Here is a 67,992-nt window from a genome sequence, read left to right as displayed (position 1 = left end):
CAGGCTGACTTCTCTGAGGCTCCCTCCTTTCCTCCTCCTTGGCGGCAGAAGCACAGATGTGACCATGTCCCTACTGTTCTAAAGGAAACCAATTATTCTGTCTGATTATTCAAAGCCAGGGTGCCAGGGCTGAAGCACTTGTTCCACCCGCTGGTGCTTTCCCAGGCCATTAGCAGGGAGCTCGTTTGGAAGTGGAGCAGCCAGGGCTCCCACCAGTGCTCATGTGGGATGCTGGTGCTGAACGCGGTGGCTTTACCCACTGCACAAGCCCAGCCCGTCCTATCCACAGTTGTGAGAGCATAATGTTACTTCCCACCATGTCCCCCCTTCTTCCTCACCTCCACCCTCCTCTCTTTTACCTTTAAATTTTACTTGGACATACGTTCAATTTATTCCCACCAGCTTAACCTTCTGGTAAACAAAGAATTCCACAAGGAGCGAGCAGAAAAAACACTGTTCCTCCAGGATCTACACAAGGCTGTGAGTCTCAATCCTCCCAGTCCCTCTGTCACTACCAGACCTGAGGTGCACTAGCGCCCCTGGGAGTCCATGATGGAATCACATCAGCTTTCAATCCCTGATAGGGCAGTTTTTCATTCAATGCAAAATCAGATAGACAATTCTCATCGAAATGAAACAATAGTGGCTTCATTGTGTGTACACAATGGTACACGACTGACAGTATCACAATCTTTTGTTGATGTAGAATAAATGGAAAGAAATTGAATAGAACTCCTTATCTCATAGATCTTTTTTTAGTGATCAGGGCAAATAAGCAAGCATATGTTTTATACCTGCTCCCATGTGCCTCAAGTGAGATTTCTCCCTGGACACTGCCATTGCTGGGGGCATGTGGGCAGTGGGTGTCCAGATCCACCTAGTGCATCCTGCTGTCTCGGGCACAGGCAGAGTTAGAGGCAGAGGGGACAAATCAGGCAGTTCCACACTGTGTCTCCTGAAAAGATACACTAATTATAGTCTCAGTAATGGTCAGATGGCCAAATAGTCCTTCCATTGAGGAAAAAGCTTCTTAAATTTCTCAAATTGCTGTAGCATGAAACCAGCCAACACAGAGGTCAGTGGAAGAATCAGTGCCAGACACTGGATGTGAAAATAATAGAGCCCACAGCACTGCGGCACAGCAGGTTAAAGTTATGGCCTGAGGCACCGGCATTCCATATGGCGTGGACTCAAGTCTCAGATGCTCCTCTTTTAATCCAGCTCTCTGCTATGGGCTGGCATAGCAATAGAAGATGGCCTAAGTCTCTGGGCCCCTGACCCCAGATGGGAGACCCAGAAAAAGCTCCTGGCTCCTGGATTGGGATCGAATCAGCTCTGGCCATTGCAGCCATTTGGGGAGTGAACCAGCAGATGGAAGACCTCTCTTTCTGTCTTGACTTCTCTCTGTAACTCTTTCAAATAAATGAAATAAATCTTAAAAAAAAAAACCCTAGATCCCAGTTTTAGCAGGGTGTTTTGTACTGTGGTGAATACTTATTTTTAATAAATATAATTTATATACTTTTTATAAATGATAACATTTTCCATGTTTCAACATATTTATTTACTTGTAAGACTGGGCATTGGAGAGAGGCAAAGCCGGGAGGGAGTGGGGAGTTCTGTAAGCTTGTCTATCGACAAATGGCTGTAACAGTGAGTTCCTGGCCAAACAGAAGCCCAGAGCCAGAACTGCCCCTGGTCTCCCCTGTGGGAAAGGAATCCAAGAACTTGGGCCATTTTCTGCTGCCTCTCAGGGTGTGCATTAGCAGAAATAGGGATCAGAAGTGGAGCAGTGGGGATTCAACCCAGTCTCTGATGTAGGCTGCTGGCATTGCAAGTGGCAGCCTTATCCTTGTGCCATGATGCCAGCCTTCCCTCCTCTCCGGATTTCGTTCTTTTTTATTTTATTTGAAAGTCAGTTTACAGTGAGAGGCATAGACAGAGAGAGAGAGAGAGAGAGGTTTACACACAGTGGTTCATACTCTAGATGGCTGCAATTGCCGGAGCTGCACTGATCCAAAGACAGGAAACATGAGCTTCTTTCGGGTCTCCCACATGGGTGCAGGGGCCCAAGGACTTGGACCATCTTCTACCGCTATTTCTGGCCTTAGAGGAGTGCTGGATCAGAGGAGAGCAGGCAGGGCTAGAACCAGTGCCCATATGGGATGCTGCCACTTCAGGCCAGTGCTTTAACCCTCTGAGCCACAGTGCTGGCCCCTTCTCCGGATTTCTTAAAAAAAATGTGAACATTTCTGGACAGGGGAGCAAGCAAAGTTATTTTTCTGGATGTTTCTCAGAACTATGGAGATTCCTTGAAACTCAAACTTCTGTTTTCCTCTTGCATCCTTGACTCAGAACTCTGGCTGCAGATGAGAGAGCGCACAAGTGTGATCTCTCCTCTAAGCACCTGCATTCTCTTTCTGAGTCCTGGTCTCTTTCTGGCAGCCGCTTATTCTGAGGATGCTTATTCTGATCAGTTTCAGAGCTGAGTGTGGGACAGAAGTTTCATCTCTCAGAGACCATCTCCCTGGTGCGGTGGTCTGCCTCGAGGGGACGGTGTGAGGGCATCAGAGGACAAACAGGTAAAGACACTGACCTCAGCCTTAAAGTGTTCACTATTCATTGGAAAAGCGACTTTCTCCTCCAGAATCCCAATGTACATGAATAGCTTACACTATCTTGTCTTCCAGGTCATTTAAAGTATTTGAAAGTGTCTCTCAGTGACTCTGGGATGTGATGTCTCCCAGTAGAAGCATGTGCACTGCAGGCAAACTTATGCAGCCCTGGTTTGAGCTGGGTCAGCTGGAGGATGAGTGTGGTCTCTGTGTCTCTGTTTCCCTCCTCAGGTGCCACATTTGCCCAAGCCGTGCTGACCCATACTCCATCCCCTGTGTCTTCATCTGTGGGAGGCACAGTCACCATCAATAGCCAGTCCAGTCAGAGTGTTAATAGTAACAACTGGTTATCTTGGTATCAGCAGAAACCAGGGCAGCCTCCCAAGCTCCTGATCTATCTGTCATCCACTCTGGCATCTGGGTTCCCATCGCGGTTCAAAGGCAGTGGATCTGGGACACAGTTCACTCTCACCATCAGCGGTGTGCAGTGTGACGATGCTGCCACTTACTATTGTCTAGGCGGTTATAGTAGTAGTGCTGATTCCACAGTGATACAAGCCCTAAAAATAACCCCCCAGAAAAGCAGAAGTGTGAGGCTGGGCTGTCCCAGCTGCCCCTCCTGGGCCCCATCTGCTGAGAGTGATTCTCAGAGCAGCCAGGCTTGAAGGTCCTGCAGGGTCAGGTGGAAGGGGCCAGGGTGACTCCTCTGAGGCTCCCTCCTTTCCTCTTCCCAAGTCAGGTTAATTGGCTGGTGATGATTCTTCCCTCTACTCATCTGGATGATGGCCAGTAGGTATGGGAGCAATGGAATTATCATCTTGGCGAGTCAGTTCAACCAAGGGGGTTGATGGGGTTGGCGGTGGCCTTCCAGGTGTTCTCAGCCGCAGGAAAAGAGGGAGTTGTTTTAGGTGGGTATAGACCGCCACCTAGCGTCAGAGGGGAGATTGACAAAAATCCCAAAACAAACCCTGGCAAACTGCTTCTGGGGAGGCAGATTCTTTTAGGAACTGGACCTTCATATTGTCTCCTTCACATGCCACAAATCAGTAAAGCTCTCCTTGGAGCAACTTCAGTCGAGCCTGTTGAGTGACACCCCAAGTGAGAAGACCTCTTGTGTCTGCTAACACCCCTTGTCTGCTGGCTCCCACGCTTTCCTGTCCATCTGCCTTCCACCATGGGTGATGCACCACCAAGATCCTTGCCAAATGCTGCTCCCAGGAGCTGGGACATGTGAGCCTCTAGAGCTGGAAGCCAAGTACATTTCTGTCCAGCAGCAGTTATTGCGTCTGGGGTAATATGCTACAGCAATACACAATGCATGGACAACGCTCACACTCATGCTTAAGAGAGCGTGCATTCCAGCTCTAGTTCTGATGAGGATTCCCTTTTAAAATTTCAGATCCTGAAAGCAAAACTGCTGATGCAGCCCTGGAGCAGAGGTGTAATAAGCTCAGAAGAGTCCAAGAATCAGGGTCCTGAAGAACAAGTTGCATCTTTTGGAACAACTACAAGAGGGATGCTGGCGCTGCATACCGGGGCTTCACTCAGTGCACAAGGCCAGGCCATCCTATCCAGAGTGGTGAGAACAGAATGCCACTTCCCACCATGTCCTCCCTCCTTCCTCATTCCCATACCCACTACTCTTCTATTTTGTTTTAAGTTCTACACTGACATACTTTCACTCTATAATCACCAGCTTCTCCCTCCACTAAACAAAGAATTCAACACGGAGTAGCAGCAAAACCACTGTTCCTCAAGAGTCTAGTCAAGGTGTGAGTCTCTTCCTCCCAATCCCTCTGTCACTACCCGACCTGAGGAGCACTGGCGCCCCCTGGGGGTCACGTTTGAAATCGCGTCTGCTTTCAATCCCTGCTTGAGCAGTTCTTCATTCAATTCAAAATGAAATAGCAAATTCTCACCGAATTGAACCAATAGTAGCATCATTGTTTGCACACAGTGGCTCACAACAAACAGTATCACAATCTCCTAGGCATAGAATAATTGTAAAACTCAAATAGAGCCCTTCATGTCATAGATCTCTCATTTTAGTGGGCAGGGCAGATAAAAAACAAACATATAACGTTCTACACCTGCTCCCACTCTGGTCCATGTGAGAGGCCTCCCCTGGACACTGCCATTGCTCGGGCAGGTGGACAGTGGGTGTCCAGGTCCACCTAGTGCATCCTCCTGTGTTGGGGCAGAAGCAGAGGGAACGAATCTGGCAGTTCCACACTGTGTTTCCTGAAAAGATACACTAATTGTAGTCTCAGTAATGGTCAGATGGCCAAACAGCCCTTCAATTGAGGAAATAGATTCTTAAATTTCTCAAATTGCTGTAGCATGAAAGCAGGAAACACAAGGGCAGTGGAAGAATCAGTGCTCAGACACTGGATGTAAAAATAATGGAGCCCAATTTTAGCAGGGTGTCTTGTACTGTGGTGAATACTTATTTCTAATAAAAATAATGTTCTTAAATGTTACATTTTCCATTTTTCAAATATATATATATATACTTGTAAGACTGAGAATTGACGAGAGGCAAAGACAGAGGGAGAGACAGAGAGAGAGACAGAGAGAGAGAGAGAGAGAATGTCTGTAACCTGGTGCATCCCCAAACGGCTGTAGCTGTGAGTTCCTGGCCAAGCAGAAGCCCAGAGCTAGATCTGCCCCTGGGTCTCCCCTGTGGGGCAGGAATCCAAGAACTTGGGCCATTTTCTGCTGCCTCCCAGGTGTGCATTAGCAGGACATGGGATCAGAAGTGGAGCAGTGGGGATTCAAACCTGACTCTGATGTAGGCTGCTGGCTTTGCAAGTGGCAGCTTTATCCACTGTGCTGCAAAACCAGCCTTAACTCCTCTCCAGATTTTCTTAAGAAAAACGTGAAAGTGTCTGACAGAGGTGAGAAGAAAGTTTTTCTGATGTGCCGGAGGCCAGCTCCAGCATATCCAGGGGTTCCCGATGGTTTGGAAGGCATCTGCATAGGGAGGAATGAGAGACGTGCTCACAACAAGGCTGTTAGTTTTACACATTCTTCACTATTCTCATAAATTTTGTAATGTCCACTCATTAGTGATCTTATAGAGATAATGATTCTTCCTTATGATAAAAAAGTCTGTTTCCCATCCACTTTAAACCATTGACTTTGTAGTATGTGTAACCCCTCCCCCATCCGGATTTCCATAGCCATGTAACAATTTCTTTGAGTACAAAGATTTACTTGATATTTGAGATACAATAGAACAGAGACTCAAAGTGATGCTGAAGTATATAATAATCGATTACAAAAATATAGTGGTTATTTTGCAAAGAATCAGAACGTCTACTTATAATAATTGATTACAAAGATTGGAACATCTACCTTTTAATTTAACTGTACTAGTTTTTAATCATTAACACCCTACTCAAACAAACCTGTTCATTATATACGTCCTTTCCATAACCCTTCACTACTATTAGTTTCAGTAACTCATTCAAGACTCGCTCACTGATTTTGGTAATTACTTTATGTCCTTCCCACCAGGCCACACAAACTCAGGCACTTACCACTATTTGTGTTTCTCTCAGACACTTAAATTGTTAACTCTCATTTACCAGTCATTAGTCTATGATGAGACACTCTCAAGTGGATTATAGCAGAGACTGAAGACCTTCCCCAAGGACCCTCTCATCCCTAAATCAGGTCTAACTGCGTACCACATGCCCTACAGTTTGAGTTCCCTCTAGGCTTTTACTGCAGATAACTGAAGCATCGGAGAGGGTTGAATTCCTCTAGGAGGACCCAGTCCATCAACAGCTCAGCTGTCAGTGAGGTCATTTGGAGCAGAGGCCGATTCTCAGAGATTTCCCAGAATGTAGGATCATCAGCGAGATCACCAGGAAACTCTGGCATTTTTGTATCAATAAACCTAAAACCAGCAAGAGGACTGCAGCTTATGGTTCTCACACCCACGGAGACAGACTCCTGCTGAGACCTTGCAGACAGCCAGAGTGGCCTTGGCCTCTTCTGATGTTCCTCAGACCTCTGGTGACTCCTTGAACTCGCACTTCTGTTTTCCTCCTGCATCCTTGACTCAGAACTCTGGCTGCAGATGGGAGAGCCCACCTGTGTGATCTCTCCTCTAAGCACCTGCGTTCTCCTTCTGAGTCCTGCTCTCTCTCTGGCAGTCACTTTTTCTGAGGATGTTTATTCTGAGTCAGTACAGAGGTGAGTGTGAGACAGAAGTCTCGTCTCTCAGAGACCATCTCCCTGGTGCAGCGGGCTGCCGTGAGGGGACAATGGGAGGGCATCAGAAAACAAACAGGTAAAAACAATGAAATCAGCTTTAAGGTGTAACTCAGTATTCCCTATAAAATGGGTTTTCTCCTCCAAAATCCCAATAACCATGAATACATTACACCATATTGTCCTCCAGTTCACTTAAAGTGTTTGCAACTGTCCCTCAGTGACTTTGGGTTGTGATGTCTCCTGGTAGAAACATGTGCAGTACAGGCAAACTTGTGCAGCCCTGGTCTGAGCTGGGACAGCTGGAGACAGCCCCTGGGTGAGTTCTGAGCTGCCCTGGGCCCTTCAGCTGGACAAAGCCCTGACACGCCCCTGCTCATTTGCATGTCCCCAGAGCACCGCCCACCTCTCTGGGCATTTAGGAGCAGGCTGCTCCCACCCCATGCAGGAGGCAGTGCCAGGCAGGACCCAGCATGGACACGAGGGCCCCCACTCAGCTGCTGGGGCTCCTGCTGCTCTGGATCCCAGGTAAGGAAGGCCAGCAGCAGGAACGGGCTCGGGCAGTGTGTCCAGGACTGCCCGTCTCTGCAGGAGCATCCTCTAAGAACGTGAGGATGAGTGTGGTCTCTGTGTTCTGTTTCCCTTCTCAGGTGCCACATTTGCAGCCGTGCTGACCCAGACACCATCACCCGTGTCTGCAGCTGTGGAAGGCACAGTCACCATCAATTGCCAGGCCAGTCAGAGTCTTTATTATAACAACTACTTAGCCTGGTATCAGCAGAAACCAGGGCAGCCTCCTAAGATCCTGATCTACAGGGCATCCAAACTGGCATCTGGGGTCCCAGATAGGTTCAGCGGCAGTGGATCTGGGACACAGTTCACTCTCACCATCAGCGGCGTGCAGTGTGACGATGCTGCCACTTACTACTGTCTAGGCGGTTATGATGATGATGCTGATACCACAGTGATACAAGCCCTAACAAAAACCCCCCAGGAAAGCAGAAGTGTGAGGCTGGGCTGCCCCAGCTGCTCCTCCTGGCCCCATCTGCTGAGAGAGATTCTCAGAGCAGCCAGGCTTGAAGGTCCTGCAGGGTCAGGTGGAAGGGGCCAGGGTGACTCCTCTGAGGCTCCCTCCTTTCCTCCTCCTTGGTGGCAGCAGCACACACATGACCATGTCCCTACTGTTTTAAGGAGGGCAATTATTCTTTACAAGTATTTTAAGCTAGAGCATCATTTGAGATTCATGGAACGAAAGAGAGAACACTATAAGTATTACAAGGGAAAATACTGTAAATACAGGTGATTATAAAATTTTAGGAAAGAAACCAATTTCATATCTACTGTTATTTAAAAATGTATTTTCTGTTTGAAATTCTGTGTTTTACACACACACACAGCCCCACACACACAGTTTCTGAGCTTCTCTCAGGTCTCCCACATGGGTGCCAGGACTCCAACATTGGAGCCATCTACAGGAGCTTTCCCAGGCCAAGCAGGGAGCTGGATTGGAAGTGGAGCAGCCAGGACTCCCACTGGTGCCCATGTGGATGCTGGTGCTGACTTTGGTCATTGTAACCACTACACAAAGCCCGCAATCATATCCACTGTTGCGAGAGCATAATGCAACATCCCACCAGATCCTTACTCCCATCCTCACTCCTCTTCTTTTTCTTTTAAGTTTTACATGGACACACGTTCAATTTATTACCACCAGCTTAACCTTCCAGTAAACAAAGAGCTCAGCGATGAGTGAGCAGAAAACCACTTTTCCTCAAGAGTCTAGACAAGGCTGTGAGTGTCTTTTTTTTTAACTTTTATTTAATGAATACAAATTCCCAAAGTACAGCTTATGGATTACAATGGCTTCCCCCGCCCCCATAACGTCCCTCCCACCCACAACCCTCCCCTTTCCCACTCCCTCTCCCCTTCCATTCACATCAAGATTCATTTTCGATTCTCTTTATATACAAAAGATCAGTTTAGCATACATTAAGTAAAAATTTCTACAGTTTGCTCCCACACAGAAACATAAAGTGAAAAATACTGTTTGAGTACTAGTTATAGCATTAAATCTCAATGTACAGCACACTAAGGACAAAGATCCTACATGAGCAGTAAGTGCACAGTGACTCCTGTTGTTGACTTAACAAACTGACACTCTTGTTTATGGCATCAGTAATCACCCTAGGCTCTTGTCATGAGCTGCCAAGGCTATGGAAGCCCCCTGAGTTCACTGACTCTGATCATATTTAGACAAGGCCATGGTCAAAGTGGAAGTTCTCTCCTCCCTTCAGAGAAAGGTACCTCCCTCTTTGATGACCCGTTCTTTCCACTGGGATCTCACTCCAGAGATCTTTCATTTAGGTTTTTTTTTTCTCCAGAGTGTCTTGGCTTTCCATGCCTGAAATACTCTCATGGGCATTTCAACCGGATCTGCATGCCTTAAGGGCTGATTCTGAGGCCAGAGTGCTGTTTAGGACATCTGCCATTCTATGGGTCTGCTGTGTATCTCACTTCCCATGTTGGATCATTCTCTCCCATTTTTATTCTATCAGCTAGTATTTGCAGACACTATTCTTCTTTATGTGATCCCTTTGGTTCTTAGTCCTATCATTATGATCAATTGTGAACAGAAATTGATCACTGGGACTAGTGAGATGGCATTGGTACATGCCACCTTGATGGGACTGAATTGGAATCCCCTGGTATGTTTCTAACTCTACTGTTTGAGGTAAGTCAGCCTGAGCATGTCCCGAATTGCACATCTCTTCCCTCTCTTACTCCCACTCTTATATTTAACAGCGATCACTTTTCAGTTAAGTTTCAGCACTTAAGAGGAATTGTGTATTGATTACAGTATTCAACCAAAAGTATTAAGTAGAACAAACAAAAAAATACTAAGAGGGATAACATATTAAGTTGCTCATCAACAGTCAGGGTGAGGGCTGATCAAGTCACCGTTTCTCATGGTGTTCATTTCACTTTAACAGGTTTCCTTTTTGGTGCTCAGTTAGTTGTCACCTATCAAGGAGAACAAGTGGTATTTGTCCCTTTGGGATTGGCTTATTTCACTCAGCATAATGTTTTCCAAATGCCTAACAGGGATCACTTTTCAGTTAAAATTTAAACACCTAAGAATAATTGTGTGTTAATTACAGAGTTCAACCAATGGTACTAGAACAAAAAAAATACTAAAATGAATAAAGTATTACATTGTACATCAACCGTCAGTGACTTGATCAGCTCCTGTCCTGACGGTTGAAGGCTGCGAGTTTCAATCCTCCCAAACCCTTTGAAACTACCAGACCTGAGGTGCACTGGCTCCCCCTGGGGGTCACAGGTGGAATCGCGACAGTTTTCAATCCCTTATTGAGCAATTCTTCATGCAGTCCAAAATCAAATAGAAAATTCTCATCGATTTGAATCAATAGTAGCTTCATTGTTTCTCAGAACTGCACATGACTAACAGTATCACAGTCTCCTAGGCATAGAATAATTGTAAAAAGTTGAGCAGAGCCCTTCATCTCATAGATCTCTCATTTTGTGGGCAGGGCAGATAAGAAACAAACATATAACGTTCTACACCTGCTCCCACTCTGCTCCACGCGAGATTCCTCCCCAGGAGGACTGCCATTGCTCGGGGCAAGCGGGCAGTGGGTGTCCAGGTCCACGTAGTGCATCCTCCTGTGTTGGGGGCAGAGGCAGAGGCAGAGGGATCTTATCGTGCAGTTCAATATTTGTGTTCCATGAAAAAATAAACTAACTGTAGTCTCAGTAATGGTCAGATGGCCAAACTGACCTTTCATTGAGGAAAAAGGTTTTAAATTCCTGAAATTACTGAGGAATGAAACCAGCCAACACACAGGTCAGTGGAAGAATCAGTGCCCAGGGTGCCGGCTTTGTGACCTAGCAGGTCAAGCCACTGTCTGCAGTGCCGGCATCCCATATGGGTGCTGTTTCAAGTCCTGGCTGCTTCCTCAGATCCGGCTCTCTGCTGTGGCCTGGGAAAGCAGTAGAAGATGGCCCAAGTGCTTGGGCTCTTAACCTGCATACGAGAGCTGAAGAAAGCTCCTGGCTCCTGGCTCCTTGAACCTGGCGCAGCACACCAGACGTAGCAGCCATTTGGGGGGTGAACCAACAGAAGGAAGACCTTTCTCTCTACATATCTCTCTCTCACTGTCTAACTCTGCCTGTCCAAAATAATAATAATAATAATAATAATAATAATACAGGATCAAGCCCAGGATAGGGTAGAACACACAGCTCCTCACTACCTCCGCCTCACTCCACGGGGACACAAATCTGCCATCAGTCCCTCCTGCAGCTGTGCCCCCAACTGCCATTCTCTCAGAGCCTCCTCAACCCCAGGGGACTGCATGTCAGTGTGGGGCAGGGCCTCCTCTGCATCCCAGACTCCTTCCTCTCCTCCTCCGTCCCTTCTCATCCCTCCACTCAATCCTACCTCTCATGTCCCTGCAATGCCAATTTCTCCCCTCCGTGCCGAAACAGATCAACCAATAGAAGCCTCCTCCTCCCCTCTTGTGTTTGATAGCTGACCCTGTGGCTGTCACATACCCACATTGACAGGAGGTCATCAAGATACTTACCCAACAGATTCTCTCTCAGAGGCACTGTGTGCTCGCTCAGCTTACAGTTAGCTGTACTCTGTGTGCTGTAGAATGGACCCCACGTGAGAACACAGTGCCATTGGGAGGATATCAGAGCCCAGCCACTCACTCAAAAAGGGAAAAGACACTGACTGCACCTCCCAAGGTGTGACCAGGTGTTCTCTAGAGAAAGGACTTTCTGCTACAGATCCCCACCTAACCATGAATATATTACACCATCAGGTAGTTCAGTTCACTTAAAGGGTTGGCAATGTCCTTCAGTGACTTTGGGAGGTGACATCTTCCGGTAAAAGCATGCACACTGAAGATACACTTGTGACGCCCTGGTCTGAGCTGGGACAGCTGGAGACACAGCCCCTGGGCTGAGCTCTGAGCTGCACTGGGCCCTTCAGCTGGGCACAGCCCTGCCCCGCCCCTGCTCATTTGCATGTCCCCAGAGCACCGCCCACCTCTCTGGGCATTTAAGAGCAGGCTGCTCCCACCCCATGCAGGAGGCAGTGCCAGGCAGGACCCAGTATGGACACGAGGGCCCCCACTCAGCTGTTGGGGCTCCTGCTGCTCTGGCTCCCAGGTAAGGAAGGCCAGCAGCAGGAACGGCCTCGGGCAGTGTGGCCAGGGCTGCCCGTCACTGCAGGAGCGTCCTCTAGAATGTGAGGATGAGTGTGGTGTCTGTGTTTCTGTTTCCCTCCTCAGGTGTCACATTTGCCCAAGGGCCAACCCAGACTCCATCCTCCGTGTCTGCAGCTGTGGGAGGCACAGTCACCATCAATTGCCAGACCAGTGAGAGTTTTTATAGTAACAACATCTTATCCTGGTATCAGCAGAAACCAGGGCAGCCTCCCAAGCTCTTGATCTATGATGCATCCACTCTGGCATCTGGGGTCCCATCGCGGTTCAAAGGCAGTGGATCTGGGACACAGTTCACTCTCACCATCAGCGACGTGCAGTGTGACGATGCTGCCACTTACTACTGTCAAGGCAGTTATCATAGTAGTGGTTGGTACCACAGTGATACAAGCCCTAACAAAAACCATCCAGGAAAGCAGAAGTGTGAGGCTGGGCTGTCCCAGCTGCTCCTCCTGGGCCCCATCTGCTGAGAGTGATTCATAGAGCAGCCAGGCTTGAAGGTCCTGCAGGGTCTGTTTGAAGGAGCCAGGCTGACTTCTCTGAGGCTCCCTCCTTTCCTCCTCCTTGGCGGCAGAAGCACAGATGTGACCATGTCCCTATTGTTCTAAAGGAAACCAATTATTCTGTCTGATTATTCAAAGCCAGGGTGCCAGGGCTGAAGCACTTGTTCCACCCGCTGGTGCTTTCCCAGGCCAGTAGCAGGGAGCTCGTTTGGAAGTGGAGCAGCCAGGGCTCCCACCAGTGCTCATGTGGGATGCTGGTGCTGAACGCAGTGGCTTTACCCACTGCACAAGCCCAGCCCGTCCTATCCACAGTTGCGAGAGCATAATGTTACTTCCCACCATGTCCCCCCTTCTTCCTCACCTCCACCCTCCTCTCTTTTACCTTTAAGTTTTACTTGGACATACGTTCAATTTATTCCCACCAGCTTAACCTTCTGGTAAACAAAGAATTCCACAAGGAGCGAGCAGAAAAAACACTGTTCCTCCAGGATCTACACAAGGCTGTGAGTCTCAATCCTCCCAGTCCCTCTGTCACTACCAGACCTGAGGTGCACTAGCGCCCCTGGGAGTCCATGATGGAATCACATCAGCTTTCAATCCCTGATAGGACAGTTTTTCATTCAATGCAAAATCAGATAGACAATTCTCATCGAAATGAAACAATAGTGGCTTCATTGTGTGTACAAATGGTACACGACTGATAGTATCACAATCTTTTGTTGATGTAGAATAAATGGAAAGAAATTGAATAGAACTCCTTATCTCATAGATCTTTTTTTAGTGATCAGGGCAAATAAGCAAGCATATGTTTCATACCTGCTCCCATGTGCCTCAAGTGAGATCCTCCCTGGACACTGCCATTGCTGGGGGCACGTGGTCAGTGGGTGTCCAGGTCCACCTAGTGCATCCTGCTGTCTCGGGCAGAGGCAGAGTTAGAGGCAGAGGGGACGAATCGGGCAGTTCCACACTGTGTCTCCTGAAAAGATACACTAATTGTAGTCTCAGTAATGGTCAGATGGCCAAATAGTCCTTCCATTGAGGAAAAAGCTTCTTAAATTTCTCAAATTGCTGTAGCATGAAACCAGCCAACACAGAGGTCAGTGGAAGAATCAGTGCCAGACACTGGATGTAAAAATAATAGAGCCCACAGCACTGCGGCACAGCAGGTTAAAGTTATGGCCTGAAGCACCGGCATTCCATATGGCGTGGACTCAAGTCTCAGATGCTCCTCTTTTAATCCAGCTCTCTGCTATGGGCTGGCATAGCAATAGAAGATGGCCTAAGTCTCTGGGCCCCTGAACCCAGATGGGAGACCCAGAAAAAGCTCCTGGCTCCTGGATTGGGATCGAATCAGCTCTGGCCATTGCAGCCATTTGGGGAGTGAACCAGCAGATGGAAGCCCTCTCTTTCTGTCTTGACTTCTCTCTGTAACTCTTTCAAATAAATGAAATAAATCTTAAAAAAACCCTAGATCCCAGTTTTAGCAGGGTGTTTTGTACTGTGGTGAATACTTATTTTTAATAAATATAATTTAGATAATTTTTATAAATGATAACATTTTCCATGTTTCAACATATTTATTTACTTGTAAGACTGGGCATTGGAGAGAGGCAAAGCCGGGAGGGAGTGGGGAGTTCTGTAAGCTTGTCTATCGACAAATGGCTGTAACAGTGAGTTCCTGGCCAAACAGAAGCCCAGAGCCAGAACTGCCCCTGGTCTCCCCTGTGGGAAAGGAATCCAAGAACTTGGGCCATTTTCTGCTGCCTCTCAGGGTGTGCATTAGCAGAAATAGGGATCAGAAGTGGAGCAGTGGGGATTCAACCCAGTCTCTGATGTAGGCTGCTGGCATTGCAAGTGGCAGCCTTATCCTTGTGCCATGATGCCAGCCTTCCCTCCTCTCCGGATTTCATTCTTTTTTATTTTATTTGAAAGTCAGTTTACAGTGAGAGGCATAGACAGAGAGAGAGAGAGAGAGAGACAGGTTTCCACACAGTGGTTCATACTCTAGATGGCTGCAATTGCCGGAGCTGCACTGATCCAAAGACAGGAAACATGAGCTTCTTTCGGGTCTCCCACATGGGTGCAGGGGCCCAAGGACTTGGACCATCTTCTACCGCTATTTCTGGCCTTAGAGGAGTGCTGGATCAGAGGAGAGCAGGCAGGGCTAGAACCAGTGCCCATATGGGATGCTGCCACTTCAGGCCAGTGCTTTAACCCTCTGAGCCACAGCGCTGGCCCCTTCTCCGGATTTCTTAAAAAAAAAATGTGAACATTTCTGGACAGGGGAGCAAGCAAAGTTATTTTTCTGGATGTTTCTCAGAACTATGGAGATTCCTTGAAACTCAAACTTCTGTTTTCCTCTTGCATCCTTGACTCAGAACTCTGGCTGCAGATGAGAGAGCGCACAAGTGTGATCTCTCCTCTAAGCACCTGCATTCTCCTTCTGAGTCCTGGTCTCTTTCTGGCAGCCGCTTATTCTGAGGATGCTTATTCTGATCAGTTTCAGAGCTGAGTGTGGGACAGAAGTTTCATCTCTCAGAGACCATCTCCCTGGTGCGGTGGTCTGCCTCGAGGGGACGGTGTGAGGGCATCAGAGGACAAACAGGTAAAGACACTGACCTCAGCCTTAAAGTGTTCACTATTCATTGGAAAAGCGACTTTCTCCTCCAGAATCCCAATGTAATCATGAATAGATAATGCTATCTTGTCTTCCAGGTCATTTAAAGTATTTGAAAGTGTCCCTCAGTGACTCTGGGATGTGATGTCTCCCGGTAGAAGCATGTGCACTGCAGGCAAACTTGTGCAGCCCTGGTTTGAGCTGGGTCAGCTGGAGGATGAGTGTGGTCTCTGTGTCTCTGTTTCCCTCCTCAGGTGCCACATTTGCCCAAGCCGTGCTGACCCATACTCCATCCCCTGTGTCTTCATCTGTGGGAGGCACAGTCACCATCAATAGCCAGTTCAGTCAGAGTGTTAATAGTAACAACTGGCTATCTTGGTATCAGCAGAAACCAGGGCAGCCTCCCAAGCTCCTGATCTATCTGGCATCCACTCTGGCATCTGGGGTCCCAAATAGGTTCAAAGGCAGTGGATCTGGGACACAGTTCACTCTCACCATCAGCGGTGTGCAGTGTGACGATGCTGCCACTTACTATTGTCTAGGCGGTTATAGTAGTAGTGCTGATTCCACAGTGATACAAGCCCTAAAAATAACCCCCCAGGAAAGCAGAAGTGTGAGGCTGGGCTGTCCCAGCTGCCCCTCCTGGGCCCCATCTGCTGAGAGTGATTCTCAGAGCAGCCAGGCTTGAAGGTCCTGCAGGGTCAGGTGGAAGGGGCCAGGGTGACTCCTCTGAGGCTCCCTCCTTTCCTCTTCCCAAGTCAGGTTAATTGGCTGGTGATGATTCTTCCCTCTACTCATCTGGATGATGGCCAGTAGGTATGGGAGCAATGGAATTATCATCTTGGCGAGTCAGTTCAACCGAGGGGGTTGATGGGGTTGGCGGTGGCCTTCCAGGTGTTCTCAGCCGCAGGAAAAGAGGGAGTTGTTTTAGGTGGGTATAGACCGCCACCTAGCGTCAGAGGGGAGATTGACAAAAATCCCAAAACAAACCCTGGCAAACTGCCTCTGGGGAGGCAGCTTCTTTTAGGAACTGGACCTTCATATTGTCTCCTTCACATGCCACAAATCAGTAAACTCTCCTTTGAGCAACTTCAGTCGAGCCTGTTGAGTGACACCCCAAGTGAGAAGACCTCTTGTGTCTGCTAACTCCCCTTGTCTGCTGGCTCCCACGCTTTCCTGTCCATCTGCCTTCCACCATGGGTGATGCACCACCAAGATCCTTGCCAAATGCTGCTCCCAGGAGCTTGGACATGTGAGCCTCTAGAGCTGGAAGCCAAGTACATTTCTGTCCAGCAGCAGTTATTGCGTCTGGGGTAATATGCTACAGCAATACACAATGCATGGACAACGCTCACACTCATGCTTAAGAGATCCTGCATTCCAGCTCTGGTTCTGATGAGGATTCCCTTTTAAAATTTCAGATCCTGAAAGCAAAACTGCTGATGCAGCCCTGGAGCAGAGGTGTAATAAGCTCAGAAGAGTCCAAGAATCAGGGTCCTGAAGAACAAGTTGCATCTTTTGGAACAACTACAAGAGCTTCTGGATTTCTGTTTCGAAGCTCATGCTTTGCTGATAACACTCTTGCACCTTTGGTTTCAGATCTTTATTTAGATTTATTTACTTTTTAATAAGAGCTGTGTGTCTCGGGGCTGGTGTTGTGGCATAGCAAGTAAAGCCACCACCTGTGACGCTAGCATTCCATGTGGATGCCAGCTCCTGTCTCGGCTGCTCCTTTTCCATCCAGCTCCCTGCTAATGTGCCTGGGAAAGCAGCAGAAGATGGACCAAGTGAGTCAGCACCTGCATCCCCATGGAAGACCTGGTTCCTGGCATTAGCCTGGCCCAGCCCTGGCCATCGAGGTCATTTGTGGGAGTGAACCAGTGGGTGGAAGATCCCTTTCTTTCTGTCTCTCCCTCTCTTTCTCTGTAACTCTGCCTTTCAAATAATTAAAATAAATCTTAAACAACAACAACTGTGTGTCTTTCCTTTTTGGTCTCATCCTTGGTAGGCAGTACCACTCCCAGTTAAAGTCTGACTTACTTAGGTTAGATGTCCTTTATTCTAGCGAAATGAAGAATATTTAGATGTATGTCAATGCATTTTTTGTTTAGACCGATGCATTAAAAGTGGATTTATAATTTAGTACTTTCTCAGAAGAAACCATGCTGTAAGTAGACATTGAATTACGTGGCCAGCTCCCAAAGACCCATTCAATGCATAGAGTACCTTCTGGTATTACCTAACTGCAGGGCAGTTTCTAACATGATCAGCCGGCAGCATTTTAGACAAGATAGATAAAGGAAATTACCTTTATGATTTTGGGGGTAAAGTGAGGTTTCTGGAACAGGAAACAAAAAGCATGCATTTTAGAGAGACAAGATGCTTTTCATAATCCACCCGACTCCCTGACAGTTGGAGAGCTGGATCCCAAATCATCACCATCACCATCATCAGCAACAGTTTTCTTATTTACACAGTGATTTACTGCTTCAGAGCACTTTTCCATACTTTATTCCGTTTACAGCTTCTAACAAATTTGGCTTAAACAAGAGGGGGCTGAGGCTCAGAGAGAGATGACTCATCTTCTGAGATCCCACAGTCACACGGGCGCAGAGCTGGGATTTGACCCCAGGATCATCCAGTGCTCACCTTCACCACAGCAGAACCCTGACTTCCAGGTCAAGAACCAGCTCATTTTGGCAGCACTGATCCCGCGAGAACTGCTTGATTTTCTGCTCAGTGTCCTGCACCGCGCCTCCTTCCATGCTCTGTGAGGTTGAAGGTTGTGCCACGGTGGCACGCGCTGTGTCCAAGGGTCTCTTACGGATCTTGGGAGGGTTCCATCTGCAGGACCAGGATGCTCCTGGCATTGAATCCACTCTGCTTTACCCAGAACTGAAAGGGGCGCCTCCCAGACTTTCTTCAAGGGGCTGAAGGACTGCAGAAAGGGGTAGAGAGAGGGGCGGACGTTTCCCCTTCTGTTTGCACCCTCCGTGGGCTGCTTTCGCCTCACAAGTCAGCTCTGAACCAGCTGCAGGTGAAAACTGAGCTCGTTTCCACCTTTAACGTTTAAACTGGAACCAAGACTTCTCTGGAGTTTGCTCTTCCTGTTGAATGCTGCCTAGACAAGGAGCTGAGAGACAGTTCAGGTGTCCACTAGGGCCTCCCACAAAGTGTCCTCCTGGGACCTTCCCAGAATACCCTGGAGGTCATCTCCTGCTGAAGCCAGGGGGTGCTGACTGCACAAGGATCAGGGGCCCAGTGGTTTGCGCTGAACAAGAAGGGTCTTGGGGCTTGGAATCGACTGAGATCTTTATTTTCAAAGAGCAAAGCCATGTGTCCCCTTCCTTGTTTATTTCTTTATATCTAGGTGAGCCATTACCTCATAGGGTGGAGGGCGTCTTTCAAAAGGTGTTTTTGAGGCTGGGGGAGGGGCAGGTGTGTGGTGCAGTGGTGAGTTGCTGTCTGGGATGCCCACATCCCATCCCAGAGTCCATGGCTTCAAGCATTGGCTCTGATTCCAGTTCAGCTTCCAGCTAATCATCTCCCTGGCAGCAGATGATGGCTCAAGTACTTGAGTCTTTCCACACCAGAGAATGGGATTGAGTTCTAGGCTCCTGGCTTCAGCCTGGCACAGTCCTGATGGTTGCAGGCATTTGGTGAGTGAACCAGTGGATGGAAGATCTCTGCCTCTCTGCCTTTCGAATAAAATGAAATGATAATCAATCAATAAATAATCATCTACAGAGGTTCCTGTATTGTCCAGGGCTTTGCTTTTTTCTTCTTCTCATGACTTCCTTTTAAAAAGCAAAGGATAATATGGTGAATACCCATTGACCTTAAAATGCCTCAATTGGGTGGGTGGGAGAGTGGTTATGGTTGGAACAATCACTATATTCCTAAAGTTGTACATATGAAATTTGTGTTCCTTAAATAAAAGGTTTATTTTTGAAAAGAATACCTCAGTTAGAGGCTGGGACTGTGGAGCAGCATGAAAGGCCACTGCCTGCAGTTCCGACATCCCATATGGGGGCCGGTTCACATCCCAGCTGCTCCACTTCCAGTCCAGATCTGCTATGGCCTGGGAAAGCAGTAGAAGATGGCCAAGTCCTTGGGCCCCTGCACCCTCATGGGGGATCCAGAAGAAGCTCCTGGCTTTTGTCTTTGCATCAGTGCAACTCCAGCCATTTTAGCCAATTGGGGAGTGAACCAGCGGATGGAAGTCCTCTCTCCCTCTCTCCCTCTCTCCCTCTGTCTCTCTCTCTGCCTCTTCCTCTCTGTACTCTTTCAAGTAAGTAAATAAATCTGTTTTAAAAATGCCTACATTGATGCCCATTTTGGAGGTAAAAAGAGACCCTATGAAATTAGGAAAACAAATGGTAAAGAAATTGGAACTCAGAGGCTAATCCTCAGCCTGCGGTGCCGGCACACCAGGTTCTAGTCCCGGTCAGGGCGCCGGATTCTGTCCCGGTTGCCCCTCTTCCAGGCCAGCTCTCTGCTGTGGCCCGGGAGTGCAGTGGAGGATGGCCCAAGTCCTTGGGCCCTGCACCCCATGGGAGACCAGGAGAAGCACCTGGCTCCTGCCTTCAGATCAGTGCAGTGCGCCGGACATAGCGGCTCTGGAGGGTGAACCAACGGCAAAGGAAGACCTTTCTCTCTGTCTCTCTCACTGTCCACTCTGCCTGTCAAAAAAATAGCCCTTGAAGAAAGGATTCCTACACTGATATCAGAAAGATCATAAATATGAAGGTTCCTCAAAACGTTTGTGGAAAAATAGAATTGAAATTTTGAGCTTAATTGGGTGAAAAAAATGTTTTGGTGGTAATTTTTTATGTCCATTGTAAGAAAACTATTCATGAACTTCAAAATTTCTCTTGCACAAAATAAACATTAGATTCCATTTTCCATGAGCTAGTCATGCTAGAAAAATGATTCCTCTATAGACCCTTAGTGTCATCATGACAGCTTGTCAATCTCCCCTCTGACGCTAGGTGGCGGTCTATACCCACCTAAAACAACTCCCTCTTTCCTGAGCCCCAACTCTGGAAGACACAGCTTCAGTCTCTTGCGCACTTAGCAGACGCCAAGCTCCTTCCGTGGAGGAGCTCCTGTCACTCCTGGAGGAGCCCGTGACGGGAGTTCCCAGATCCCCACGCGTGGGGAAATCGAGCCTCAGACAGGTGATGTGGCTGCCCAGAGCCCTGCTGCACGAAGAGCTGTGGTATGACTTGTTCCTTCTTTCTCCTTCTTCTTTTTTTAAATTTATTTCTTATGTTTTACTTTTGAAAGGGTTCGGGGCCGCCACTCGGGCTCGCGTCCTCGGCCGCGGTGGAAGTCGGGCAATGGCGGCGGGGGCGGCTCACCTGGACGCCCTTCTCCTCAGGGCTGCTGTGGACTTGGCGGGTGTTGTGGATCCTGCGGGGCGCCCTTTGGGCTGCGGGCCGGCTCCCTCTAGGCTTTGTATTCCTGAGGCCCACAGGCGCAGGCCCGAGGTCGGGGGTGGTCCTGTGCGTGGGGGCGCTCAGGCAGGGACGGCCCCGCAGGCTGCGGTCCCGGTCCCGGCTCCTGGTCCTTAGCTTTGCGGGCCGAGCTCCAGGCAGGCGGTGGAGAGGACGCTGCCATCCGATGGCGGCGGTGCCCTGTTAAACTTGGTGTGTCCCTGGGCCGGGTGCGGGGTGCATCTATCCTACACCTTCTCTTTTTGAGAGGCCCGACCTGCACCCTATGTGAGTCATTTCTGCGGGGCAGGGACGCCATCCTCGGGAGTCCTGAAGACTCCAGGAGGGCTGGAATCCTGTTTGGGATGCATTTAATCTGTGGGGAGTAGGCGTTCTCTGCTGAGCTTGCTTTTTCTTGGGGATGGTCGGGCTCTTCCCTGGGGATCGGGATAAAGGCCTGCACAGGTGAGGCTTGGGAGCAAGGAGCTGCTGAGCGCCCCATAGGTGTGGTGGAGCCCAGCGCCTACAACAGGCAGGGACCACTGCCCCGGCCCGCAAGGTGGGCGGCAGATTTCCAATGTCGGAGTTTTCACTATGTTGGAAACACCAAGGCCCTGGACAAGGCTGGAGTACCGAGGGCAGATTATACGTACAAGCATCGTGCTTTCTGTACTCTTTTGCAATCCAAGCCCAGTGCCAGGCAAGACACCCACCAGACTTCCTCCAGCAGCCAGTGGTAGGATGGGCGGGCCTGGAGCTGGCTGAGAGCCCAGGTGGCCAGCCTGAGGGGGAGGTCTGGGTGCAACAAGGTCACTGTCACTGCCAGCACACAGGCCAGCACCGCCAGACCAGTGAGATTGACAAGCATGAAGCTGGCCAGGAGCTCCAGCACAGATGAGGTTAGGAAGGCAGAGTGGCTGGGAGGGAAGAGACCACTTATCTCTAAAGGGAAGGCAAGCTGGGCTCCAGGAGACATCCCAGCCTTGTAAGCCTAGTGTGGTGTCCCAAGGCCAGGCAATGGGTCAGAGGAGGAGACCGGGAAGGGGTGGCAAAGGATGGGGCTGGGGTCGGGGTCGGGGCCGGGACCCAGGCTGGGGCAGTGTGGGGGCGGTGTAGGCTGGGCGCTGGTCCAGCAACGCAGGTGTCCCTGTCCCTACCTGGTCCCTGTCCCGTTCCTGGCGCTGTGCGTGGCGCCCAGAGGGAGTCAGTCTCCGCAAACCCAACCTCCTACTCCTCTGGGCGCCACCATCTTGTGTCTGAAGGGGTGGGGCAAAAGGCGTGACAAGGAGAGGCGCACGACGAACTCCGGCCAATCGGTGGGGCCAACCTGAGGGTCGCCAGCTGTCATTGGTCCGTTTGAACAGCGCTCAAATGGGAGGGGGCGGAGGCGTATTAAAATCTCGCCCCAGTTGGCAGGGTGATCCCTCCAAGGACATGCAGCATTGAACAGGTCCCAGCCTAGCCCCGCCGCCTAAAAGAGCCGGAACTTGGACTTGGCTAAAATCGGATGCCCTTCTTCCTCCTAGCCCGGAACCTGAGCTCCACAGGCTGCGGTCGGGGCTCCTCCTAGGTGTCCGGATCGGGCTCGCCGCCTGCTCTTCCTCACTCCATTCCTGGGTCCTGTCAGTGACGCCACGCCTACAGTGCGCAGTTCACACAAGGAACAGAAACACTGCCTGTTTCCAGCTGCTCGCGAGGCGAACATTGTCCCGGAGGTTCCACACTGCTGGTCCCAGCTTGCTTCTCCAGGTTTTTCCCGAATTCTCGCAGGATCTCCTGGTCCACAGACGGGAGGCAGCTCAGCTCCCTAGTGGGCGCCCAGCACTACATGCGCTCTAACTGCCGCTGGGGGTCTGCGCTCTGTGGGCTCTGGGCTCCTTCAGAAGCTGGCCATTTCCTAGATAATAGCCCAGACATGTTTGAGACGGTGTCCCGAATACAAGTCTGCTGAGAATCCCTGCGGGTTCTGCGTCAGCCCTCCGATGTTCAGCTGCGCCTTGATCAGCTTCCCAATGTCTGCTACATCAGACTGCAGAATTTCTACCCCCAGTGTGTCCAAGCTCTGAGCACAAAATGCTGATTTCTCCGAACAAAGGAAAGTAGAAGAAACACGAGTTTTGTCCATCGTCTGGATGGTGGTTATTGCTGCTGATGTTGTTATTGTCCCCCTAGACATTCTTTCCCCAATTCCTTTATTTAAATAAAACTTATTAGTCATTTTCACTTGAAAGGTAAAGAGACAGAGAGCAAGATCTTCTATGTGCTGGTTCATGGGGAGCCTGGAACTCAATCCCAGTCTCCCCTCCTGGCTGGCAAGGACCCAAGTACCTGAGCCATCCCCTGCTGCCTCCCAGGGTGCACATTAGCGGGAAGCCAGACTGGAAGCAGAGGCGTCAGGACTTGACCAGGCACTCCACTCTGGGATGCAGGCACGCTGGGCGGCAAATGCCCATGCCCCTGCCCCCAGTTGCACATCTTGGGGAACATGCGCTCCTTCCTTCCCAGATTCTGATCCCAGCAGCCTTACCCTCTCCTCAGGATTCTGACTTGCCTAGCGAGCTGATGCCACAGACGGCTTCCACCCCCAGCCCGCTCAGAGACATTGCCCTTCCCATCTCCTTTCTGTTCCGTCGTAGCCTCCTCTCTCCTGTGCAAGTGGATCTCTAAATCTGTATCTTCAGCCTGAAGCTCTCTTGCAAAGTTGAGGTTGCAACAGCTCCCCGGGGCATGGCCGCTCCTGGATGCGCCTGGTGCATCATGTGTCTGCACTTGAGCAAATAAGCAGCAGATCTGCACACCAGGAAGCGTGCAAAGGCCGTCTCTGTGTTGGTGGGACCCTCTACGAGAGGATTTCCATCAGCTGTAGACCCAGACCTCCCCTTGCAGTGAGCTGGGATTTTGCAAATGCAGAGCCACACTTTTTTTCTTGGAGAGCCAGAGGGGAGAGAGAGAGAGCACACTCCCACCCACTGGTTCACTCCTCAAATGTTCCCAGGAGTGAACAGGAGCTCAGTCCAGGTCTTCTGATTGCTTGGGTTTCGACTTAGATTCTTTCTTTCTTTCTTTCTTTCTTTCTTTCTTTCTTTCTTTCTTTCTTCTTTCTTTCTTTCTTTCTTTCTTTCTTTCTTTCTTTCTTTCTTTCTTTTTAAGATTTATTCATTTAGTTGATAGGCAGAATTACAGAGTGTGAGGGAGAAACACAGAGAGAGAGGGCTTCTATCTGCTGGTTCACTCCCTGAATGGCTGCAACAACGAGGGCTGGGCCAGGCTGAAGCCAGGAGCCTGGAGCTTCTTCCAGGTCTCCCAGCGGGTGCGCGGGCCTAGCACTTGGCCCATCTTCTGCTGCTTTCCCAGGTGCATTAGCAGGGAGTGGGGCAGCTGGGACAGAGCTGAGAGAGACAAAGGTATCTCCCTCTGCCTCTCAAGTAGATAAGGATAAATATAAACACTAAAAAAAAAAAAAGAAGAAGAAGAAGAAGAGGAATGTGACACTGTGGTGTAGCAAGTAAAGCCACCACCTGCAATGCTGGCATTCCATATGGGTGCCAGTTCATGTCCCGCCACTCCACTTCTGATGCAGCTCTCTGCTGTGGCCTGGGAAAGCAGTAGAAGATGGCTCAAGGCCTTGGGCCCCTGCACCCACATGCAAGACCCGGAAGAAGCTCCTGGCTCCTGGCTTCGGATCAGCACAGCTCCGGCGGTTGTTATCAGCTAGGGAGTAAACCAGCAGATGGAAGACCTCTCTCTCTCTCTCTGCCTCTCCTCCTCTCTCTGTGTAACTCTGACTTTCAAATAAATAAATATATCTCTTTAAAAATAAGAAGAAATCAATGTAGTATTTACAGTAGCAGCTGAGGAACATTTTGCAATTTTGCTTCCTATTTCTAAAAATTTGTAAACATGAGGGTCTAGATGAAGTGTGCTTGCATATTTAACTGGTCTCAGCCCTGATGTGACTTAAGGAAAGAATCGAGAGAAGAAACTACTTGCAGGCCTGTGTGAACCTGCAAGGCAGCACGTTAAGCCCCCCAGGGTGGGGCACCAGCTCCCATCTGATCTGGCTCCCTGCTAATGTGCCAGGGAAGTCACTGAAGATGGCTCAACTGCTTGGCCCCTGCCACCCATGTGGGAGACCCAGAGAAGTTCCTGGCTCCTCTCCCTCTCTCCTTCTCTGTCACTCTGCCTTTTGAATTAATAAATAAATCTAAAAAAGATCCCACTTATACTTTGATTTAAAAGATTGTCAAAGGCGAGTCTATGACAGTGACACCGGTGTGATTGGTTATATAAAGAGGAATGGGACAGAATTTTGGTCAAAAATTCAGAAGCACGTTTTGTGTCACATGCCCTCCATAACACACCGAACTTGGTAGGAGACATGGCCTGAGTGTATAGTGACGGCATCCTTTGCCAAAGTAAAAGGATTACATGTAATGTTCTGGATCTGGCCAAAGAAGGAACATCGTAGAGAAACCTCTCTATCCCAGGGCCAGTGCTGTGGCATAGTGGGTAAAGCTGCCACCCAGAAATGCTGGCATCCTACAATGGTGCTGGTTTGAGCCCCTGCTGCTCCACTGCCAGTCCAGCTCCCTGCTAATGTGCTTGGGAAAGCAGCAGATGGCCAAGTCCCTGGGCCCCTGTACCCACTCTGTACCCTGGAAGAATCTCCTGGTTCCTGGCTTTGGGTCAGTCCAGCTCCAGCAGTTGCGGCCATTTAGGGAGTGAACCAGCAGATGGAAGACCTCTCTCTCTGTCTCTCTTTAATTCTGTCTTTCAACTAAAGAAATAAATTTTAAAAAAAAAGCAACAAAGAAAGAAAGAAAAGCCTGTATCACACGTGACTTCATAACCACTTTTGGCTTCATAAAGGGAATGCTGGCCACATGCAGTTGAATCAAGTCGATTTACTTTAGACAAGAAGGCACCTGAAGAATAAGAAGAGTTCAGCCAAACAACACATTTGAAAATCATGGTCTCAACCAGAAAATAGAACTATTCTTGAATGTGTCCTGCCCACTGATACTTATTAGTAGTAATATTGACGAGTGGAGTTTAAGTTGGGTGTTTACTTTTGTAAATAAGAGATACACCAAGATGGATCTGTTGTTATTACCTGGAGTCCAAGGCTTAAATTGTGGTTCACTGGGGACGTGTTGTCCAGTCCATGGTCTGGTCAAGTGCATAATGACACCCGTCTACCATTATAGAATCCTACAGGATCGTTCACTGCCCCCAAATCCTCAGCACTCTGCCTGCTCCTCCCCTCCTCACCCTAAACAACCAGCAACCTCAGATCTGTTTACCACATCTCTCCTAGAACGCCTTAGGGTTGAAGTCACAGTATGCGACCTGATTCTCAGATTTCACATGGCATTCTCTCGCAGAGCAATATGGATTCAAGTTCTCCCCATGTCATTGCTAGCCCATGACTTTTTCAGGGCTGAATAATCTCCCACCATTTGGGTCTACCAGTTCACCATCCATTCAGCTGTTGGAAGACACCTTGGGTATTCCCAAGTTTGCGCAATTCTGAATAAAGCTGCTAGGAACATTCTTGAGTATTTGTATGGACATAAGTTTTCAATTCATTTGTGTAAATACAAAGGAGCAAGATGACAGCTTCATATGGATAATGAAGGAATGCTTGATTTTGTAAGAAATCATCAAACCGTCTTCTGAAGCGGCTGCACCAGGTTGCATTCCCACTGGCAGTGAGTAAGACTTCAGTTGGGCCACATACTCACTCACCTTTGGTGGTCTCCATGGTTTGGCTTCTGGTCATTCTAATAGGCAAGGAGTAGTGTCACACTATTGACCTAATTTGCAGTTCCCTGATGCCATGTGGTGTGGGCATTGTGATGTGTGATTGTTCACCATCCATATATCTTCTTTCCTGAGGTCTTTGGCCCATTCTTAAGCTGGGTTTCTTGTTTTGTCATAATTGAGTCTGAAGCGCTCTTTGTATGTTTTGGATAATAGTCCTTTTCCAGATATGTGTTTGCTTTTCTGCCCTGCACACAACTAAGAGCTCTGTCCCTTTAGGACAGCTCTGAGAAACTAGTCACTCAGGGGGGTGGTCCTGATAACCATGTAACTTTGCAGAGGCATGGCAAGTATGGCGTGACCACCTGCTCAAGCAGGAGCCCCCACAGCCCCAGTTCTGTGCCGGGAGCATTGTGAGCAGCAAAAGAGCTGTGATCCATCTTGGGGGAACATGCATGTAACCTCCCATCTAGAAATATGGTCATTCACTAAGCCCCACCTCCCCTTCTCAGGAACTTGGAAGAGAAGCTGACCAGGGGTGGAGGAAGGGCCGCATGCCAGTTTCCTTGAGGTGGAGGCAGGGGTCCTGTCTTCTCCAGGAGGCCTCCAGCCATCAATTCAGCTCCCCCAGCTTTGTGCGGGTGGCCTTATAGATGGTCAAGGTGCTAACATGGGTTTGGGGAGGGTTGGGTGCTACCAAGGGCCCTACTGACCGGAACACCTCACAGAGAATTCCAGGCACCTGGCCTGCCCCGTCCCCTACTGAAGCCGGGCTTCACACTGGGTGGGCTGGGAACAAAGCAGCATGGACATACTGCTCCCCTCCACATACAGCTGTTGGGCTGCAGAGCAGGTGGATCCCATACCCCAAGAGATCAGGTGCATGGCCCTCGGGGTAATGGGGTAGTGTTCTCCCTTGACAATGCAGGAGATGTTGGATGCGGACACTGACAACTCTGTTGCAAAGCACAGCTCTGTGGACTGGGACCTCCCTGCTGGGCCAGAGACCTCAGACCCCGACCCTCATGTGCCTGTGCCATGTGGACGCTGAGACTCTCCGTCCCTCTCCCCGGCCCAGCCTCTGGGAGGCGTCACTCTCTGCTCTACTTCTATGAGGTCACCCCTTCTGTGATCCCCAAATGGGTGAGATCGCCCAGCATTTGTCTTTCTGTGAGAGCCGCCCGTCTGTACCTCCATCACCTCTGCAAGGTGCACACAGGGACCCAAACGTCACACGGGACCAAAGCCATGCACACATGGTGAATTTTATTCATGAGAAGCATTTTCAAATGCTCAAGAAAAACGTTCAGTCAGCTCAGCCTGCGGATTGCTCCTGGTGACGGGGGCTGAGTGAGGCTACTGGGGGACCACTCTGCAGCAGCGGAGGCCAGGGCCGCTCCTTCGGGACCGCAGGACGCAGCACGCCCTCCGCAGGAACCCGAGGATCCTCCTGCCGACCCCGCGCCGGCCCTGCCTCTTGCCCTGGGCGCTGGCTGTGGTGCCTGTGGTGTCAGCAGTGGCTGCGGTCCCAGCCTCCTCGGGCTCACAGGCTGCTGCAGCATCTTCTGTCTCAGCAAGGTCCACAGGGCTCCTGGCACTGGGGCTGGAGGGCAATGCCTTGGAGGCTGGCTCAGGGGCTGCGCTGGGAGCAGGGTTCCGCTCCTGCTGTGGCTGGCCTGGTAGGAGAGAGTCAAGAGTGGGGTCTCCACGTTGGGCCTTGGGCTCAGCTCCTGGAGGCACCGAGGTGTCAGGGGCTGTGTGGGGAGAGGGGACAAGACTCACTGGAGGCCTCGGAGGAGTCGGGGGCTGGGCTGAGAGCTCGGCTCCGCTCCTGCTGTGGCTGGCCTGGTAGGAGAGAGTCAAGAGTGGGCTCACCTTGGGGGCTTTGGGCTCAGCTCCTTGAGGCCCTGAGGTGGCAGGGGCTTTGTGGGGAGAGGGGGCAAGACTCACTGGAGGCCTCGGAGTAGCTGCTTTGTGCGGAGGAAACGTAGTCCACGGCCATGCTGTCACAGGACACCGACACCAGAGACAAGCTGTCGTCCTCCATGGGGTGGCGCTCGCCACAACGTGAGGACTCGGGCAGGGACACGGGGCTGTGGGCCTGAGGGCCTGGCTGCCCCTCGGTCCCCTTGCCTGGCAGCAGTCCGAGGCCCGCCAGGTACTCCCTGGCCTCTGGGTCCCGGGGAACGCTCAGGGGCTGCAGCAGGGTGACCGCGTCCTCCTCGCCCTCCTGGGCGGCTTCTCGGCCGGGGCCGAACCACCAGTGGGTCCTGGCTTCCTCCGCACTCGGCCTCCCCGAGGCGTCGATGGTGAGCAGCCAGGCCAGCAGCTCCTGCAGGGCCGGGCTGACGGTACACGGCAGCACATAGCAGGCACACAGCACCGTGTCCTGCAGCTCCTCCGTGTCCTTGCCGCGGAAGGGCAGCGTGCCCGCCAGCATGGCAAACAGCACCACCCCCAGGCTCCAGACGTCTGCCTTAAATGCGTCGTAGGCCTCCCCGAGGAAAACCTCTGGTGCGCAGTACTCGGGGGTGCCCCAGAAGCCCCTTACCAGCGTGCCCTGCTCCAGCCTCAGGCTCAGCCCGAAGTCTGCCAGCTTGATGTTCAGGTGCTCGTCCAGCAGCAGGTTGCCCAGCTTGAGGTCCCGGTGCGCCACGTGCTGGGCATGGCAGTAGCTCACGGCGGCCAGCACCTGGCGGAAGAGGGCCCTGGCCTCGGCCTCGGCCAGGCCTCCCTGCTCCAGCACGTAGCGCTGGAGCGAGCCCCTGGTCGCCAGCTCCATGACCAGGAACAGGTGCGTCCTCGTGTGCCGCTCCTCCAGCAGCCGCACGATGTTGTCGTGCCGCAGGCTCCTCAGGATGGCCGCTTCCCCCTGCGCGGACAGCGCGCTGCTGGGAGAGCAGTCTCGCAGGAGGATCTTCACCGCCACGTACTTGCCCGACGCCAGGTGCCGGGCCAGCTTCACCAGGCCGCAGCCGCCCTGGCCGATCACCTCCACGAAGCGGAACCCGTCCAGGGGAGGATGGAAGGCCATGCTGCCGGCCACCTAACTACACTCTCTCGACTCCCTAAATCACGCGATGCACACTAGCTAATCACCGACCCTCACTGCACTACCTACAACACAAAGGGACCACGGGGGACTGACTACCCAGCTGACTAAGACACAGCAGCAGCTACACTCACTACTCTAAAGGCAAAGCCGCTAGACTATCTCAATAAAACAGAACACAACAAAGAGGAAAAGCCGCTAAATACTCTAATGCTGATGCTTCTGATCGTGCTAGCTGACTAGAGTGGGGGAAGCAAAAATAAACAAAAACTGCAAAAAAAGACCCACTGGGCAAAACAACAACGAGGAGGAAAACAACAAACTAAACAAAATGGGAAAAAGCAACAACCAAATAGACCCAGAAACAAACAACCAAGAAAAAGCACAAGCAACACCAACAAGCAGAAACGCTAGTTAGAGGGGTCCTAGTTACACAGATCACAAAAGAGTGCTCTCTGGGTAAGGCGGACGAAAATCTAGGCCCCCGCCGCCGCTATATATACTTTCTGGGGGCTCACCTCACATAGCAGCGCCTTGTGAGATCAGAGCAAGAAATGGACCAATCACAGCCCAGCCAGGGACTGAGTAATAATACGTCTTTCATAACAGTGGTGCCTTATGAAGTCAGAGCAAGAAATTGACCAATGGGAGCTGTAGTTCATCCACAGTGGTTTTCTCGAGAATCTGCCAATTAAATAAAAACGATACCCGGATACCGGAGAATCTGTGGCCTAGGTTGGTGATAGAGATTGATACTTAATATTTGAGAAACTCCAACCTGTAGATTGCTTCCGTGGCCTTCTCATTTCTGGTGTAAATATGATAATAAGTGTGTCTTTCGAAGACCTCCTAGTGTCTCCACGTAGTATATCCCCTCCTCTCCTTTACCCACTGAGTGATGTGTCTCAGAATGATGGAACAATCTCTCTGGCCTCGGTAAACTGGACAAGTGTTCTGTTGCCCAAGACACCATCAGGTACACAGTTCCCATCTCCAGAGCTGAGAGGAAGGTGGCTTTGTCACCCTTTTCCCCTAAGTCATCATCAGATTTCTCGGCAGAAACCCTGGAAGCCCAGAAGGTAGTGGGGTCCATGCAGTCCAAACATGGAAGGCCTAATCAGTGGCAGCCGAGAAAGCTACATCCCCCCAGACGGTCCTCTGCCTAGGAGGGAGGAATCGAGGCACTCCCAGACACTTGGGGATTGTGGGCTCCTGTAACAACAATGACCAAACTCCTGCCTCCTGGCTTCAGCCTGGCCAAGGCCTGGTGGTCATCTATGGGGTATATCAGAGGATGGAGGAGCTCGCTCTCTCTCTCTCTCTCTCTCTCTCTCTCTCTCTCTCTCTTTCTCTCTGACCAGCAATCTCTTTCCCCTGTTCACTCTCACTCAAATAGAATACAACTTAGAAAAAAAAGAGAGACTCCCTGCTTCAACTCCTCAGGACGTGCACAGCCTAGAAATGACGAGTCGATGGCTACATCACAGCATCGAATCTAGCTCCTTGGGACATCATCGTGCTGAACCCCAGGGCCAGTGTTTCTCCCGAGGAAGCAAGAACTTCATCTCAGGTAGGAAACGAGCCCGGTAATCCCCGCCCCCACACAGCAAGTGGATCGGTGTCTCCTGCAGTTCTTGAGGAGCCCCTAGGGCCCAGCACAGTCATGGGCCCCAGGAACAAGTAGTGGTCCCTTGGCACCGACTGTCCAAGCCTTCTTGGGAGAGAAACCCTCCCTGGGGAGATGACCCCTCCTTTAGGAAGCCCAGGGACATTGGGCAGTGTGATTTCCTGCAGTGCTGGTCTCTCCCTCAAGGCTAGGAGGAAAGAACCAGCACCCCAGGAATTCTCACTACAGTTTTATTAAATAAGCTGAAAAAACAATAGAGTATGAGAATTTGGGGACTGTTTAGCATAGAGCTCAGGTGAAAGCCCATCTCACTTAAAAGATCTGAGTTGTCTTTAGAGGCTTTTTGTTTTTATTGAGTTGAAAGGCAGAGTTACAGAGAAGCAGAGGCAGAGAGAGAGAGAGAGAGAGAGAAAGAAAAAGAGAGAGAGAGAGAGAGGTCTTCCATCTGCTGGTGCACTCCCCAGAGGGCTGCAACAGCAAGAGCTGGACTGATCAGAAGCCTGGAGCCAGGAGCTTATTCCTGTCTCCCCTGCCATCTTCTACTGCTTTCCCAGGCACTAGCAGAGAGCTGGGTCACAAGTGGAGCAGCCAGGCACCAAACCAGTGTCTCTATGGGATGCAGCACAGCAGGCTGCAGCTTTACCCATTATGCCCCAGCAATGACCCCAGACGTTTGACTTTTCTAAGGCAGATAAATAAAGATGAAACACAGGGTACTTCCAAAATTTCACGGAAAATATACAATTCAAAGCTTATTTAGGTAAAAAGCAGTTTTGAACCTGTGATAATTTTTGTTTAACAAAGTTCTACTGTGAACTTTGGCAGCAAACATGCTGTCCTTTAATTCCTTTTCCATGAGGTTTTCCAAGCCCCTTCAGGTAACCCATTTGAGGAAAAACTGTTCCCATACATTCTGAAAAGCAGCACCCGTAAGGACGAGAGACACCACCAGCTCTCATTCTCATCGCTCCTCCCCAGTGCTGGTGGGAGCCTTGCAGACCCACCTGGTTCTAGAAATCCATCTCCCCAGAGGTGTGTGATGGCCCTGAGGACTCTGTGTCCCCCGGCTCTTCTCAGCAGTAGCCTGAACTTGCTGTGGAAAGCCCTATCTTGTCCAAGCTGGACTAAAAGGAGGGGGCAGAATCTGTGTGGGCACTGCCTCAAGAATTCAATTCATGTAAATCCCAAAGGAAACTCCTAAGAAAATGTCTTATTAGACTGTTTTTATTTTTAATATTTATTTGAGGGCAGAATGAAAGATACAGGGAGACAAACATAAACACACACACACACACACACACTGAGAGAGAGAGAGAGAGAGAGAGAGAGAGAGAAATTGTCCATCCATGGTTCACCTGCCACACCCCACACAAATGGCTACCATGCCTGGACTAGGCCATCTGAAAGTAGGTACCCAAATTCCATCCAGGTCTTCCCAGAAGGAGGCAATGCCCCAGGTGATTGGACCATCTTCCTCTGCCTTCCCAGGCATGTTAGCAGGGAGCTGGATCAGAAGCAGAGCAGCCAGGACCCAAACCAGCCTCCCAATATGGGATGCCAGTGTCTCAGGCAGCAGCTTTACTGCTATGCCACAGTGCTGGGGCCCAGGGTTCTTTAAGATTTATTTATTTGAAAGGTCAAGTGTCAGAGTTTGATCTTCTATTCTCTGCTCACTCCCCACATGGCCCCTTTGGCAAGGGTGAGCTGGTTTCAAGCCAGAATCTAGGGGGCTGTCACTGTGGCATAATGGGTTAAGCCAGCGGTGCAGTGCTAGCATCCATTTGGGTGCTGGTTTGAGTCTCAGCTGCTTCACCCCAGATTCAGCTCCCTGCTAATGGGCCCAGGAAAGCTGCAAAAGATGGCCCAAATGTTTAGGCCACTTCTCCCATGTAGTAGACCCGGAAATCTCCTGTTCCAGGCTTTAGGCTGGCACAGCCTTGGCCACTGTAGCTCTTTGGGAAATGAACCTACAGATGGAAGATTCTCTCTCTCTCTCTCTCTGTTTGTGTGTGTGTGTGTGTGTGTGTGTGTGTCTCCCTGTATCTTTCATTCTGCCCTCAAATAAATAATGACTTTTGGGGTCATTGCTTTGGCATAATGGGTAAAGTTGCAGCCTACTGTGTCGGCATCCCATATGGACACTGGTTTGAGCACTGGCTGCCCCACTTCTGATCCAGCTCTGTGCTATGGCCTGGGCAAGCAGTAGAAGATGGCCCAAGTCCTTGGGCCCCTAGACCCACATGGAAGACCTGGAAGAAGCTCCTGGCTTTGGATGGGACCACCTCTGGCCATTGCAGCCATTTAGGGAGTGAACCAGTGGATGGAAGACCTCTCTCTCTCTCACTCTCTCTCTCTCTCTCTCTGCCTCTCTGTAACTCTGCCTTTCAAATAAATAATCTTTAAAAAATATCTTAAAAAATAAAAATATTAATTACTCTGTCTAGACTTTTTTTTTTGCATCCTTTGTGTTGTAACAATGTGGTCTGAGGTTCAGAGAGAAGAGTAGCATCTAAGCCTGTGATTAGACTTCTAGTGAGCCTGAGGCCTTGGCCTGCGACCTCCACGTCCATGCTCCAGTCTCTCTTCCCTGGGTGAGACAAGAGGACAGAGGAGAGCAGAGTTGGGACACATCTCTTCTGACACGAGAAAGGCTAGAGAGATCTAGATCTATTTCCTGTCAGCAGCCGTAGAACCCCAGTTGGTTACTGTCTGCTAAGATGATGTCTCTTCAGAGCAGAGTTTTTATTGAGGAGGAGACTGGAATTCTGTGGGCAGAGGAGGGGGCCCTCAGCAAGTTCAGGAAATGCATGTTAGGAAACAAGGAAGCAAGGGATTCAAAGTTCTGTCACCAAAATAAACAATTCTTTCATCCCATTTCTCAACAAACTTTTGGAAGTAACTTTGTATTTCGTAAGGGTTGCATTTTCCCTCCCCCTTGAGCTGGAAGTCTGGAGGTATTTTCCTCTGATTTCACCCTGAGCAGCTGGTGGGGGCTGATGGAGGTGAAAGTCATGGAAGCCTGAGGGACTCCATGAGCTGGCTCTCTGGGTGTTAACCCTCAGGCTTCCTCACTAAGCCCACAGCAGTTCACCAGCCACCCTCTGAGTTTCCTACCCACATCTCAGCTCCGGCAGAGGCCTCTGCTCTGTGAAGCTGTGATTGTCTGCATTTGCCAGTCATGCCAGTGCTTGGAGAAGTGTTTTGCCAATTGGTTTATTCTCCGAGGGATCAAAGGAGAGTGGTTGATTTTCGGTGTGACTGGCTGTTCCCCTTTCTGTGATGCCGGCAGTGTATATGTTGGCACACAGACGGGAAGGCTTTTGGTGCCCTCTTTTACACTGGAAATTGAACTTTACTTGTTTCTTCTTGCAAGTAGCTCCTTCCCCAGCCCTTTTCTTGAACAGAAGCAGAGAGATGTTCTCAGGAAGTCCTCCTCTTTTGGAAAGGCAGGATGCCACAAATCGCTCGGGAATAAGGTGCTTCCTAGAATCAACGTTGTGTCGGTCACAGAGCAGCAGTGAGTTTTCGTTTCCTGGTCTTCCTGGCCAGTGGGTTTTGATGCCAGGCCTGTCCTCCCAGGCTGAGATGTGGATGCAGGCGATTTGCCTAAGATCCAAAAACTTAGTGTCTGGAGTCAGAAAGCCCATGGGCCAGAAGGAAGGGAAAGAAAATCCACTTCAGCTCGATGACCAAGGACAACTTTGATTTTAGGAGGTGCCTCACTCCTGAGCGATTTGTGGCATCTTACTTGCAATGTTTATTTTTCAGTTATTTTCACCTCCTTGAAAGGTAGAGTACAGGTACTTGGAGAGAATGAGAAAGAGATGGAAGAGAGCTTCTATCCCGTGATTTACCCTCCCCCACCCTCCAAATACCTACAGCAGCCAGGCCTGGGCTAGGGCAAAGCCAGGAACCCCAAGCTCCATCTGGTTCTCCTACATGGGTGGCAGAGATCTGAGCACTTGGAGCCATCATCTGCTGCCTCCCAGGAGGCATTAGTAGGAAGCTGTATTGGAAGCAGAGTATTCAGGACTCCAACTGGCATGCTGACATGGGATGTGGTTGGCCCAAGCAGCAGCCGAACCTGCTTTGCCACAGTATCCACCCACCATCCTACATTTAAAAAGGAGGAGGACTTTCTACGTACATCTTTCTCTCTCTCTTTTTGTTCAGGGAAAGGGGTGGTAAGGGATTATTTGAAGGAAAAACAACAAAGTTAGACTATAATTATACAAAAGGACTAACACACTTCCTGTTTGGGGACCAGTATATATGACATGTGGTGCTTATCATTCCCAGCAACACAACAGAAAAAAAAAAACTTGAAAAATCAAAACTTCTTCTTTGATCTACCAAAAAGTTGAAATCGTGGGCAAACCAGTCCGCTAGACATTTTTAATCCCTGATCCAAAATGCAACGCCCTTTCCTTACCTGAAGCCCTCTGAAGGACCAGGGGGTCTCACAAATTAGTGTCCATTCTCCTGAAGCCCATGACCCAACCCACTGCCCTGCCCCCCACCATGAATGACCAATATTCTTGCTCAACTCCCAATGGCTCAACACCCCAAACATTCCAAGCCAACTGCCTATGTGACAGTTGCACCAAGAAGTAGCATTGCCTTCAACTGACAAAGCTGGGTCAGGAGCAGTTAGGAGTCATCAACGGGGACAGCAGCCTGCAGATCTAGGGCTCAGGTGGTGCAGTGCAGTCTACAAGCTCCTGTTGCCTTGTTGACCAAAGATAGCAGCAGCTGGAAGGCAGTCTGGCTGAGAAAGGGCAGTGGCTGCACCAGCTCAGAGTGTGAGCCTCCCTCTTGTGTCCGTTCTCCCCAGAACCCAGTCTCTGCTGTGCACACTGTAGTCGTCACTCAGCAGTCTCCTCACAGGCTCCATTCCCACAGGGCTTGCAGGGGAGTCCCAGGCAGGAGTATTTGTGGTTTTGTTGGCTCAGATGCCCATTTGGATCTGTTGAAGTCCTCACGGGCCCTGGCACTAGATTTCCTAGAGCAGATCGCTTTTCTTATGACTTCTGTATCTGCTCTTTTCTTGTACCTGTGAGCCATGATCCTAGAGAATACATTTGAGACAGAAACAACTGTTGGCCTGTTGGTAGCAGAAGACTACGGAAAGGTGTCCAGTTTTCCAACATGCCACTTCTGTTCTCTTGTTCATCCACTGCTAGGGAAGCAACCAAGTTGGGTTCAGACAGAGGGATTTTACAGTGTGGTGTACACTCAGGATGCTGCTGGGCTGCTCAAAAGGAATATGCACTACTGAGAGACACTCACAGAAAGGCAGCCAAGCACAGTGACCGGGAGCCTGGGCTCAGACCTCATGGAGAAGACACGTGAACTTAGGAAAGCAACTGAATCCCTGTGTCCTCTGTCCCCTGCTCTGGGATAGGAACTGTTAATGTGGCCCACTTGCTAGTAATGTGTTACGAAGCTTAATTATAGACAAATACCCATAAATCCTGAAGAAACGTGGCGCATCATTAGCATCACAGAAACATTTCCACGTGCAGTGTCTGGAAGAATTAGCCGGATGTGTGTGGTGGTTGTCCCCGGAGGGGAACCTGGAGGGCCCCGAGTCGGCCGGGGATGCCGAGTGACTTTGCAGCCTTTGCACGGGCATGATGCTCCGCAGCTTACCCAGAACATCTGGTACCATCTTCTGAGAATCCCCCACCAGTCCCGTGGGGTGGGCAGAACATGCTGTGCCCCACACCTCACAGTCAATGTTCCTGACCTGAAGAGGGTGAAGTCACTTGCCCAGAGTCACACACAGAGGAGTGATGGACCAGAGACAGGAGCTCTACTGTTCCCTGGGGACAAAGGCCCTTGAGCACCTGAGTCCTCTGGATCCTGCTCCAGAGCCCTGAAACAGGAACTTCCCTCACTCAGTCTCTCCCACTGCCCTGCTGCAAAGGTGCTGTAGGGTGGGGAGAGGTGATTCCCTAGGAGAGGAGCTTGAGCTGAGAGAAGGACATGCCCTTGACCTGGCATCCTCTCCTGTGTTTCAATCCCTCACTCAAAGTTGTGCAGCTCTCCTGAAAATACAGCATGGAGCCCCCACTTCCCCCAGCATCTCCACACTCTCAGGTGCCCCAGGTGAGATTCCTGGGAGACAGGTGTCCCCCTTGGGACCAGTGTTGTGGCTCCAAACCCAGACCTGTCCACACTGACATGGCACCACTTTACCTGACCCAGCGCTGGCTGAAGAGTTAGTGCTCATTCACGGGGAAAGGTGGGTGCTGCGCTGAGGATGTTAGGAATTCAGCGGATGGAGCTGCGATGTCCTTATCATTTGTTGACTGCTGCCCTGAGCGATGGACTGGCCGAGAAGTAGCTCCAGCTCTGAGCGTACCTTCCAACTCACATCCTTCCTCCCCAGACTCCGTCCCTACCAACTCTCGTCCCTCCAGAGACCCTGCAGAGGCAGGAGGCAGATTCCACTCTCAGAGGGCCCATCCACAGCTACAGTCTGGGGCCCTTGTCTGGTCCTTGTCTGGGTTCTCCTGTCGGGGACCACGCAGCATGTGACCTCTTAGTTGAGAGACAGGGCTGGACAGGCCAGACCTGATAGTACTGATAACGCAATCTTGTGTGACCTTGTGCCTTAAGGCCTTGTAACCTTTCCCCTACTTGCATTAGCATTGCAGCTACAAGATAAGCCCCCCCTCCTTCCCCCTCCCGATACCCTGCCTCGATGATATATAAGTGTGTGGTTGAAAAATAAAGTTGCAGCTTGATCGGCACCTGTCTTGCTGCCATCCTTGTGTCTCCTGTCCCTTTCATTTCTCCTTCTAGGTGCTCGGCCCCAGTTGCTGTCCCGCGGGACGGGACATTCTCCCTGAAGCCCTCCTTCTCTGGGCCTCCAAATGTCTGCTGCACTATCCTGCTTGCACAGTCCTGTGTCTGGAAGTTTGCTCTCTGGAAGAAATGGCTTCTATTTTTTTGTCAGTTGGTGCTTAATGATGCTGATGTGCAGTGCACACACAAGAAGCACACAGCTTTAGGATGAAAACAGCAGCGCAGGGACTCTGGGCAGCCTGCTGCTGAGGGAGACAGTCATGATCCCTGGTCTACTCGGGAGAGGAAGGAAATCGACTCCTGCACTATTCTGAGCCGAGGGATGAATGTCATTAGCACAAAGTTAGTGTGACGAGGGCCTCAGCACACAGGAGCAGAGCAGGCCGGCTGGGGAATGCAGCAGGGCCCTGGAGGATTTCTGCCAGGGAGGCATGAGGGTGCCCGGGAGCGTGGGGACAGCCAGAGATAAAGGTGACAGCAGAGGGTCATGCCCACCACAGCTCATGTAGCTGTCTATCTCCATGTGTGTATCATTTTATATAAAATAGTTAAGATGTACTAGTAGTACGTAACTTGTGTTAAACATCAAACCTCCAGCTCTAAAAGCAGAACGTGTCTCATGGTAATGCTGAATCTACGCGATTCAAAATCTGTTGCCAAATTAGCTGACGGGGAAGACATTTAGGGAGACACTGGGTCCTGGTCAGTTCTCTTTAGAGTGATTCGAGCTTCAGACAGCTTGCGAAGCTCCAGGCCCATTGAGACCTAAATTCCAAAATATGTCTGGGCCATTTGAGGACAAGAAACGGCAGCCCATTTTGGGGGACCTGGGACAGGGTGACAGGGATGAGGGGAGCCGAGCTTGCGGGGGTGGCACGCAGGATCCAGAGGGGTCTCTGCTCCCTGCAGTGACTGTTTTCTGTTGAGGGCCTCTTGGTGTGAAGTCAGCTCGATAGTCACCTGGGCAGCCTTCCGGGGACTGGAGCTTGAATGGAGAAACCGCAGAGACGGGAGGGCTCGAACTCCTGGGATGAAAAGGCTGAGTCCCACACACCTGGGCCCCATGAGAGGCAGGCAGTCTGATACACAGAAGCAGAGGGCCGACCCTGCCCCTCCACCGCTTCCTGCCATATCATGCAGGCAGGAGACCTGCAGGTTAGATATGGACAGCTTCCTGGAATTCTTTTCTTTATCTCTGAATTAGTGGCATTCTTTAAAACTACTACCAAGCTTAGCCAGTGCCTTTCCATTCGAAGGAAAGTTTTATGTTGTGGTAATTAAAAAACAAATTTTATGCCTTAATGTATTCCAGTGTTAGAATCAGATGGAAAATATTGCTGTTTAAAATGAAATAGTCAGTTCTATTTGTGTTACAAGTCACTTGTAGTCCTGCCTCCTTAGCACTTGCTTAGACAGCTTCCTACTGGTTTTCCTTCCCTTTCTTGTTACGTATACATGAAAAATTTATGGAAACTTGACATGAAGGGTGATTCCATAAGGCAAGATCAGGCCCCCACGTCGCTCAACAAAAGCTGGCGGGGGGGGGGGGGCACTAGGACGTGGGGCAAATCCCAGTTGACCTTAGATCCTGGAATATTGGTGCCAAGGCCTACTATGTGCCATTAGAAGTACAAATTTAGGCCAGGTGGGTACCCTGCTTGCAGGAGGGCAAAGAGGCTGGGAGCCTCAATCTTCATCCTTCCCCCAAGAGGCCTGACCATAAGATAGGCAAGGCAACCCACACTGTTCCACTTCACCCAGTAATTGAGGATGCTATCACCAAACAGCCAATCTGAGGATGCTTCCTGTTTAGCTTTAAGAGGGTTGGGAGTTCAGAGTGGGGACCTGCAGGGCATGACAATGACAAATGTTGGAGCACTCTTCAAAAAGTATGCAACATAAACTACACCCTTGCAGTCACACACGTGGCCCTACAGGGAGCTGCAGTGCTGACCTCCAAATGGAGGAGCCCTTGGAGGGCTTGGCCTGGAAACCTTAGAAGCTTACATGGCTCAGGCGATTTTTGCCATCTACTTCCCTCTCTTGCGTGGTCTCATGCAAATGTAGTCACTCTGATATTGTTTTCAATTTTGCTGCTTTTCTTTTGTGCCACAAAGAGAGTGAGTGAATTGGAGAAGACATGAACTTACTTTAAACCTTACTCTCCGCCTACCCACTCCACACTTAGCATTTCCTATTCCTCTTCTTCTTCAACTCCTTCTATCTCCCCCAGGCTGTCCCTGTAATATACTGCAAGAAAATTTCTTGACAGCTCAAGGGAAGAGAATAATCGTGCAAGCCCAAAGCCACTCAGTGCAGAAAAATTCCCGAGAGAGCAGTGCCAAGAGTAGATTACCGAGAACACTGACAGTAGAGCCAGAGTTCACTGGGGCCCTTTGTTGTCAAGTGGGAGCACAATTCTTCCCACCCCCTGCCTAACTCCCTGCCATGCAGGGTTGCTGGGCACCATTCAGTGGTGGAGCCTTGCTGCCAGAAATGAGGGCAAAGCAACGAGAGTGGGAGAAGAGGGTGGCCTAGAGAAGTTATGGACATTAACAATGCAAGTTTGTTACCTGCCAGGTCTCTCAGGATGAGCACTGTACAGTGGGAAAGCAGGAGCAGAAGAGAGGAATGGCAACTAAGGCACAGAGAGGATCAAAGAGTTGAGGGGGAAAACTAGCTAGAAGCAGATTACTGATCTGTGTTTCTGAATCTTCCACTGCTGTGAAACAATCTTCTGCAAACCCAGGAGCAAGGAATCCAGGGGCCCTTTCCAGCACTCAAGTGCTCTATGGTGAGCCAGGAATTCCTGCTCTTCCAAGTCAAGTCTCTATGACCTCCTATGATGACACCGACTTCCTTCCCCTCTAACTGTTCTTGATTGTTTGCTGTCTCCTAATTACTGCCGATGTCTTTTGTCCTCACTCCACCAGTCACATTGTCCTCCTATTTGGGAATATTAGAACGATCCTGGTACAATACTACTCTTCCTAATCAGTCGACTGATGATTTCTACAATCCATCCTACCTGTGCAGCACCTGTTACCAGCTTAGGGCTATGCTGGGCTCTGCAGAAGAGAAGACAAAGCAATTCCACATGTCTGGTCACTGTCTTTTGCCTCGGATGTCTGTAGCTATTTGAAAGACACTTAATCTTCACAACAAACACATTCAGCTTCCTAGTTCAACGGAGAGGATGAAGGTGAAAATAGAGATAACATATAAAAGGTCCATATCCCCTTAGTTTGCAAATTCTGTTACAGGTGGATTTCCAGCCACATAAATAAATGGGACCTGCCAGCGTTTGGTGGAGAAGGCACCTGAGCAGGCCTGAGGCCTGGGAGCAGGAGTTGGCATGGTTGGATCTGGAAGAGGTGACAGCGAAGCTCTGAGTGCCAAGCAAGGCTCCGAGAAGAGCAGCCACTACTTAGCTCTGTGGGTTTCCTGGTTCTGACCTGGTTGACCCAGGAGACAAGGTCTGTGGGACTCTGGGAGTCTGTGTGTGCGGCCAGCCCAGCTGCCCCTTCACACTGCCCTGTAGGATCCGAGTCTGGTCCTGGGCAGTCTTGGGAGGTGGTTGTACATAGGAAGCTCCAATGAGAGCAAACTTAGTTTCCGTTCCCAGTCCCAGGACTTAGGATTTCGGGCTGGGTGAGCAACGAAAGCTAGAAATGTGGCCAAAAGTCCACTTCATAGCTCTATGCTGCAGCACCTGGGAACACGCGCAGGAACGCAGAGGAAATACTCTTTACCTTACCCAACCCTGAGGGTGCTCCGTGGACAGGCGTAGGCAGTCGGCACACGAAGGTGCTCCTTCAGAATCTGACCTGCAGAGGGAAGGGTCTGCTTCTCAGCCACCCCCTGGCGTGCGCGAGTAGAACTTGCTCTCCAGGTTCATGCAGTGCCTGTGTGGGAGTGTGTCTCACCAGATTCTTTCCATTGTGGGTCCACACCCAAAACTCAGCCCAAAATCTCTTGTGCACAACTCCCAAGAAGTGCTATCCAATATAAGTGTTAAAGGCATGATCTGTCTGAGAGGTCACTCCTTAAATACCTGAGAAAGAAATGATAACAAACCCAGCACACCTAAGGCCCAGAGGCCCGATACCACTTCCCCTCATGTCATTATAGCATGAACAGAACAAATGCAACCTGGAGACACATTTCCTGTTTCTGGTTGTACACCCCCTTCTTCCTCAGTCTCCAGAAGAGCAGTGTAACTAAACTGCCCCTAAGCACCCTCTTCCATTGGCTCCTGCCTTGGGTAGTATTCCCAAGTTGGAGTGTCTCCATCATTGCTGCTCAAACCACACTGTCTGTCCATGACCTTTAGAGACACAAACATGAACAAAAAATTATTAGAAAGAGCAGCTCACCTACTTCTACTGTAGCTGAGATCACGCTGTCTCACACAATTTTACCCTGCTCTTCCCACTGGATTCTCTGACCCTCCATGGGCTCCGTGAAGTCAGAGCCCTTCAACAAGACATGGGCTGCAGCTGGAAACTGTCAAACAAGAGGCTCTCCCTTGCATCTTCACACTTCTCCGTATTGCTGGGCTATTACAGTTTTTGCTGAGCAGCATTTCAGCCTGAAATTCCCACTGTGCCAGGAGACACTTTGAGTTAGATGAGTTCAATCAGCAGACATTGTGCCTGGCTCAGGTCAGAGGCATGGAGAGTGTTCTGTTAGGATGGGAACGCTCTCTCTGCATGTCAGACAGGCTGTGACCAGTGCCCATGACTCCACTGAGTACTTGAAATGTAGTGAGTTCGACCAAGGATTTGGGCGTTTAACTTTAATTATTTGAAATAATAATTAAGTGCTTTGGATGAAAGCACACATCTGGGTAGTGGCTGCCATATTGGGTCTAACGATGAGGGACATGGGACTCCCCTTGCCTGGTTTTTCCCTGTCGAGTAGCTTGCTGGCTTGATCCAACCACTCATTTATAGGTGAGTGACATACATGTCCTAGGGCCAGGCACCATGTGAAATCTTGCAGATGCTAAAATAGGCATGTGAGTATCTAGCCCTAGAGGGATCCCCAGCAGGCTACATACAAGCAGTAGAAAAGAGGTGACAAGCAGAGCCTAGAAGCCCCATCTAGACACCATCAGAGCTCTACTCTGCCCTTAGGGCCTTGCCCAGCATCAAGCACACAGTAGGCACCCAGATTGCTCATGGAATCACTATCCATTTGGACAGCTATTTGACTCTCATGTTTTTTAAAAAGATTTATTTATTTATTTGAAAGACAGGGAGGCAGAGAAAGACTTCTATCCGCCCATTTACTCCCCAAATGGCCGCAAAGACCAGAACTGTACCGATCCTAAGCCAGGAGCCAAGAGCTTTTCCAGGTTTCCCACGTGGTTGCATGGGCCCAAGGACTTGGACCATCCTCCACCAATTTCCCAGGTGCATTAGCAGGGGGCTGAATCAGAAGTGGAGCAGTTGGAACTTGAACTGGTGCCCGTCTGGGATGTTGGTGCTACAGGCTAGGGCTTTAACCCACTGCACCACGTCGCTGGCCCCTGACTCTCATGTTTTACAACTCATTTCCCAATGAGGGAGACACAGAATAGCAGCCTGTTCATGGCCTGTGGGGCTGAGCTTAGTGGAGGTAATCGGAAGCCAGCTGAGTGTGCCAGAAATTACATCCCCTGGGACTACACATGGGTGGGTGTCGCTCCCCCTCTTCGTGGAGGAACGACACTAAGCCCTGCCTAGGCTTCATATCCGAGTCACGGCACCATTATGTCGCTCCCCCTCTTCGTGGAGGAACGACACTGAACCCTGCCTAGGCTTCCTATCCGAGTCACGGCACCATTATGTCGCTCCCCCTCTTCATGGAGGAACGACACAGGACCCTGCGCTGTTCTTTCGTCTGCTTGGCCCTCCCCGGGTTTGCTGCTGGTTCTTCCCGGGTTGGCTACTATCCCTTCCACCTCTGTGGAAGGGCAGTTCCCCCTGGCCACATTCCCCACTTCCGCAGGGGAGCGGCACACCGCCGGCCGGCTCTTCTCGGGGGCTGCACAGGTGTTCCTTCAGCTAGATGTTCCCCTTAGATGTTCCTGGTGCATGCCGTCTCTCTCCTCCTTTATAGTCCTCCTCCGCCAATCCCAACTCAGCTGCCCACACGCCGAGTACGCTGCTCTCCAATCAGGAGCAAGTCCTACAGTTTATTAGTTGAACTGGAGGCAGCTGTGCGGAAGCTGTTTACTTCTCTCCCAACGCCATGTTGTGGGAGAGCAGATGCATAGAATAAGTCTTAATTTCAGTAACTTAGTCCAGTCCGGATTGCTCCCCACAGGTGGGCTTCACTCCCCAGGCAACATCTGACTTTGAGATCACCCCCAAGGAGGTTTCTCCCCCATGACAGCCTCTCATCTTGGCCACCCCCTGCTGGCTCCACTGGGAACTTCTTGCTTCCCTTCCTCACCTCTCCCTGAACCTCCAGACTGGGCTCCTCAATCCCCCTGTGTGCCAATGCTCTGTCTGCTCCTCTCCTACCCCAACATGTAAACAGTTATTGTTCGCCGCCTTAACAAACTTGTCCTCCTCGAGGCTCCGTGTGGTGAGGGGTCCTGAGGTGCCATCAGCCTGGGTTGAGCACAGGAAGCAAGGGGTCCCCACATGCTCAGGGATGCAGACCCTCACTCTGGGCTTTGCTCTGCCCAGGTTGGGGGCTGGAGGGATGAAGCTTCACCTTCAGCATCTTCAGCACCAATAGAAGAGATCAGAATGAGTGACAGAGCCCCTCCATGCACAGTCTCTAACCCGGGTGGCAGAGTAGGGCACAGGCTGGTTTCTGTTGCTATTGACTTTTTTTTTCACTTTTGATTATCTGCTGTTGAAGAAATCGTGACATGCTATTGAATATGAAAATAAAAATGAGGCACCGAAATGAAATCCTTGAAGTGCCTCAATGCAAGCAAAAGTATGAATTGGAATTAAAACATTGTTTCCATGTGAAGGTAAAATAATGATGCTACTAGATTAATGTACAGAGCATGTCTTGAAGGTAAAAAAGTGGCATGGGTTTAAAGCATGCAGAAACAGACAAAACAAACACGAAGACTGTGATAAACTACACTATGACAGAGCTTCGAATTGTATACACTCATAATATCTGTAATAGACACTCACGTATACAATTTGGACAGGCACAACCCAGAAAAACAATGTGTGCAAATGGGCAATGAAAAATATACCATGTGATATATGTCTTTCAGTGTATTTAAGAAATTGTGATATTTGTAGCAAACAGAACTGGAGATCATTGTTAGGTAAAATAAGCCAGATGTGGAAAGACAAACAGTACATATACTCTCTTATATGTAGAAGTCAATTTAAAAATCAGTGAAAGAGTGATTACTGGAAGCTGGGAAGTGTAGCAGGGGTGTGGTGGGGGAGGTTGGCTAACAGGAACCGTGAACACAGTAGGATGGAGGTGATGGGTTCTCCTGTTGCACAGCACACTGAGGTCAGAATAGTTGTCAATAATGGGTAATTTACTATATAAAAGGCTGGAAGAGATGATCTGGAAGGCTGCAAACACAAAAGATCAGAAAATGAAAAGGCAAATTGGTTTGATCATCTTATGCCATGTATATGGGTTGAAACACCTCACTGTGTCCCATAAAATGGATAAGTATTACATATTCAAATGTTTTAAAATAACTAAAGTACCATAGGAAAAGTTACTCAGCATGACTATTCACCAGGGGAGTGTAAATTTTAATCATGACAGCCCCTGCAGACTTGTCAATATAGATAAAATAACAAAAAAAAGTTTGAAAGTATTGGGGAAAATATTGATAAAATCAGAACTTCTGTTACATGATTTATTGAGTTTCAATATATTCAGTAATTTGGAAAATTCTTGGCAGTTATAACTAAAGTAAAACGTATGTCCACTTTATAACTCATTGTTTCCATTCCTAGGGATTTTCTTAAGGGAAATGAATCCATAAAATATTCCAAGAATGTTCTGACAACTTTTTATTGTCACATCCCCAAAGTGAAAATTACTAATTGGAGAAGGAGTAAATGTTGGCATTTTTGTAGAAAGAAGATTATTCCACAGTAGAAAAGAGAAGATGTTTGCCATAGAAACAGCACCAATGAAATTCAAAATGTGATCAAAAGAAGCAAGGTATCAAAGAGGAGACCCTGTAGGTTTGCAGTTATATGAAGTTCCAGAATAGGGAAAGTTGATGAGCCATTGATAGGAAACGCAGTAGTGGTGGTGTAGGTGGGGAATGGAGCATGACGTTGACAGGAAAGGAGATTGGGGGCCTTTGGGATGCTGGGATCAGGGTGTATCTTGATCAGGGTAATGGGTGGGGGAAGGTATATGTTTATATGCATTCAGAAGCACTAAAATTCACCTTATTTACAGTAATTTGCTTCACTATTACTTAGTTATTATGTTTTAAAAAAATCAGTGAGAAGGAATTATGGACTCAGAGTATCAGAGTGTGTTTCCATCTTCCTTACAAGCACTGATACCAGGAAAACCAGCTTTGGAACCTCTGATCTTCTCTATCTATAGAGAATGTGGGACTAGTTGCAATAGATCATGAAGCCCGTAAGGCAGTATTCCACGAATGGTGTCTTCAAGACTTGAGTAAATGGCAACTGGCAGCGTATATGGTAATTCTGTTGTTGGTTTTGTTGTGCCTTGTTTTTGTTTTGCTTTGTTCTCTGCCATTTAAAACCATTTCTTCCAGAGAAGATATACAAAGACCACATTGTGTATGACTTCCTTTGCACACTTAGAAATGTCATTTTACAACAAATGTAAGGCTTGGGGTTATTTGGGTATTGTGTTTTCAAATAAGAAAGGTAAACTCTCAGGGAACTTATGTCCCTGGCAGGACTCTTGAGCCCTGCGAAAAGATCCTGAAAATTGACCCTAAATTTTGACCAGACCTCAGGGGACAGTCCAGCCAGCCTGGGAGGAAGGGTCATACTCAGGGTATAACCCTGCAGGAGGAAACATACTGTCTTGATGATTATTCTACTGGGCAAGGTGTGTGCTCAGAAGTGCCGGAGGCCATGGGAGCCTTGGTTTGTTGATATTTTTATTATTGAGGCTTTGCAGGGAACTTAATTGGGAAAACTGGTAGAGGAACCTGGCTGAAGTCCATCTATCAATTCATCTTCATTATTGAGAGGTGCTTGCTTAGTGATGGCCTCAAGATGAATATTAACTGGGGAATTCTTATTTTCAATCTTGGCTACATCACTTGAAAAATCTAATCCTAAAATTTTCAAAACAATTTTCATCTCCAGTCCTTCAACTGTGTTTCTTCTAATGCCTGAGAATCTGTCCAAATCGGTGGTCAATATCATTACATTGATGGCCACTGTTTGCAAAGTGACCATGAGATGTGAATCCTGGACTATATCCTCTGTTGTGATTTCCATTCTCTCAGGGCCTCCTTGAAGATGGCTGTGTGGTGACATATGCCTACAGTAACTCCCTGACAAGGGTCAAGGAAAATATGTCTCTACATCCAGAAAGAATTCATAGACAGAAGGGAAGGCCTGGATTAATCTGGAATTGTGATCTCACTATCAATATATTTCAAATATACATCAAATGTCTGCACCTTTCTATGTATACCATAGCATATATTCCTGTTTTCTACAAGTGGAGAATCACTTACATGCCACAGGCAGCTGGCAGCATCAGCACTTCTACTCTGGGCTCCCTAGGCATGACTGGAGACCACACGATTGAGTGGTCTACCCGTTACATGGCTGATGCACTTTGGTTTCAGGGCGAGGAAAAGGGAATTTCTCATTTTAGCATCTGCTTCCTGAACTGCCATATTCCCTGGCCTTTAATAGGCTGTAGTTTAGACTCTTAATTAATTTCCTCCATTAAAATATTTTCTGCTTCAAATACTAAGAGTAGCTCTTCTTTACTGTATGACCCCTGCCTGAGGCTGTAACCCAGACTCCTCAAGGGAACGACCTCCCTCCTGTATTAATGCAGGAGAGGCATGACCATGTGTGTGTTGCAGGGGCTGAGGAAGAGGAAAGAGGACTGGGGTACAGAGGAGTCTCCCAGACAGCTTCTGCTTCTGCTTCTCCCTTCCAGGGACTCTCAAAGCTTGGCTGCATCTGAGAATCAGTCTAGCAGATGGAGGCCCCAGAGGAGCAGCTGGGGCAGTGCAGCCTCACACTCTGCTCCCCTGAGTGGTTTATGTTGGGGCTTGTAGCACTGTGGGAGGCCAGTTGTAAGCCCACAGACAGTAATCAGTTGCAGGACCTTCTGGCTGCACACCGCTGATGGTGAGAATGAAATCTGATCCAGATCCACTGCCGCTGGGCCTCACTGGGACTCCAGTGTGCAGATGGGGTGCATGACACATCAGGAGCTTAGGAGGCGGCTCTGCTTTCTGCTAACGCCAGCATGAACAGTTGCTAATGCCCTGACTCACCTGGCTAGTGATGGTGACTGTGCCTTCCAGAGATGTAGACAGGATGGAGACTGGGACATTTGGATGTCACGTTTGGCACCTGAGATGGGAAACACAAATATTCACACCAATTATCATGTTATATGAGAGCTTTGGGCTACCTTGACCATGCTGGCTGAGCAGATTCCTAGTGTTGTTCTTCCTTATCTGGCAGCCAGAGCAGCAGGAGCCTCAGGAGCTGAGTGGGGGCCCTCGTGTTCATGCTGGGTCCTGGCTGGAACCGACTCCTGCACAGGAAGAGCAGTCTGGTCCTAAGGCTACAGGACAAGAGGGTTGTGCTCTGGGGAAGCACAAATAAGCAGGCAACAGGGCAGGGCTGGGCCCAGCTTCAGGGTTGACTCAATTCAGTAACTCAGCAGTGTCCTTGGGCATCTTAGTCCAGCCCAGGGAAGCACAACTTGGTCTAAGAACATGTTTCTCCCTGGGACCTTTTCTTGTTTTTAAATAAAAGATGTTTTAGGGACATTTGTCAAAACTTGAATTGGACCTAGGACTAGACGGATGTCTATTCCTTAGCTGTGTTGCGACTATGTATGACAATATCCCTGTCTGTAGAGAACACACAGGAAAGTCTTAAGACAGTGGGGCTGTCAGGTCTTCAACATATGCTCAAGTATTTCCCATGTAGGGAAAAATAGTTGTTGTTGTATTTACAACATTTTTGTGTCAAATGATTTCATTTTTCAAAAATAAAAAAATTTATTGGCAGCACCTTAAACACATTCATAACCATTTTGTAATGATCCTATTATTATTTATGTAATGTAAGTAGTTACAGACATGTAAAGAGTATACCACGTCTGGAAAAAAGCCCATGAGAGTTTCTCAGGCATGGAAAGCCAAGACAATGTGGAAAAAAAAAAATGACTCAAATGAAAGATCTCTGTGAGTGAGATCCCAGCAGAAAGAACCAGCCATCAAAGAAGGAGGTACCTTTCTCTGAAGGGAAGAAAGAACTCCCACTTTGACTATGGCCCTGTCTAAATAAGGTCAGAGTTTGTGAACTCAAGAGGCTTCCATAACCTTGGCAGCTCATGTCAATTGTTAAATAACAATGGGAGTCACTGTGTACCTACTGCCCATGTAGGATCTCTGTCCTTCATATGTTAAACTATGCAAAATAACAGTAAAACTACTATTCAAACAGTACTCTATGCTTTGCGTGTCAGTGTGGGTACACTCTGTTGAAATCTTTACTTAGTATATACTAAGTTGATCTTCTGTATATAAAGATAATTGAAATTGAATATTGATGAAGAATGGGATGGTAGAGGGAGTGGGAGATGGGATGGTTGTGGGTTGGAGGGAGGTTATGGGGGGAAAAGCCACTATAATACGTAAGTTGTACTTTGCAAATTTATATTTATTAAATAAAAGTTGAAAAAAAGAGAATACCACGAAAAGTTGGTGTCACCCACAGACAGATCTCTTTTATTACCCAGGGACTGAACAGGCTGTGCCTACACCCCCTTGTTCTAGCCCTTTCTTCGCCCTTTGGCATTATTTCCCACAATTTTCAGCATGGCCAATGAAGTCAGATCTGATTAGCTTTGGGAGAATTTCTGGTTCTGCCTTTCACTATGGAAGCCTGGATTAGCAGAAACTAGCATGCACCTACTCCCACCCGCACTCCCAGCACCTTCTCCACAGGAAGGTGCCAAGATCACATCACCTGGGCAGGAGCTCTGAGCTGCCCTTGGTCCTCTGCAGCAGGTGATGGAGGAGCCCAGGGAGAAGTGCATGTATGAAGCTCGCAGGTCTGGGTGAGGGCATCTGCTGTGTAGTGCGTATCCCTGCCATGCCCTTCTCTTCTTTTCCTCACTGGCACTGGGTGGAGACATCGTCTGACCCAGATCCCAGACTCCCTGTGTGCATCACCAGGAGAGGGAGTCTCCACCCCCCATCAAGCCAGCACTTGTGCACTGGGAGAGATATCTTGGACCCCAATAAACATGGACACGGCTTTGAACCCCTTTGTCTCACATCTCTACCTTGGCTCCAGGAATCCCAGCCTGGCTCCATTGCAGGGCAATTGGAAGCAGCTACCTCAGCTTTTGTGCACAGGAATCAGGGTACGCAGGGGAGTATCCCTGAGGCAGGATTATAGATGGCCAGAGCATGGTGGTGCAGCCTGGATGCAAACCTCCTGCTACTTGTCCTGGGGCCTGAATTTCATGGGAACTTGATTGTGGCAGCCAGGATCCACTTTCAGAGAGATGCAATTCCAAACAGAGCAAACTCTACTAGGGGGAGGCATCAGTGTGAATACTGTGATTACTCCCATTCTTTCCTCCTCGCTGTACTTTTGTAACTTCTGCCAAGCCTATCTGTCACTGCACTAAAGCAAGAGAAGGGAGCTGTGACTGCACAGGGCCCAGACTGAGCCTCTGCTAAGGCAGCCCACCATGGGTGATGATAGGAGGTTCTTAAATGCCTCGGCTCCCTCACCTCTCAGGTAGAGCAACCCCAGAGCCTTTGCCCTGTGCTCACAGGTGTACTTGAGCGTCACTCTTCACGGTATGAGTGCCTTACCCGAGAGTCTTATATTCACGGTCTATTCCCTGTTTCTCTTTCCTGCGGCCTTCCAGGGTTCCTGCATCCCATAAAGGCAGTGCCAGCACCACAGTCCTTGCCTTTTATGGACCCTCATAATACAGTGGAGAAATCTTTATTTTGGAGTACATCTGTGGCTCCAATCATTGTCACTTCTCCTTTGTTAAAGCATAGAATAATTCAACACAATCAGAAGCATTTAATCTATCATCTCTTACAATGGATTTAGATGCTTTCCTTTAGGTCTCCAAAATAGCTGTGTACCACGAATGGAACTTGGGAGATGTGACTAAATGAAGGACTTTGAAATTGAGGGGTTACCTGGGAACATCCAGGTAAGATCATCGAATCACAGAAGTCCCTCTAATAGGAGAAGGACTCCAGGCAGGGAGGAGAGGTGACAATGGAAAGGGATGTGGGAGAGATGGTGAGAAGGGGTTGTGGAGCAGGGGATTGGGAGCATCCTGAAACTGAAAAATCAGGACTTCACACCTTTGCAACTGGAGCCTGCAGAAGGAACATGCTCCTACAAACTTGCTGATTTTAGTTCGGTGAGAATGCTAACCTACAGAATGACACAATCTTCAATATTTGTTGTTTGAAGCCATCGAGATTTGGGCAAGGTTAGAGCAGCAATAGGAAGCTAATAGGAGAGCAGAGAGAATGGGTGGACGTCCTGATTTCCCAAATGCATCCATCATGTCATCACTGGGTGACAATGTTGGTAGGAGATGGAGAATACTTTGTTGTCAGGTGTTTGGTACCACAGTGCTTCTTTGGTGGAATATCTGTCGGGTAAAACATTGTGATAGGCTCTTGTGCTCTCTGGGAGTGTGGGAGCCTGGGGCCACTCTGGCGGATTGTGAGAGGACCTTGGATGGATCAGGAACTCGTGGTCCTCAGCCCCATGAAGGGAGTATGTGAGCCTGCCTCTAACACAATCCACCATTGCCTCTTAGGAGACTATTTTCCATTCATTCTGGACAGCAAGTTTGGTGTGGGGTGACAGGGTGATGAGAGTGACTTGCTTAGCTGAAGTATGGACATGACTACAACTTTAGTTGTGTTAGTTGTGTTCATGAAGCATTTTGAAATGTTTTCTATGAATAACAATTGTATGGGCTTATCGTGGATGATGGGAGGAATCCTGAAATTAGAAAATTGATGGTCACTTATCTCTGTGATATGAACTCAAAATCAAGAGTTTGTCTGTGTGCTCCTTCTCTGCTCGGCTACTACTGAGGACAGTTAGGAAAATACACTTTGGCACCTTTTTCTTACACTGCCCCCTCCAGGTCAAGTTCCTGAGATTCAGGGAGCTGTCTCCAAATGGGTTCCAAGGAAGAGGGATGCCACTGGGGACACACAAGGCTCCGTATGAATACAGGTTGTCATGTCTCCTGGGACATCTGCTTTTCTGATCTGGACTTTGATCAATGGGTAACTTGGCACCTGGAAGGAGCAAGAAACCAATAAGCCCTCATGGACACAAGGAGAGAACATGAAGTGACCACCCATCTGGCTGACTGTGGGATGGCTTCAGTCCCAGGCTCTGGAGAGAAGCTCTGGGAACAGGGCAGCATCACGGGACGCTCTCAGTGTAACCTGAGGTCTTGTGAGGTCAGAAGCAGCCCTGTCTCATCCAGCCTGGCCTGGGAGCTGCAGGTGTAGTGAGCCTGCCAGTCCTGGGAAACTCCTGGAGAGGAGCTCCATCTCAGGACTCAGGGATGAAAAGGGATTCTGCGAGAATCTGTGCTTACTTTCCCCCTGGGAGCGTGGGGCTCAGTGCCAGGACAGCCTTCCCAGATAATCAGCTGCCCAAACATGTTCTCCTTGTTGCTTCAGTCCAGAAACTAGGGACTGTGTGGCATCTTCAAGGTGAGCTTCCTAGCCAAGCTCCTCTGCCTCGTGGGGATGGATGTTTCAGAGTGAACCCGATTCCTCCTGCAGATCGTGAGCTGCAACTTGAGCGTTAGACACAGTGATCGTGTGCCCACTTGTGCTTCAGAAATTACCATGCAGTATGTGGAGTAATTTTCCCTGAAATATTAGAGACCAAGGCACAAGTCCAATGCCACCTATGAGGTAGAGATGCCAATAGCCTTGAGGCTCTCTTCTGCTTCCCTGAGTATCCTGGAGTGCTTTGCCCAGGCTCCCACCTCAAGTCCACTCCCTCTGTAGAGCCTCACAAGGTTCCTGTTCAGTCTATGAAGAATGAACTTGCCCACCAGCCCCTCAAGCTGGGGCTGGGCTCTGCTACCTCCCCTTTAATAGATTGTGCCCGAGCATAGCATTGACAGCCATTTCTATCTGGCTTCTTGTACAAAGGCAAAGCAGGGAAGTCCCAGAGTTCCTACTGTCATGTTTCAGCTTGGCTCTGTTCTTAATAGGAACAGGACAAATGTAGTCTCACCCTTTGAGAGGAGCAACACATGGCATTGCCTGGATGGGTTTCCTCACATGCTGCAGGGGGCAGCTTGTGCTTCCACTGTCTCTGGCGATCCTGGCAGCATCTCTAGATGACTATGACCATCACCTGTAGAAGCAGCAGAGAGCTAGGAACCTAAGGAGGCGCCCAGGCTGCTAATTCTTAGGGCTACTGTGGAGGCTCTTGGAAAAACCCCCTCCAATTGCCAGGGAAGTGACTTTGATATTGTTTTCCCCCTTTGCCATAAATGGAGTGGAAGCTGAAGACCTGGGATGTGTGACTGCCTGCAGTGCTCTGTCAGGTTCCCAAACAAGGACAGCCTTTGAGGGCTGGGGATGGCTGCCCTGTCAGCAAGACAGCTGCTCCACGCTGGGAGCACCATCCAATCTGTGAAGGGACTGTGTGGTAGAGGCCCACAGCCTCAGATTCCATGGTTTTCTGACCTTAGGAAGCAGGGCCAGGTTGAAGAATTATTAGCTCACTTTAGCTCAGTTCTTTGTGGAGAGAAAGGAGAAGGAGACTGGAACCAAGTTATGATCTCCAAGGATGTGTTGCATGGATTGATTTGTGGATGTTTCCACTATCTACCACAGTGCAACAGATCGCCCCAGCAGGTAAAGGATCTAAAGGATGACGTTAAGTCCATGACTTGTGGGTTGCTTGCGCGGCTTCTCTGTTGTTCTGCCTGGGCTTTCATGCGGCAGAAGGCATCTGAAGCAGCTGGGTGAGTCCACATTGCTCTCGCCCACATCTCTGCCATTCGGTCCTGGTGATGCTGATGGGCCGGGGTTCCCCTAGCAGCATGCCGAGTGAGAGGGGGAGGAGAAGTCCACACAATGCTGACACTCAGGGTGAATTGGCACAGAAATTCAACTTAACCCTAAAACTTTTCAATTGCCACGCTCTGGTGATTGTGAACAATGTGATGGATGAGATGCCGCCGCCCAAAGGAAGAAGCACTCACACTGCTCATCCTCCCAGACTTCTTGTCAGACTCCTGGGGCGGTGTCCTGCCCACAGGCTGGGGATGTGCTGCCCCCACATGTCTCTCAGCTTTCTACAGGCTGTCTCAGCCCAACTAGAGTTTGCCATCACTCAGCACTGCAGACCAGGTGCGCTGGAGGTGCTCATAGAAGAGGTGTGTGGTAGTGGGAGGAGGAGAGGGGCTGCCATTTCAGAGCTGTCCCCAGCCTGTTGCCCTGAGAAGGCCACAGACCTGGCAACAGCCCTGGGCTGGAGCAGCAGCTGTGGCATGTCTGCAGGGGATAAGAAAAGGTGAAGGTGCCCCGAAGTTAGCATGGCTGGTAATGGTTGGAGTGACGTCTGTCCAGACCTGGAGTCTGACCCAGGCAGGCCGTGTGTCTATGGGGCAGTGGGAGCCAGCAGCACACTGAGAGTTGGCCTGGTTAATGCTGGGACTGGGCTGGGATGCTGTCAATCTTCTGGAAGGCCCTACAGCAATCCACGACCTTCTGTCCTGGGGAGGGGGGCTGGATACAGAGACCATGTGAGGTCCCCACTAGCACCTTAACAAGCTTGACATCCCCAAACAATAATACCAAGCAAATAGTGCCTTCCATTCTACATAGCTCTGATGAGTGGGGGTGGGGGAGGCCAAACAACCTCATCTTCCAGGGAATATTTGTGTTTAATGCAAGCACACACTGAGGTTGAAACCTGCCTCTCCCTTCCTCCCCAGGGTCAGAGCAGCATGAAAATGAGGAGCCAGTCTGGGTTTCCCAAGGCACGAGTGCCTGTTGAGGCTGATCCTGCTTAGAGAGGGTCGGGAAAGTGTATGGCTCTGTGAGGACTGCCGTGGGCACCAACACACCCTGGGCAGGGCCGCTTAGGCAACAAAAGTTAACTTCTCACAATTCTGGAGGCTAGTGAGTTCAGTGTCAGGATGCAGAGGGGTCTGTGTTCCTTTGTTAGCATCCTCTTGTCTGTGCGTCATCATCTGCTGCTGACCTCACCAGCCTTTCCCTCTGTGTGTGGAGTGGGTGGTAGAGCACTGGCTTCTCTTCTTGTAGAAGAGCCATCCTACTGGGTCCGGACACCTCCCCCACCTCCTTCACTCCCTCCTTTAACCCTGATTCCTCCACAGAGGCCCTGTATTTGCATATGGCCACATTGGAGTTAGGGCTCCAACAAAGGGAATTGGGAGACACAATTCATCCTGTGACAGATAGGTTCTGGGGGACACAGCCAAGGCAGTGGGGTAGCAAGCCAGGTTCCCAGTCTCAGAGCACAGAGTGCATTTTCCCTGCATCCCAACACACTGGCAGCTCCTCCCTTCCTGTTCCTGGTCCATCTGGTGTCACCAATCAAGTAGAGGGGCTCCCTGTTGACAGTGGGGCAGAATCACTCTGACTTCCTCCTCTTTCTGTGATTGGGCCTCTCTCGTTTGTTTTGACTATTTTGTGACAGCATCCTGCTGGATTTGAGAGGTAGAGTACCAAGGTTTTTTTTTTTTTTTTTTTTTTTTTTTTTTTTTAAGGTTTCTCTTGGTTTGTTATTTGAGCTATATATACAGAGAGAGACTGTGGGAGAGACAGAAAGATCTTCCATCTTCTTGTTCACTCCCCACATGACTGCAGTGACCAGGACTGGGCCACGCTGGAGCCAGGAGCCAGAAGCTTCATCCTGGTCTCCCACATGGGTGGCAGGAGCCCAAGCACTCAGGCCATCTTGTACTGCTTTCCCAGGCCATTAGTTGGGAGATGGATAGGAAGTGGAGTAGCTGGGGCTCACATTGGCGCCCGAATGGGATGTCAACCTTCCAGGAGGCAGCTTTACCTGCTGTGCCACAGCACCACCCTTTCACTTGTTTTTTTTTTTCTTGATATTTAAAAGCAAGATTTATTAAAGTCAGAGACCTCCAGCCAGAGTGGCACAGACATGGGGCTCCAAGAGAGGAAAAACCCAAAGAGGCCCATGGTACTGGGGTTTTAAGCACAATTCTGGGAAGAAAAAACTAGACATTCAGTTACAAGGTGGAGACAAAGCCCACCAAAAGACCTGGTTTGCAATCTTTCATTCTCTCTGGCTTGGAAAAAAAAGAGCCATCAGAAGGGGGGTTACTTAATTTGCTGTATAGGAAACTGGGTGCTCAGAAGGAATCCCCACTCCCTTGCTATTCTCATGATAAGATTGGAAACTTTCAAGGAGTAGGGCAGGCAGGCACTTTTGTTCTTGCTAAAGCTTTGTACCCTCAATTTCCACTGGGACCACCCTGACTACCTATTAACTCATCTGACTCCTCAGAGTCCTTCCTGCCCCCAGAAGAATGGCCCCTGACTTCTGTTAGGGGAACTGCACAGTGACTGCTCTGGCTGCTTCAGGCTGAAAAGGGGCATCATTCAGAATGGCACTAAGCAGGGTTCCAGCAGGAGGTGGCTTCTTGAGGGGGACACAGTGCCAGCTTGCAGAGACTGCTTCACCTGAGGTTTCATGTGCATGGCCATCTGGAATTTTTCTGCTTCAAGTCTGGAGAAAACAAATCGAACAAGCAGTTCAAACTCACAGGGTCTAGGGGTGCCGGATTCTGTCCCGGTTGCCCCTCTTCCAGGCCAGCTCTCTGCTGTGGCCAGGGAGTGCAGTGGAGGATGGCCCAAATGCTTGGGCCCTGCACCCCATGGGAGACCAGGGAAAGCACCTGGCTCCTGGCTCCTGCCATCGGATCAGCGCGGTGCGCCGGCCGCAGCGCGCCGGCCGCGGCGGCCATTGGAGGGTGAACCAACGGCAAAAGGAAGACCTTTCTCTCTGTCTCTCTCTCTCACTGTCCACTCTGCCTGTCAAAAAAAAAAAAAAAAACTCACAGGGTCTAAACCAAAGGACAGAGTCATTATTAGAGGACCTACCAAAGCTGCTGTCTAAACCACAAGGAAGTTTTCCCATTGAGAGGCAAATAGAAACGGACAGAAGGGGCTTGATATTAATCAGGTGGACCTTCAGGCCTGGTCAGGTATATGACCTCGCTCCTAGCTGCACCCAGTCTCCCTGACCAGTTTATCTCTGAGGAAGCAAAAGCAGAATGCAGTTTTCGGCTGACACCCTAACGGGCCATCAGGGAGGGTCTGGGGTCTGATCAGGGAGTCCTTGTAAAACTACAGAGAGTGGCCCAGGCCTGAATTTCAAGATTACTCCAAGCTCTTCTCCCAATCCTGCTTGTCAGGCCGATCCCTGCACAAGGAAGCTGAGTTGGACCAGGCCAGCGTTCCCAGAGCTGAGAGGAGGAGTGTGAAGTGTGGAGCCTCTGGCTTCACAGCTCCTGAAACTCCAAAAGAGCAGGGTCTTGCTCCCTGCTGGAAAGTGCGATTCCCGGCCCAACACCCGTCCAGCTGTGGGGGTCTGGTGCCCAGCCTCGAGACCTTCTGGAAGCACTGGAGTGTTGCCCCAGCTAGGGTCCATCAGTTATCTCAAGGCCTTCTCCCAGGCCCACACAAAGGGCTGATCCACGCAAGAAGGGAGGGGTGGTGTTTCACAGTCCAGCACCCACACAGGCTTGTCCGGAACTGGGGTCCAGCCCAGAGAAATCGTTTGAACATGCCAGGGAGTGCCCCGTCCAGAGTCCTTCAGTCAGCTCAAGGCATTTTCCTAGTTCCTTAGTGAAGATCCACACGAGAGAAGAGAGGGTTTGGATAGAGTCTCAGCTCCAGGGGATTGCTCTGGCCTTAATCAGCAAGCCCGGCCATGCAGTCTTAAGAGTGACAACCATTGGCCGGCGCCATGGCTCACTAGGCTAATCCTCCGCCTGTGGTGCCGGCACCCCGGGTTCTAGTCCCGGTTGGGGCTCTGGTTCTGTCCCAGTTGCTCCTCTTCCAGTCAAGCTCTCTGCTGTGGCCCGGGAAGACAGTGGAGGATGGTCCAAGTGCTTGGGCCCTGCACCCACATGGGAGACCAGGAGGAAGCACCTGGCTCCTGGCTTTGGATCGGCCCAGCACACCGGCCAAAGCGGCCATTTGGGGGGTGAACCTCGGAAGGAAGCCCTTTCTCTCTCTCTCTTTCTGTCTAACTCTGCCTGTTAAAAAAAAAAAAAAAAAAAAAAAAAAAAGAGTGACAACCACTCTAATTGCTCTTAACTGTCCGACAGGTATGTGGTATGAGAGTTGCTATGTAGGAGGTTGAAATTTTTTAAAAAAAGTAGAGCAGTCCACATGCTACCCAGTCTGGTGGATGATCCGACCATGGCTGGAGTCCTACTCAAGCAGGGCCCACGTCGAGTTGGAGCTGTTATCCGAGACATGGTACCAAAATGTTATGGGAGAAACAGCAGCAGATAAAATATCATTACCTCGGTTCTTGTCTCACATGGAAGGATTTCCAATCGGACAGGCAGATTTAGAAGCATGATTTCTTAGAGTGGGAGAGCTGCAGCCAGAGAGGCATGGGGGGTGCTCCAAGAGAGGAAAAAACACCACATGTGGTCTTCTCCCAGGCATCACGATGCTGACCCTATCACAGTCATCGCTGGGACCGATTCTGTGGGAAGCACAAGGATCCCTTTTCTCAATAATCAGTCATGTCTTTGAAGGCAGAGGGCATTGAGAAAGAGATCAGTCACAAATCATCAAGGATTGGAACCTGTGGTCTATGGAAGATGTCGAAGTTGGGGTTTTGACAAAAATAGTGGTACTGAGGGCCCCCGCAGGGCACCACGACAGCAGTGGGCTGGGAGGCGGAGGGCTCCAGGCTCCTGCTCTGGGTCTCTCGATCTGGCCTCGCTCCTGCCATCCTGATGTCCTCTCAGAGTTGACGGCGAGAAGCACAGCAGCTGCATGAGCCAGGAAGACATCTGGGGCCACCCAGCCTCTGCACCAACAGCAGTGAGGCTTGATCCTGGCTATGACCACTGGGAGTGGCCAGGCCTGCTCGTGACCTCCAGCACTGAGGAAAGCGACTTTCTAGGGTAATGACCATATACCCATGCTGTTAAATAACAGAGAAGCCAACAGCCACATACCTCTGTGGAACCCGTGAAATACACCCAGTTTAACCTAGGAAGTAAGTGTGTGATTTAACTAGTTATAGTGGACATTCTGTAGCTCCGCCCTGTCAGTGTTTCCCATGCATGGCCACACAGCAGCAGCATCTGGACCATCAAGCTGCTGGGTGTTGACATGTGCACCATGGCCAAGGCAGACCCAGCAGGTGGCTGGATCTTTGTGTCTGGATTCTGCTGACTCAGGCAGATGATGGAGACTGTCTCTCAGAGACACTGAGAGGTAAGGTGGATACCCGGGCTTGGAGTGCTGCCAGGGGAGTCTGAGATGAAAACAAAACACAGATCTACTCCAGTGATCTTGCTGCTCCACCCTGTCCTGCTGGTTGATCAACAGAGTGACGGATGCTGTGCTCACTGAGCAGCAGACTAAGTCTCATGGATCACATGAACCCGAGCACATGGGGCTCCTCACGTCCTCCTCTTTTAGCTGGAGCCACAGCTCCGAGACCCAGAGGGTGGGAGCCTTGTGTCCAGAGTCCTGTGCTGCACCTGCTTCAGCTTGATCCACCCCAGAGGCACTGACCTACCCACTGCTAAGGGCTCAGGTCACATGCAGAATCCCCGTGGGACATGAGTGCCAATGGCATGATGGTGAACAATGGGTCTCCAGGGCTTCATGAGTGTGACCCTTGCCCAGGTGTGATGAAAAATATGACAAGTGTTATCCTTAAGAGAGCCAAATTACAGACAGCATATGTAATTTTTATTTTTATGCCACTGGTTGGCTTTTGTATGACTTAGGAGTTAAAACTTATTTCTCAATAAATAATGGTTTATCTGAAATCTCCTGATTGTTGTACTTCCTGAGATGACTCTTGGTCTTGCTGTGGATTCTGTCACGTGGGCTCAGGGATGCCTCCTCCACATTCAGATGCATCTCGAGTTGACCCCAGACCTTCCTTGATCAGCACAGACGTACCGCCTCCCACCTCCAGATCTCATACACCATTACCTACTACTCTCCTCACACTTCTCAACAACTGAAACCATTCTATTCTCTTCCATTGATGGAGTTATTGGTTACCATTGGGCTCTCTTATGTACATGGGGTCAAAATTGCCCAATTTCTTTCTGTGCACCTGTCCCTCATAAGACAGCTTTGACTGGTTCCTGACAGCTCATACAAAGAGAGAAACTTTGGACACAAAAATGTGTCTGTTGTTGTTTTTGGTACAAAAACTGTTGGTGCATTGATTCCATCAAAATATATCATTACTTTCACAGTAGAAAAGTTCAATGGACCATGGAAACAAGTTTACAGCAGTAACAGGCATGGTTTTGAAATGAAATAAACACAGTTTTTTGTAAAATGTACCATGAAGCTCTATCACACTCCTCAAGGGGAGAAAAGACTTCACAGCGTGTAGTGTTGATTGCGAGGGTGGGAAGATCAGACTTGGGACTGCAGAGTAGGGTGTGACCACTGACTCAGGCATGGGCTTGACACCAGGGACAGATTCCTGGTAACTGTCTTTTCCTTAAGCTCTGACATTGTCGGAGCTCCTGGTGGGAAGATGATGGCATATTCCCAGAATAAGTATGATACAGGCTGAAAATAGGGTTTCAAACCCAATGCAAACACTTACACACACACTAAAATATCTTACCAAATATTATCTATCTGTTCCTGATATTTCTTTTAACCATGATGACTCCCAACTCAAGATTCTTCCATAGGCTGTTCTCTACCTTGAAATCACCCTGTGGAGAAAATTGATAGAAATAGATGGCCCAAAGTCCTTGGGCCCCTGCAGCCACCTGGGAAGAAGCTCCTGGCTGCTGCCTTTGAATCTGCTCAGCTCTGGCCGTTGTGGCCAACTGGGGAGTGAACCATCAGATGGAAGACCTCTCTCTCTCTCCTTCTCCTCTCTGTGTAACTGTGACTTTCAAATAAAATAAATGAATCTTAAAAATAAATAAATAAATAAATAAATAGTATCTCTTGCTATGTATTTTTTTTCACTTTGGGAGTTACCGTGGAAATTTGATTTAAAACTCACGTAATTTTTGTGACCAAATTGGTGAAAGTCATTGGTGAAATGTTAACTGAGATACAACTCTCTTTCCAGTGCCTAGATTGTGTGCATTTATTGTTTGAATCAATGACCAAGTGTGCAGCAAACATACACAAATTAGTTCCTTTTAGTTAGCAGTAAGATCTTTTTTTTTTAAACTTTTATTTAATGCATATAAATTTCCAAAGTACGACTTATGGATTACAATGGCTTCCCCCCCATACCGTCCCTCCCACCCACAACCCTCCCCTTTCCCACTCTCTCTCCCCTTCCATTCACATCAAGATTCATTTTTGATTATCTTAATATACAGAAGATCAGCTTAGTATACATTAAGTAAGGATTTCAACAGTTTGCTCCCACACAGAAACATAAAGTGAAAAATAATAGATTTTTTTTTAAATGATGATGAAATCAGAGCAGACCTATTGTCATGTTTAATCCCAGTGAGAGTCAAGTTGGGAATTGATAATTTCTTTTTTTTTTTTTTTTTTTACAGAGGATCAGTTTAGTATGCATTAAGTAAGGATTTCAACAGTTTGCACCCCCATAGAAACACAAAGTGAAATATATTGTTTGAGTACTCGTTATAGCATTAAATCTCAATGTACAGCACATTAAGGATAGAGATCCTACATGAGGAGTAAGTGCACAGTGACTCCTGTTGTTGACTTTACCAATTGACACTCCTGTCTATGGCATCAGTAATCTCCCTATGCTCCAGTCATGAGTTTCCAAGGCTATGGAAGCCCTCTGAGTTCTCCGACTCTTATTTTGTTTAGACAAGGTCATAGTCAAAGTGGAGGTTCTCTCCTCCCTTCAGAGAAAGGTACCTCCTTCTTTGATGACCTGTTCTTTCCACTGGGATCTCACTCACAGAGATCTTTTGCCAGAGTGTCTTGGCTTTCCATGCCTGAAATACTCTCATGAGCTTTTCAGCCAGCTCCGAATGCCTTTAGGGCTGATTCTGAGGCCAGAGTGCTATTTAGGACATCTGCCATTCTATGAGTCTGCTGAGTATCTCACTTCCCATGTTGGATCACTCTCCCCTTTATTTACTCCATCGGTTAGCGTTAGCAGGTACTAGACTTGTCTATGTGCTCCCTTTGACTCCCAGTCCCTCCACCATGACCAACTGTGAACTGAAACTGATCACCTGGAACAGTGAGATGGCATTGGTACATGCCACCTCGATGGGATTGAATTGGAATCCCCTGGTATGCTTCCAACTCCACCACTTGGGGCAAGTCAGCCTGAGCATGTCCCAAATTATACATCTCTTCCCTCTCCCATTCCCACCACCATGTTCAACAGGGATCACATTTCAGTTAATTTTCAACACTTAAGAATAACTGCATCAATTACAGATCTAAACCAGTCATATTAAGTAGAACAGATAAAAAAACTACTAAGAGGGATAATGTACTAAGTTGTTCATTAACAGTCAGGGCTATGCTGATCAAGCCACCGTTTCCCATAGTGTCCACCTCACTCCAACAGGTTTCCCTCTTGGTGTTCAGTCAGTCGTCACCGATCAGGGAGAACATATGGTATTTGTCCCTTTGGGACTGGCTTATTTCACTCAGCATGATGTGTTCCAGATTCCTCCATTTTGTTGCAAATGACTGGATTTCGTTGTTTCTTACTGCGGTATAGTATTCTAAAGAGTACATATCCCATAATTTCTTTATCCAGTCTACCGTTGATGGGCATTTAGGTTGGTTCCAGGTCTTAGCTATTGTGAATTGAGCTGCAATAAACATTAGGGTGCAGACCTCTTTTTTGTTTGCCAATTTAAATTCCTTTGGGTAAATTCCAAGGAGTGGGATGGCTGGGTCGAACAGTAGGGTTATCTTCAGGTTTCTGAGGAATCTCCAGACTGACTTCCATAGTGGCTTGACCAGTTTGCATTCCCACCAACAGTGGGTTAGTGTCCCTTTTTCCCCACATCCTCGCCAGCATCTGTTGTTGGTAGATTTCTGCATGTGAGCCATTCTAACCGGGGTGAGGTGAAACCTCATTGTGGTTTTGATTTGCATTTCCCTGATTGCTAATGACCTTGAACATTTTTTCATGTGCCTGTTGGCCATTTGGATTTCCTCTTTTGAAAAATGTCTATTGAGGTCCTTGGCCCATCTCTTAAGTGGGTTGTTGGTTTTGTTTTTGTGGAGTTTCTTGATCTCTTTGTAGATTCTGGTTATTAACCCTTTATCTGTTGCATAGTTTGCAAATATTTTTTCCCATTCTGTCGGTTGTCTCTTCACTCTCCTGACTGTTTCTTTTGCAGTACAGAAACTTCTCAATTTGATGCAATCCCAATAGTTGATTTTGGCTTTGACTGCCTGTGCCTCCCGGGTCTTTTCCAGAAATTCTTTGCCTGTGCCAATATCTTGAAGGGTTTCTCCAATGTTCTCTAGTAACTTGATGGTGTCAGGTCGTAGATTTAGGTCTTTAATCCATGTTGAGTGGATTTTTGTGTAAGGTGTAAGGTAGGGGTCTTGCTTCATGCTTCTGCACGTGGAAATCCAGTTTTCCCAGCACCATTTATTGAATAGACTGTCCTTGCTCCAGGAATTAGTTTTAGATCCTTGATCAAATATAAGTTGGCTGTAGATGTTTGGGTTGATTTCTGGTGTTTCAATTCTGTTCCATTGGTCTATCCATCTGTTTCTGTACCGGTACCATGCTGTTTTAATTACAACTGCCCTGTAGTATGTCCTGAAATCTGGTATTGTGATGCCTCCGGCTTTGTTTTTGTTGTACAAGATTGCTTTAGCTATTCGAGGTCTCTTGTGCCTCCATATAAATTTCAGCACCATTTTTTCCAGATCTGAGAAGAAGGTCTTCGGTATCTTGATTGGTATTGCATTGAATCTGTAAATTGCTTTTGGGAGAATGGACATTTTGATGATATTGATTCTTCCAATCCATGAGCATGGAAGATTTTTCCATTTCTTGGTATCCTCTTCTATTTCTTTCTTTAAGGTTTTGTAATTTTCATCGTAGAGATCTTTAACGTCTTTGGTTAAGTTTATTCCAAGGTATTTGATTGTTTTTGTAGCTATTGTGAATGGGATTGATCTTAGAAGTTCTTCCTCAGCCATGGCATTGTCTGTGTATACAAAGGCTGTTGATTTTTGTGCATTGATTTTATACCCTGCTACTTTGCCAAACTCTTCTATGAGTTCCAATAGTCTCTTAGTAGAGTTCTTTGGGTCCCCTAAATACAGAATCATGTCATCTGCAAAGAGGGATAGTTTGAGTTCTTCCTTCCCAATTTGTATCCCTTTAATTTCTTTTTCTTGCCTAATAGCTCTGGCTAGAACCTCCAGAACTATATTGAATAGCAGTGGTGAGAGTGGGCATCCCTGTCTGGTTCCAGATCTCAGTGGAAATGCTTCCAACTTTTCCCCATTCAATAGGATGTTGGCTGTGGGTTTTTCATAGATTGCTTTGATTGTATTGAGGAATGTTCCTTCCAAACCCAGTTTGCTTAGAGTTTTCATCATGAACGGGTGTTGTATTTTATCAAATGCTTTCTCGGCATCTATTGAGATAATCATATGGTTTTTCTTCTGCAGTCTGTTAATGTGGTGTATCACATTGATTGTCTTGCGCACATTAAACCATCCCTGCATACCAGGGATAAATCCCACTTGGTCTGGGTGGATGATCTTTCTGATGTGTTGTTGCATTCTATTGGCGAGAATTTTATTGAGGATTTTTGCATCTATGTTCATCAGGGATATTGGTCTGTAATTCTCTTTCAGTGCTGCATCTTTTTCTGGCTTAGGAATTAAGGTGATGCTGGCTTCATAGAAAGAATTTGGGAGGACTCCCTCTTTTTCAATTGTTCTGAATAGTTTGAGAAGAATTGGAGTTAGTTCTTCTTTAAACGTCTGGTAGAATTCAGCAGTGAATCCATCTGGTCCTGGGCTTTTCTTTGTTGGGAGGGCCTTTATTACTGTTTCAATTTCTGTCTCAGTTATGGGTCTGTTTAGGTTTTCGATGTCTTCCTGGTTCAATTTAGGCAGGTTGCATGTGTCCAGGAATCTATCCATTTCTGATAGGTTTCCCTGTTTGCTGGCATACAAGTCCTTGTAGTAATTTCTGATGATTCTTTTTATTTCTGTGGTGTCTGTTGTTACGTTTCCTTTTTCATCTCTGATTTTATTGATTTGGGTCTTTTCTCTTCTTTTTTTAGTTAGTTGGGCCAATGGGGTGTCAATTTTGTTTATTTTTTCAAAAAACCAGCTCCTCATTTGGCTGATTTTTTATAATGTTTTTCTTGATTCAATCCTGTTGATTTCTTCTCTGATTTTAATTATTTCTCTTCTCCTACTAGATTTGGGTCTGGTTTGCTGTAGGTTTTCTAGATCCTTGAGATGAATTGAAAGCTCATCTATTTGGTGTCTTTCCAATTTCTTGATGTAGGCACCTATTGATATAAACTTTCCTCTTAACACTGCTTTTGCTGCGTCCCATAAGTTTTGGTATGTTGTGCTGTTATCCTCATTTACTTCCAGAAAGTTTTTGATTTCTCTTTTGATTTCTTCTATGACCCATTGTTCATTCAGGAGCATGTTGTTCAATCTCCATGTGTTTGCGTATGCTCTAGGGATTCCTGAGTTGCCAATCTCCAACTTCATTCCTTTATGGTCTGAGAAGCTGCATGGTATGATTCTAATTCTTTTGAATTTGCTGAGACTTGCTTTATGGCCTAGCATGTGGTCAATCCTAGAGAAGCTTCCATGTACTGCTGAGAAGAATGTAAAATCTTTAGCTGTAGGATTGAAAGTTCTGTATATATCTGTTAGATCCATTTGGGCTATAGTGTCGTTTAAATCTACTGTATCCTTGTTGATCTTCTGACCGGATGATCTGTCTATTTCTGAGAGTGGAGTATTGAAGTCCCCCAGTACTACTGTATTGGGGTCTAAGTCTCCCTTTAAGTCCGTTAATAAATCTTTTAGATAAACTGGTGCCCTGTAGTTAGGTGCATATACATTGATAATTGTTATATCTTCCTGTTGAATTGATCCCTTAATCATGATATAGTGTCCCTCTTTGTCTCTCTTAACAGTTTTTGTGGTAAAGTTTATGTTGTCCGATATTAAGATGGCTACGCCTGCTCTTTTTTCATTTCTGTTGGCATGGTATATCTTTTTCCAGCCTTTCACTTTCAGTCTGTATGGATCTTTGTTGGAAAGATGTGTTTCTTGTAAGCAGCAAATAGATGGGTTTTGTTCCTTAACCCAATCAGCCAATCGGTGTCTTTTAACTGGACAGTTCAGGCCATTCACGTTCAAAGTGACTAATGATAAGTGGTAACTTTGCCCTGCCATTTGCCAAAGATAAGTTCTAATATATGCTTTGAATTCCCTGTGATCTTTTGCTGTGAGGTTTCCTTCCTTGATTTCCTTCCTTTACCTTCTTTCATATTGATGACCGTGTTTCTGTGTTTCTGTGTGTAACACATCTTTAAGCATCTTTTGCAGGGCTGGACGAGTGGCAACAAATTCTTTCAATTTCTGTTTGCAATGAAAAGTCTTTATTTCACCTTCATTCACAAATGATAGCTTGGCAGGATATAATATTCTGGGCTGGCAGTTGTTCTCTCTTAGTACCTGGGCTATATCTCGCCATTCCCTCCTAGCTTTTAGAGTTTCTGATGAGAAGTCAGCTGTGAGTCTGATTGGAGATCCTCTGAGAGTAATCTGACGTTTCTCTCTTGCACATTTTAGGATCTTTTCTTTATGTTTCACTGTGGAGAGTTTAATTACAACGTGTCGTGGTGAGGATCTCTTTTGGTCGTGTTTATTAGGGGTTCTGTGAGCTTCCTGTACTAGGATTTCTCTGTCCTTCTCCAAACCTGGGAAATTTTCTGCTAATATCTCACTAAAAAGGCCTTCTAATCCTTTCTCCCTCTCCATGCCTTCAGGAACTCCTAGAACCCGAATGTTGGGTTTTTTAATAGTATCCTGAAGATTCCCGACAATATGTTTTAGATTTCTAATTTCCTCGTCTTTTCTTTGGTCTGACTGTATCCTTTCCTGTTCTCTGTCTTCTAAGTCCGATATTCTCTCTTCTGCTTCACCCATTCTGTTTGTAAGGCTCTCTATTGTGTTTTTCATTTGATCTATTGAATTCTTCACTTCAGTCACTATCACAGTTTCCTGTTGTAATAGTTGTTTCGTTTCATTTTGATTCCTCCTTAATATTTCATTTTCACGAGAGAGATTTTCTATCTTGTCCATTAAGGATTTGTGTAGTTCCAGAATTTGTTTTTGAGAACTTCTTAATGTTCTTATCAATTTTTTGAGATCTGCTTCTTGCATTTCTTCTATGTCATCATCTTCATAATCTTGAATTGGGGTGTCTTTTTCATATGAGGGCGTCATAGTGACTTCCTTGTTTTTATTACCTCGGTTTTTGCGTTTGTTATTTGGCATATTGGAGATATTTGGTTTCTTCACTGTGGTGCTTTTTCTTGTTATACTATGACTCTAGATTAAGTGGACTATCTGTTTTTGATGGAGCCTTAGGGCTTGAGATGGGTGTGGCCTGAGAGCTCTGTTTGGTGTGCCAAAGGT

The 67,992-nt window shown here is 48.5% G+C and overlaps 1 protein-coding gene and 1 gene segment (V, D, J or C); one reads left to right on the top strand and one right to left on the bottom strand.

Annotated features, from left to right (window-relative positions):
• Positions 1-7,286: 7,286 nt before the first annotated feature.
• On the top strand, positions 7,287-8,589 carry LOC108176161 (Ig kappa chain V region 2717-like). The segment is given in 3 exon segments: positions 7,287-7,364; positions 7,487-7,842; positions 8,515-8,589. Coding segments are annotated over 3 exon segments (486 nt in total).
• A 19,072-nt stretch (positions 8,590-27,661) lies between these two features.
• On the bottom strand, positions 27,662-35,662 carry LOC100338129 (serine/threonine-protein kinase MARK2). Its single transcript, XM_002709582.4, has 3 exons — positions 28,363-35,662; positions 28,195-28,257; positions 27,662-28,088 (listed from the first exon to the last, which is right to left on the bottom strand). The coding sequence occupies exons 1-3, from the start codon at positions 29,444-29,446 to the stop codon at positions 27,769-27,771; spliced, it is 1,467 nt and encodes a 488-aa protein (XP_002709628.1). The 5' UTR covers positions 29,447-35,662; the 3' UTR covers positions 27,662-27,768.
• Positions 35,663-67,992: the final 32,330 nt, after the last annotated feature.

The sequence above is a fragment of the Oryctolagus cuniculus genome, chromosome 2 (assembly GCF_964237555.1).
Source record: "Oryctolagus cuniculus chromosome 2, mOryCun1.1, whole genome shotgun sequence".
Taxonomy (NCBI): domain Eukaryota; kingdom Metazoa; phylum Chordata; class Mammalia; order Lagomorpha; family Leporidae; genus Oryctolagus; species Oryctolagus cuniculus.
The sequence above is the reverse complement of the archived record's forward strand: the minus strand, read 5'-3'. Positions and strand labels throughout refer to the sequence as shown.

What these genes read in the sequence shown, in the direction of transcription:
- LOC100338129 (XM_002709582.4), bottom strand. Translation starts at nt 29,446, where the DNA reads ATGGCCTTCCATCCTCCCCTGGACGGGTTCCGCTTCGTGGAGGTGATC. An exon ending in CAGCTACTCCGAGGCCTCCA is followed by an intron (nt 28,258 to 28,362) that starts GTGAGTCTTGCC and finishes CTCTCCTACCAG; the next exon opens with GCCAGCCACAGCAGGAGCGG. An exon ending in CGACTCCTCCGAGGCCTCCA is followed by an intron (nt 28,089 to 28,194) that starts GTGAGTCTTGTC and finishes CTCTCCTACCAG; the next exon opens with GCCAGCCACAGCAGGAGCGG.